The sequence below is a fragment of the Miniopterus schreibersii genome (genome assembly GCF_964146895.1).
Source record: "Miniopterus schreibersii genome assembly, chromosome: 5".
NCBI lineage: Eukaryota > Metazoa > Chordata > Mammalia > Chiroptera > Miniopteridae > Miniopterus > Miniopterus schreibersii.
Genome location: NC_138106.1, coordinates 1,655,923 through 1,728,011, shown reverse-complemented (window position 1 = coordinate 1,728,011; position 72,089 = coordinate 1,655,923). Strand labels below are relative to the sequence as shown.

Sequence of the window (72,089 nt, the reverse complement as noted above, 5' to 3'; positions counted from 1 at the left end):
CGCTTGTGTTAAGAACCACTGCTTGTAATGGACTTCATCAGAGTCTGAGGGATGTTTGCGTAGGTGTGGTACTCTATTTCTCCTCTATGAATTCTTAAACGCTTTCTTAAATCTAAATTTTACACAAATTCGCACTGTCATGGCATCTGCTGGACACTCACTGCAGACAAAGCAAAGCTGTGTTCCTCGGTGTCTAAATTAAGCAAAACATAAACACTTGTTTTTATGAAAATACCAGCAAATGTTCACGCTTTTGGAATTTCCTGTAATAATAGCACCGGGAGAAAATTCCTCTGGAGACAGAGGACAGGAATAAGACCAGCCAGGAATTATTTTTAGTTTCTCTAACTTAGTAAATTCCTTCCTATTTTCAGCTGAAAGGGCTTTTTTTCTTGCAACTAAGAAAAACATCTCCATTTTACTAATCAAGTCAATCTTTTTAAGAAAAGGAGAAATCTTATTTGTCCCATGCATGTGTCATACAGGATTCTGTGTAAATACATGTACATGTTTATATGTCATGCCGGCAATGAGGCCACATCATTTTTAAGCCAGTTCTCTTTCCAAGAAGACTAAGGTCACCATCACTCAAGGGCTCTGCTGCTTGAAAAGTGAAGCACGGGGGATCTCCACAGCTGGCGTGAGCTGTGGAAACTGATGCGGGGTTTTCAGAAGATGATCCTTGAGTTATAAGATGCACAGTGGACAGACCACCCATGATGCAGCTGTGTGCGCTCAGGGACAGGCACCCCTGCTGCCAGGTCTCCATTCCTCCCGGGTCCTTCTCTGTCATGCTCTGCCTTGATGAAAGATCTGTCTTATGCTACCCTGGGTTGACATGCTCTCAAGGGAGATGACAGTAAGGTGTGTGTGGTGCTCCAAGCCACATGGCTGGGTTCTAGCTGGCACTGGGCTGTGCTCATTGCAGCACGTGTGAACTGGATACCACTCCTGGTCTCTGTGTACATCTGATGAACAAAAGGTTGCTGAGGCACAAAACATGATGCAAGCAGGGCCTCTAAATCCTACCTTTGTAAATACCATGGAAATTATGGCATATTTTTTAAAAGAGAAAAAGTGAAAGAGAAAAAGCTATAAAATAAGTGTAGTTGGGTTCTTCATAGACACAGAACTAGTAGGAGGAAGGGAAGGGGGGAGAGAGAGATTTATTATAAATAACTGGCTCATGTGACATGGAAGCGGACAGTCCCAAGATCTTCAGGACGAATCAGCAGGCTGGAGACTCAGGAGGCCAATGGTGCAGCTCCAGTCCAAGTCCAAAGATCAGAGACCCAGGAGAGCTGATGGTGTAATTTTACTCTGAAGGCCAGTATGCTCAAGACACAGGAAGAGCCACTGTTTCTGTTCAAGTGCAAAGACAGGAAAAAGCCAACGTCCCAGGTCAAAAGCCATCAGGTAGGAGAAATTCTCTCTGACTTGTGGGAAGCCAGGCTTTTTGTTCTATCCAAACCTTCAACTGATTGGATGAGGCCCACCCAATTAGGGAGAGCAATCTGCTTTATTCAGTCTACCAATTTCAGTGTTACTCTCATCCAAAAACACTATTAGTGAAACAACTAGAATAATGTTTGACCTAATATTTGGGAATCCTTGAACCAGTCAAATTAGTATATAAAATTAATCATCACAGTAATCTTGTCATGATAACTAAATACACTTTTCCTTTTGTCTCCATACAAGTGACAATATAACTATGTGCATCCCTTTTTTCATGATGATTTTTTTGTGTCCACTTGGTTTAGTAGAAATAAATATTTCTTCTGCACTTCAACAAGCAGGCATTAGATGGGCAGAAAAACTGCACTGAAAACTCATTTCCCTCTCCAGCTAAAGCAAGCTCAGAGAACATTTATTTAATAAAACGGAGAATCAATAAAATTATAATTTTAAGAAGTCAGAGTCAATGCCAAGTTGTCCTGTAAAGAAATTCGATAGAAATCTGTGCCCTTCCTTTTCCTGGTTAGAAAAATAATATTAAAAGTAGAATTAATTTAATGACCATCATACTGGTTGGTTTAGTGGTCAGAATTTTGACTACAAAACATGCACCCAGCTTCTATTCCTCTGAAATGGCATCTTCCAATTCTATTAGATCCTTGCTGCTCAAAGGGCCTTCCACCAACGGCAGCGGCAGCATCAGCATCAGCATCACTTGGGGTTTAAAATGCAGATTCTAGCCCCCACCTCAGGCCTATTAAGTCAGGACATCTGGGTGTGGGGCCTAGGAATTTGTGTTCTAAGAAGCTCTCCAAGTTATTTCTAAGCATGCTAAAATTTGAAAATCTTCACATTAAACAATACTTTATCCAGTTCACAGAACCACGTATGCCATGGGTCAAACTTCAACAGAGAAACTTGGTACTATCATAGATTTAAAGCATAATTTATCAACCACATTGACACACACTCCAATTCAGCTGTGGATAATTCTGTTTAACTGTGTTTGTTCATTCCCTCTGAATATTGAAGAATTTCATTCAGTTTGACAAAGTTGGTGGTAGTACATAATATCAAGACACTACAATATTAAAATTTAATTTTAAATTTAATATTAAATATTTGTTTTTATTTCATTCTACCATCTTGACATAAATAGCCCTCAGAAAACATTTCAAGTTGTCCTCACTTCTCTTAATAGTATACTCATATTTTCAATAAAAAGTCAGGCACTGGTCAACACACATGAGCAGGTGTGTTCCATGAAAATGAGTGCAGAAAGCAGCTGGGTTAGAACAGTTGGTCCACTTACTGTGGAGCATCTGTAAATTCTGCTTCAAAGCCTTAAAAAACTATTCTAGCCCATCTTTAATCAGCCTAGAGCCTCTTTGCAACAAGAATATGAAAAGAGGCCAAACTTTAAAATAGTGGAGTTTTCCCCTAGCTGGGGTTCCCAATGTCTTCTTCATGCTCACACCACACAGTAGAAACTCCCCATCAACAGTTGTCATCTGCATGTTGGCCTCTGCCATCTGTGAGGCCCTCTCACAGGTGGCCTCCCCCAAGACCATCCTCACTAACCAAGCCCTGCTCTCCAGAACTTTCTCCTCTTTCCAAATAAAAGTGTCCTATGCCTTCTCCTATTCTCAAGGCCTGATACCAACTACCTATCTGTTCAAAATCTGTCTGATCCATTCCCTTTGGGTTAATGATGATGAAGATGAACAATAATTTAGCATTCTATCAGGTTAGGCTTTTATGTATAGAGGGACTTGGAGCTATAAAACCAGAGTTCAAGACCTAGCTATGGTTATGTAACCTGGGAGAGGCTTTTCCCTCAAAGAACTCATAATTTAATAAGGTAGATAGATAACTAAACAAAAATGCAGTAGACAATCCAGCACCACAGAAAGGTAGAACATGCTGAGGGGATGGATCCAGAGCGGGAGAGCTCACATCCAGTAGACAGTTTCTCACAGGAAGTCACCCATCTCTGAGGTCCCACTTAAAATAAATGGATGTGAAATCTAAAGAATAATATAAATGAACAAACAAAACAGAAACAGGCTCCTAGATACAGAGAACAGACTGGTGGTTGCCACCGGGGAGGAGGGCTGGAGGACAGGTGAAAAAGGTGCAGGGATTGAGAAGTACAGATTGGTAGTTACAAAATAGTCATGGGATGGAAAGTACAGCACAGGGATACAGTCAGCAATACTGTAACAACTGGGTACGGTGCCAGGTGGGAACTGGAAATATTAGGGGAAACACTTGGTAAAGCATATGAGTGTCTAACCACTACGCTATGCACCCGAAACTAATACAAAATAATATTGAATGTAAACTGAAAATAAAAATTTTTTTTAAAAAGAATAGATGGTACCCAAAACTGCTCCATATGCAAATGATACTGTGTCCATGCAAACTCATGCCATGCTGGGTTTTCTCTTGGCTCTGAATAGAGTGGGGCTCATCCTACTACAGTCATTGCAAAATACGTGTGAGGGGTCCATGGTTGTGTGTGGGTGGGGACAAGTGTGTGTGTAGGATCATGTATGATTCTTGTCTCAAGCTAACTAGACAGCTTTCCTGTGTATCAGTAACTAAGGACATGCTGAGCATTTCTTGTCAACCATGCTGCATGATGGGATACATGGCTGCACACAATGCTGAAGCAGCGCCTGCCCTCCAGGAGCTTAGAGTCCACATGGCACGGGGACATTAAATGACTCGTGTAGACTAAAATATAGTGGGAAACTTAAGACTAAAGTCTATACTGCTGTGTAAGTGACTCCCCTTTAGTCTACAGTCCCAGGATATCCTGTTGCAATGAAGAGAATTATGACTCTTCTAGTATTGAGTGTGTTGCCAATCGCCTCAGCATGGAATCCTCGCCACTCCCTACAACACGCCGCTAAGCACCGGTTCTCAACGCGCAGAGAACACAGCAATCACCTGGGGACTAGCATACACACGCCTGGCCTCACCCAGTTCTGACTCGGTAGGTATACGGTGGGACAGGTTATATTGTATTTGAGAAGACCACCTGAGTGCTTCTACAACAAACAAGTTACAGGAACTGTCCTGAAAACCCTGTAACCAAGAGGTGAATGAACTAAAAAGTCCAATTTTCCTTATCCAGACAAACGAAGAACATAATTTAATTGATATACTACAGTCCCTTCAGAATCTCCCAAAACTACGCACAAATATTCACATATTATACCTTCTCCTGCCTCCAAAAGATATTAAGAGACGAACTGTTCTGAAGTAGAAGTTCATGGTCCTTAGATGTGAAGTCTTTACAAGGAGCTGTCTTAGAATCCAACTGCAATGCATGCTCCAGGTCAACAAAGAAGAGCATTCATTTATCATCCAGGTTTTTTAATGTTCATTGGCATCTTGTAGGCAGCATGAATAAATACCTAAACATAAGAAATATGCTAAACCAAAAGCTAAATAGTGCCAACAATTCATGACAGAAATAAAATCAGCTTCAAAATCTGAGCAAAAACCACAAATAGAACAGAGGACTTTTTATTGTGACCTTCAGAGCAATTCCTTGGTTTTCTTTTGCTGTTTTTAAATGACAACTTGAAAAAAATAACTGTATTTTCACTAACTCTAATTTTTCTCTTTCACATAATACTGATTCAAAACCAATGTTATCAATAGTCACAAGTGAAAGGAAATAAACTTTCAAAGCCATAAATATGTCTGATGAAGATGCTCAGTTTATGAGTCAGGATCAGCAAATAACTCTAGAGAAAGACACTGAGCTTTCAGACAAGCCCAGAATGATATGAAATGAGAAGGGTGGAAGGAAGAGTAGGAAGGAAAAATGTGTTCTCCAAAATTCCATGAGGTTTTTTTTAATTCAGAAAAGGGAAACTTCATGTAAAAACTGCAAAAAAATTAATATTAAAACAGCTCAATAGTGTTTGAAAGACTTGTAGATGATAGATAAGACTTGAAGATAGAGGATAGATAGATGATAGGTAGATACATAGATAAATGATATATAGGTGGATGGATAGATGATAGATAGATGAGAGAGAACAAACAGTAACTGAGCCCTAGCTGGTTTGGCTCAGAGGTTAGAGTGTCAGCCCTTGGACTAAAGGGTCCTGGATTTTATTCCAGCCAAGGACACGTACCTCAGTTGCAGGCTTGATCTCCAGCTCCAGTTGGGGTGCCCAATTCCTTCCTTCACTGAACTGTTATCATGCAAATGCCCTGAGGCCTGATACAGTGACTGTGTAAGGAATACAGGTTAACTAAAACAGGGTCATGTCTTTAAGGCACTCACCACCTAGCCAGCAAAGCACCAGACATCTATCTCTACACCTAGGCGTGACAGAGCAAGACGTGTGTTACACGTCTTGTAAAATAATGACTCAGGAACGGTGAGGAGGGTGTGAGGAATTCCTGCTGGAGACTGTGATCAGGATGGCCTCACAGAGGAGAAGCTGTTTTGCAGACTCTGGATCTGAGCAATTCTCTGGGTGAGGGCATTATTAGCTTAGGATAGTCACCCGTTTAATCTATGTGGTCCTCTGCTTGATTTTCATTACATGCTCTTCCAGGTAAGCCTCTTGTGTACTCACGTTTGGCTACCACACAAGTATATGCTTGTGACTCCCAAAACTATGTCTTCAGACCAAAACCTCCTGCCTGGTTCCAAACCACAGCCCGAAGCTGGATTATTTGCCTGCCTCCAACTGACTATGCAAAGCTAGAGGACAAGACTGTTTTGTTCATCTTTGTATCTCATGCACAGCACAATGCTATCACATAAGAACTCAATTGTCTGTGGATTATCTAATTAACTACTGCCATTCACTGAGAGTCACAAATGGTGCCATTCACAAACGAAGAGTTGAAAACCTCAGAAAGCATGTGACCATTTGACAAACTTCACTCCTCAAAAACAAGCTACCAACTACAAAAATCTGCCTTCTACAGTTATATAACAATCCTAGGAAGCAACTGGTAGAATATGGAGACTTAGGGCCAACCAGCTGTTGTTTTCTACATTGTACCAAATAACTGATTGGGCAGTTGTTTAAACCATTATACATATTATCTGGTACTTCTGCAGCAGCTGAGTCAATGAAACAGTTGGTTAAGTACCACGCAAGTTTGGTAGATCCCATAGTCACTGCAAGCCAGTTTCTCAAGCGTTCTTTTGAGCATCTGCTTCATGCCAGACAGACCCTATACCAATGTTTCTACAAGTGTAGCCCATGGAACCCCTCCATCTGAGTCCCTGAGGGTCTGCTAAAATTCAGATTCTTACACCCCACCCAAGATGCCCTAAACCAGAACCTCTAGGGCATGGTCCGGGTTTCTCCATTGAAGGACGTCCACCCTACAGATATTTATTCAAACTAAAGTATGAGAGTCACTGGTCTACACTGGAGGGTCCCACGGGAGGTGTAAGGGAAGGGGGGGGAGTGGAGAACCAAGGGGCAAGGGAGGTCAAGTGGGAGGAGAGGGTGGTTAGGGTACAGGGACGGCTGCTGTCACAAGGAGACCCAGTAAAGCAGTGGTTTAAACAGAAAGAGTTTATTCCTATTTCACTTAACGATCAGGGCACACACAGTCCGGGACTGGTGTGGAGCCACCGAGGAGTCAGGGACCCAGGATCCGTCCACCTTGCTGCCCTGCCATCCTCAGCGTCTTTCTGCGCGGTCTAAGATGCTTTGTTACCTCAGCCTCATTTAAACCACAGGAGACAGAAAGGAGGGTGCTTCCTGCTGAAGGCACAGGCCAGACGGTGCACTCATCACACCTGTTCAGATTCTAGCGCTGACCCGTGCAGCTTTAGCCAGGTGCAAAAGAGACTGAGTGTAGTGGTTTAGGAAGAAGTCCATGTACCGCACTAAAAACTGGGGTTCTAAACAACTGAAAAAGGGGAAATAGATCACGGGAATCAACTCACAGTCTTTGTCATCTGGAAGAAAGAGGAAGGGGAGAAAGGGAAGGGCTGGGAGAAGAGGCAGAAGAATGAAAAACATAAAATCAGTTGTCGGTTCTTCAGAACAACCTCCACCCCTGATCCCCACCCCGATGCCCCTCACAGCCTGGTGTTCCTCATTTTCCCGCTTCTGTAACCAGGGTTCTTGAATTCACTTTCGCTCCTACCCACCCAGTGTTGGCCCTGGGCAGTGACACTGACTGGAGAACAGCCTGCTGCCAATGTTTCCAATACCACTGGCATAACAGGCTGCAGGCACACACTGTTTATCCAAGTTCCCTGATTTGTATTATAAGTCACAGACTTGAGGGTGAATTTTAAACAGCACAGTTTCCTCGTTTGTGGCGAGAGATGGCATCATCTGATCAGCCCCACCACAGCTCACTTTCTACATGAATAGGGCCCTGGCACTGGGCACGACTGTGTCCCTGAGCATAGGGCCCTGGCACTGGGCACGATTGTGTCCCTGTGCTCAGGGAACTGAGTTTCCACGTGAATGACCCTCCTTATTTTCACAGGAAACTGCACTTTGGCTTGCAGTCTGGCTGCGGTAGAAAGTCTAACACATAAAGGGACAGGCAGCCCTACTGCTGTTCCCACACGCAGGCCCCCTTCTGGGGAGTAGGAACCTCCGTGGCCTCGTGCCCAGAGTGCGGAGCCCTGAACAACCCCCTCAGCCTCTCCTGGGCCTGAGATGAACCATGTGACACTCATCCCACATATCAGACGGCAGGTTGGAGCTTATTGCTTTTGGACAACAGCCATTATGTGATTTACAGAGCAAAGAATAGGTACAATGCAATCCTCAGAGTCTGTTACAGAATTAAAGGGTATTTCTAAGCACGAAACTATGCAACATGTCAATGGAAATGTCATAGAAAGAGGCATCAGACCAAGAGATCACTGTCTCCATCAACTGTAATCTCTAAAAATAACCTTGGCTTTCATTTCTCAGAAGGAGAGAGAAACTGTAGAAGTTACATCCATGTTTCTAGGAGCCCATCTGTAATCTAACTTTTCCAAAACTGAACTTGTCATCTGGAAGAAAGAGGCACGGGAAAGAGGGGAAAGGCTAGGACAAGAGGTGGCAGAGAATAAAAAACATAAAATCACTCATAAGAATTACATCCCCCAAGGACATTGCAGTTTAGACTCAGATTCAGAGAGCAAAGTAACAGATCACACTGTTTCATCCCAAAGTAGAGGCGTAAACACGTGAAAACTCTCCGCACTGTCCAAGTTCCCAATCCTTCGCTCACTCCCAGGAGACAAGTGGCCTCTGTGAGAAAACGGCAGTTGGTCAGAAAGCTTCAGGAGGCCTGGTGTTCAGGCACAATGACCACGCCCCTGATAACTTGCTAGACACCGGCTCCGCCTACTCATCGTCTGTGCCACCTTGGTTAGCACATCTTGCAAATTGTGACACGGGATAAAGAAATGGAAATGCACCAGAAAAGGAGAAAAAGGGTGACAAAAACATAAGATACAAAATGTCTTTTATAATAAACTTAATATTTTTTATTATGAAAATGCTAGTAAAAAATTTTAAATGCTAACATAGTCCCACAGACACTGATTTTCAGGTGGTGACACCGTATCCCCCATCACTGGCATGGATACCACTGATGACAGCCACTGAGGACATCGGAGGACAACTCCAAGTGGACGTCTGGCTGTGGGCAACTCCAGCCTTTCTCCGGAGATGTCTACCAGGATTCCAACTCTGGTTTTCAGAATGGAAGTATATGAGAGACACAGACCTGTGGCCTATTGTTTTAAAGGAGAATCCTTGCATTTAATTCGTCACCTACTGTCTCTTCTTCTCAGTTTTCACTTTGACAACCACTTCCCAATGTCACCAGCACCTGCAGCAGCAGCAGTGGCGGAAACCAAGGGGCAGGTCTGCATCATTACTTGTTGCCGTGCCTGCTAACACGTGGTAACGAGAACAGGAAACGAAAAGTCAGGATGCCTTTCCACTGGGAAATGCGAGATGAACACGGGAACGTCCTCCTGTGCCTGGGAAACGTGGCCAATTCTAGTATATCCACAAAGTGTCTGTGCCACATCACCTGGAGCTGTGACGATAAGGCAGGGTTACTGTGATAGAACAGCAAGGGTTTTAAATGTCTGAGCCCTTTTGGAGTGATTTAACACATCTGACTGAAAAGAACAAATAGAAAATCTGTATGAGCAGTTTCCAGCTGCCGGCTCTCATCTCCCGGGAGGCCGTGGCGGGAGCTCTGTTGTGACTGCACGGTGTGGGCTGCCTCAGAAGGGCTGGGGGCTCTGCTCCCTCTTCTCTTTCTCTTCACCCTTCCCCGATGTTCTCGGGAAATGCACCCAATTTTCAGGTATCTCCACCAAACGGGATGGAGAAAAGGGCATTTACACCAGATGGCTTCTAAAAATATTTTATAGCAATTTCAACATTTTAGGAAAATAATTCTGATACTCCAATATGAACAGTAAAAAGGAAACATTTCTTCGAAGATGCCTATCTGCCCGTGCCCTATGCATTTCCTGTCTTGGACCAAAATTTTCCATTCTTGTCATAAAACCAATTAGTTATAAAGCTGGCAAGTCGAGCAGACAGTGTGTTTTAATGACTTCTTAAGGGAGAAAAGGTAGAGCACAGAGATACACTCTCTCTCGGCTATGAGATTAGAAGAGCATGCCTGGGGTCTCCTCAAAGGTACAGCTCATGACTGGACACATAACAGTTGCTTAACGGACTTTTTCCTATATGTTAAATGATGCTTTCCAATAAGTAACTTACAGTTTTTCCGCCTCTCCTTATATTCAAGGCTCTATCAGGGATCTTTTTAAAGGTACAAGTCCATAATTTTTACTCAAATTTTCCAGTGCAACATCTCTTTTTCTAAATAGTAGCTTTTACCTGCATATCCCAAAGTGAGCTTTCACCCAAAGGTCCAGCTCAGTAATGGATCATGGCCTACGAAGTCAGACAGACGTGCTCAACTACATGGCTCTGCCACCTGCTGACTGCTGTGCAGCAACGGGCTCAATTCCTCTGGGCCTTACATTATAATACTATTTCACAAGACTACCTGGTGCTTCGGTGAAATAATATGTATAAAGCAGCAAGGTGCATGACAATAAATAGTCTATGATGACTCCTTTATTAGTAACAGTATCATTATCATTATTATCCAAATGAAACTTTAGAATAAGCCTATAGCTGCCTTGTAAGTTAAATACTGGTGTATATCTAACTAAGTAGTTTTCTTGCTCATAAACCACACATACTAGTTTTTTGTACTGTAAATCATAGGAAAGTTCCCTTAGTGTTTGTAATGGCCAAGGATTGATAAATACTAAAGTACATAATTTCTCAGATGCGGTTTCTCTAAAGCTTTCTTAAGTAGTATATATATATAGACACTCAAGTCAACAGCCTACCAGAGACCACAAAATACAATGAGAAAGTAGCATACATCCATACACATCCTCACTGCAATAAATGTGGCACTGACCATTACCTTGAAAAGTGGAGAGACAAGGTCAGATGCATTTCTAGAAGTTTCCTTGCCCCACCTCATGACAGGTAAAAAGACACATACACCTTTAAGAGACTCAGCAAAGACTCCTTCCCCTCAGGCACCATGGTGTTTCCCCTCAAATAACAAATATAGCAAACAAAGGGGCAGAACTATGTTCACGAAGAGCATGTGAGAGATGCATCGGCAAGTATGAGTGGCAGGTAGAAACTTGGAAAGACAGCTGAGTGCTGTGGGTTATTTCTCTCGAAAGCATTGGCACTCATCTAAAATCAGTGAAGCCCTGGCCGGCGTGGCTCAGTGGCTGGGCATCGTCCCTGCACCAAGAGGTTGCTGCTTAGATTCCCAGTCAGGGCGCATGCCCGGGTTGTGGCTCAGTCCCCAGTATGAGGTGTGCAGGAGGCAGCCAATCGATGTTTCTCTCTCCCTCTCCTTTCCTCTCTAAAGTTAATTAAAAACTATGTTTTAAAAATATCTATTTTTCAAAATCAATGAGAACGGCCCCGGAATCTATGTCTGGAACCTCGCGGGGAGACGACGCACCACCTCATTTCACCCTCCCTCTGCTCCCGAGCCCACTGGGAAGAAAACAGCTGCCGTCCCCGCAGCTGCCCCTGTGCTCTCAGAAGCCCGACTCCGAAGGCTCCCGCGTGTGTGCTCTGTCTCTCCTCCTCACTCCAGTTCCACTAAACAGATATCTCCTTCTGGGTGCTTCATGAAGACATTAAACAGAAATAAGCAAACCCTGTATCTTCACCCACATTTTTAATTAAGTTAAACCCTAATCGTTGGTAACCTAGAAACCAGTCCATAACCTGTCTTCTGATTAAATACTGGTCAGCTGAGGCAACTGGCCCTTCCTGTTCACGGAGCAATGTCAGAAAACCCAAACATGCTCACCTTGTACTCCTCCTTTCTCCACTTTCATTTCCTAAATCACCCCATTACCAGAAGGAACAGCAGAACCTTCCTGCTTCCAAAAGTTTGCCTTTCGGGCTTATCTTCAACTCTTCCTCACGTGCAGGAGGGGGCATGGAGCAGATGGGGGGGGGGCAATCTACCTCCTCTGCAGTCTCCACGCTCAAAAAGGCTGGGGTAGGAAACACCCAGGGTGAGGGTACCTGGGCACTCCCTCCAGGAGGCCCTTAGAAAGGGCCCAGGAGGAGAGAGAGCAAAGACGAAAGCCACTGACCAACCCCCAGCCACACACACTTGCATCCCACCCTTCACCGGCATGAGGATTGATTCATTCCTACTTTCAACTCAGAAATTTTACTTGAGCAACTACAAGCGCCAAGCACTGCTTTGCTTTCAACGACGCAGATAAAGTGGGAAACAGGACTGGCGCATGCCTGACCTCGTGAAGCTGACTGTCTAGAGAGCTGCTTCTTGGTTCTGAGAAAGGCAGTCCGAATAACGAACCTCACAGCTGGCACACAACATATTCTTCAATCTTTCTAAAAGTTCTTAATTGTCCTCAGTCTAACTCCTGCGCCAAATTTCATTCCTTCCATTCAAAATGGCATGGCCAGTCTGGCCACCAATGACCAAGAGGCTTTCTTAACTCTCCATGTACATTGTTGGCCAAAGAAAGCAGGCTGCTCCAAAATTACATGGCAAATGTGGAGTAATTTTAATCAATTCTTTCAGCCAATTTCAAAGGTATTTATCACAGAGTGGCACAGTCTTGCTAAAATCGTTCTTCAAACACAAAGAGCCCTTTGTTCCCAAGCCTCCAAGCAGCACAGAGAGCACCCAGACACTGTGCCTGTTTTGTAAGTTAAAGTGAAAAAATACAGCCCCGAGCCTCCTAGCGATATCTCCTCAGAAGAGAAATTCATCAGCAAGGTAATAATTCCCAGTAGCTACACAAAGAAACCACAGTCTTCAGAAAAACCACATAACAGAGGACGGAATACTGGGAGCAGCCCACATAATTACTCATGATAGATAACTGTATTAAAAATTAAATATAAATGATTGTGGGCATTATAGTTTTGGCACAAGATGAAAAAAAGTGCTTTATGTTACTTAAAAGTTTCAATAACTGCCTTAAATTTGGCTCCATTGAAAGTAAGCCTATCCTGAGTAAATATGAAGCATTTCTATTTGAAGTATTGCTTTCAATACAACTGTAGTTTTAAAAAATCTCTTGAATTTTCTAAAGGTTGCTGTATGGCATTGATCTTTTTATGAAGTACTAAAAATGAATGCAAAGAGGTGAATTTTAAACAGGGTCTTAAGGAATATTAGTATATGAAACTCAATAAAACACAAAATCAATTCCAGATGACTTTTTAATCTAAATATGAGAAGGGGGAGAATAAATCTTTTTTAAAAAATATAAGAGAGGGTCTTCGTGACACTGGTATAGGCAGAGTCCTTAAGTAACACAAAGAGCACTAACCTTAAAATAAAAAAGATGAATTAGATTACATTAAAATTAATAATTTCTCATCAGCACTATTAAGAGAGTGAAAAGGCAACCCACAGGGTAGAAAAGATGCCTGCGATACAGACGCCAACAAAGAACTGATGCTCACTAAGAAAAAGAAACAACACAATAAAACAGTGAGCAAAACCCCCTGGTCGGGTAGCTCAAACATATAAGAAGTAACCAATGAATGTAAAATAAGTGGAACAACAAATAGATGTTTCTCTCTCCCTCCCTCTCTCTCTCTCCCCCTTCCTCTCTCTCTTTCAAAAAAAAATCAATCAATTTAAAAAACATGTCTTTAAAAAAAGAGCAAAAAACTTTAATAGGCACTTCACATAAAAAGATCATGGCTGAAGTTTAAAAGAAGGAGGCTAATACCATGTAAGCACTCGGTCTCATGCGCCTGTAGTGGGAGGGAGAACTGGTACAAATACTTTGGAAAACTGTTTGGCATCATCTGCTGAGCAGATATTTTCAAAGTGTGATTCCTGGACCAGCAGCATCCGAATCACCTGGAACTCACCAGAAAGGCAAATTCTTGGGCCCCACCCCAGACCTGCTGAATCAGACACTCTCTGGGTGTGTCCAGGGATCTGAGGTTTAATGAGCCCTCCCAGTGATTCTGATTCACATGGAATCTTGAGAACCGCTGTGCTAAAGCTAAACACATGCACACCCTGTGACCCAGCTGCACTCAGATACAGGTGCCAGAAATGTGCACAAGTAGCCATCGAAAAGCACTGCAAGGATATCCACAGTAACACCACTTCCAATAACCAAAAACTGGAAACTAGCCAAAGGCCCATCGTGGATAGAGTAGACAAATAAACTGTGATGTAGCCACTGAACAGAAATCCAAACAGCTATGAGGACGGACAGTCTACAATTTCAGGCGTCGGTGTAGAGGGACCTCACACACGTAATGCTGAACCAAAGAACAGAAAGCAACACATTTTGTATAATTCCATTTACATGAAGTACAAAAACAGAAAAAAACAACCCTGCAGTTGAAAGTCGGGATAGCAGTTATGCCTGGAAGAGGCCAGTGAGTGGAAACTGAACGAGGGCCTCAGGAGGGTTTGTGGATGCGATTAAAGTTCTATTTTTTGGCCTACTCATTTTATGAAAATTCTCTAATCTTATAATATTCACTGCAGGCTTGTAAGTAATACGGGTACTTGTCTATGCCTATCCTCTAGTTCAATGAAAAGTTTAAAAAAAAAAAAAAAACTTGATTAAAGTAATTATTTTCCAGTTGCATAGGTAAGAATTACTTTAGGCTAAAAATCTGCCTTAAAAAAATGTTTCTGACATCAAAGAACAATGGAGAACATCAAAAATGATAAAGTGATACCCACTCAGGGAGCTGCTGTCAGTATGGGGCAGAGGCAAAAGGGAGCTTGCAAGACTACACCAAGGAGAGCTCCCCCAGGGCTGTATCTAGGCTCTAAAACTGTCCCTGGGGTCCGATTGGGCAGCAGAAACCCACCCGTGGGCGTGGCTCCTTGGTAAATCTGAGCTTGAATAATTTAAATGTAAGCACTGTATCTCTATATCCCTTAACTCCACTGAAGTTTCCAGGGTTGTAATTGCATTAATCTGCTCATCGGTCAAGGTTAGGCAGCCATCCCAGAGCAAAGTGGAAATGGTCAATTAACTGGCTGATGTTTGCTTCTGATTGAAGTTTGTTCACTTTTTTGCCAGCCGTCAGTGGATTTAAAAATGATGATGAATATTGCCTCATCTCCATCACCAGCAAGCCTTGAAATCCCTCCAGAGTAGCTTCTGGGCTCTGGTTTAGACATGGGTCCTATCTGGCGTTTACCACCAAGGATATTCACCTTGGCCAGTTAAGTCACTCAGGTAACTTGATGTAGCAATACACCTACATTTTTTTTCTTTTAGAAAAATGTTCTCTATTCTACTGTTTACTCCTTGAAATGATAATTAGCTTGAATGATTAGAAACTCAAAAAGTACAAAGAATTTTATGTAAAAATGTCTCCCTCCTAATCCTATCCCCCAGTCAGTCTGTACCCATATCTGGAGGCAATCATGGTTACCAATTTCCTATGCAACTTTCCAGATATTGAATACAGGGTTTCCCAAAAAAATGTATACACACTGTAACAGCTGATTACTCAATTTTGAAAATGAAATGTATTTTAATAAACATTGCCTTTATAATTATTCAAAGTGTGTGTATACATTTTTGGGGACACCCTGTATTTACTGGAAAAACTCTGGCTATATCTAAATATTCTGTCTTGCCCTTCTCTCCTTTCCATGCCAACTAAAGCACGTCGCACTGCTGTGCGTTTAACCTCCCAACCACCCAACAGTTAACGGGCATCCCCCTCCTTTTTCTAGCCACAGTCATCCGTTCCAGCGGTGATGAATGCGCCGCCACGTGACACTCCCACCTGACGGCCATCTATACCCGTCAACCTCATTGCAGAGTGCTATCAGAGACTGCTCTGCAGATATGTCTGTAAACACATGTGCGTATCTGAGGGTAAATTCCTTGTTATGACTCAATTCTTTGTTAAAATCCTCAGTTTAAAAGAATCCAGACCTACAGAAAAATTGCAAGACTATTTCACTGAACTACTAAAAAAATATTCTACATAAATTTCTGTAGCATTGCAACCCACTGGCCATTTTATATGGAGAGAGACATCTTTCCACTGAATCCTAAGAAAGCAAGGTGACCTGGGTACTTGGAGGCTTTTTTAAAAATAAAATATATTTTTAAAGGCACCCCAGAGGAGGGCAAGAAAGGCAGAAGAGGGGTGTTAAGTGTCACAGCACCAGCCAACCTCACAGAACTGTCCCTGTGTGGATGTGGTCTCTCAACCTCACACACAAGGACAGTGGTGAATGTTTCCTACAAGAGGCCAGACAGTAAATATTTCAGACTGTACAGTCTCAGCCATGATTATTCAACTTTGCCGTTGAAGTCATCAGGAGTAATACCTAAATGACTGAAGTGGACTGTGTCCCACCATCATTCACAAAACTATCTACAATAACAGGCCTCAGTGTGCCAACCTCTGCTCCAGAAGGTGATATGAAAACTACCACTTTGCAAGGAGATTAGCCTTTAGACTCACTTCAAATGTAAAAAAAAAAAAAAAATCAGCTCTCCAAAATCAATCAAAAGCACTCTTGCTGGCCTCTGACGTCAGATAACTAGACTGTGGTTCTCAGTATTAAATTGAGTTCCACTGTTCACCTTAAAGCATTCCGGGTTTGCCCTGAAATAACTGTCACCCTCAGATGCTGGCACTGGCACTGTCCCTGACTGGTCCTGAATGTACCCACACAGGTGGGCAGGATGAGGAGCCCACCTGAAGGCAGGCGCCCATTTGGCCTGTAGTTTGGGGTATGCGTGAGTGAAGGTATGAAAACACATTATCTCACTCAAGAGAAAACATGATTTTGACATTTGGGCTTTCGCACAGCAGAGGGTACAGCTGCGACTGCCCAAGCAATGTGGTCCCCATGATTTAAAATGCAAAAAATGTCCTCCAACCAGTTTTGTAAATGAAGACTTTGTGGCTGATTTCTTTTACACCACATAATTTTCCCTCCTGAATCGGGCTTTATTTCATCAGGTTATTATTTCCCTGGAGGGAAGAGACTCTGGCAGAACATCCCTACTGACTAAAAACAAGTTACACCTTCAGCACCCCAGAAACGGGTAACGATAATAAATTCAGTGCTCAACCAGGGCACAAGGGAATCTCCCATTCTCAATGCTGTTTCTGATCAGCTTCATTTGCCCCCTTCTTCTCACACTTTTCTATCTATGTTCTACATTTCCATCCCTTTTGCTCTTGCTTCAACCCAACCAAAAATAAACAAAATGAAGGAGAGGGTAGCAAGGCTTTCCTAACGAGAGAAGATCGGTTAAGACAATGTCTTTCCCACAGCCTTGTGAGACGATTCTCTGAGAGCAAGAACATGTTTAGTACATCACAGATGAGAGACACGCTGGCCATGTAATAAACCCAGAAAACCAATTTATAGTAACTACACCGCCAATGTTCTTTATGCTTTAATGTCAGAAAGGCTGCTTTAACTGATATCTGTTATTGGTTGATGTCCATGTCAACTAAAAGCAACATATTACGACCATTACACAATCAGGAATAAAAAACACTAGTATATTGGTCTAACACAGAACACACAAATTAGATTATTATGATAATAAATATATTTGTTGAGAATATAACAATGGTTTCTTGACTTAGTGATAGGATGCTCTAATCCCCCTTTCTATTTCTAGATAAAAAATATAGAAACCAAAATAAAAAGATAATACACTAAGTATAAAAATGAGAAAGCAGAGTGTCTGCCCCTTTGATACATAATTCCAGAACATTCTCTAAGGCCTACACCTGTTTCCTCCTGTATCAAATGGAATTGCACTGCCCACCTGCTGGCGCTGAGAGGGGAAGTGAGAGACACCATGGGAAGCACCTTGAAAACAGCCAGGTGCTCAGAGACTGTAAGTCATCATCGCTGAAAAGGCAGGAGTACAATCCATCCGGTTGGAAATCTCTCTCCCCAAAATGCCCCCACATTATCTGCATAATCTAAAAAATTAATTTATCAAATAACTGTTGTACATTGTGCTGAGGGTTAGAATAATCATGTCCACAATCAGATCCCAAGGCGGGCTACCCACACATTTCTTTTTATCTGGGATGAGGTTGGGTTTTGTTATTGAACATAAAAAACGCACTATCCCTTAGTTCACTTGTTAATTCCTAGATAGCTAGATTTATTTATTTTTTTGCCCATGGACTCCTTTTTCACAGTCAACTGATGGAAAACAGAAGGTACCTGAGACATGGGGACTCTCAGTCAGTTGATGTGGATGTCTCTAAGGTGTAGCTCCTGGGATGTCAGGTGCTAGCAGGAGCACAACTAGGGACATGACCACCACAGGACTAAATCCCTTCCTTGTCTGTCATCTGGCTATCTCACACCCAATCCTGGCAGTCCCAAAATGCCATTCAGCAAGTACCTGCATCCTGCCACAGCCTTAGATACCGGGTGTCTCACAAAGAGCCAGGAGGAATCAAATGAATGACAGCTCAGAGTAGTCCATATACTCTAGAGCCAATGTTCTGAGACCCCTAGATGGTCCTCGGTACCCATGAGTTTCACTTCTGTAGTTTCTCCCTGATAGTCCCACTTCCCCTAGAAATGGCTAGCAACTCAGTTTCTAAGCTTTCCTCGCAGCGAGGGTATAGAGGTGTGACTCTTTTAAAGGCAATGTGTCTTTTTTCTCCAGTTGTTTTCAAGATTTTACTTTGGTCTTCACCAGTTCTACTAGGACATGTCTATGCTTGGCCTTCTTCATATTCCTATTACTTGGGATTTTCTGAGTTTCTTGGACTTAAGGATACAGTTCAATGAAATTCTCAGTCATTATCATTTTGAAAAGATCTTCCTCCTCCGTTTATTCTTGGAATTAAGTTATGTGTATATCAGACCTTTTGTCATATTCCACATGAGTCTCCCAGATCTATCTTCTTATAAATATGAACTCGAGTGCTATTGACTTGCCTTCCAGTTCTCTAGTCCTATGTTCCGCTACTTCCAATCAAGTTCTAAGCTCAATATATTCTTAATTGCAGATACTGTACAGGGTTTGGCAAAAATAGTTTATAGTTGTTTATGTAAAATAACTTAATAAGAATATAAGAATAAACTCTGTTTTGCATACTCACAACTGTAAACCTACTTTTGCCCCACCCTGTATTTTCCCATTTTAGGATACCTATTTGATTTTTTATAGATTTCAATTATTTGATAAAATTATCCATCCTTTTATCAATTTTTCCCTCTATTTTGCACATATTACTCATGCATATTTTTAATTCCTTGGCTGCTAATTCCAACAATTGATCATCTGTGGGCTGTCTTCTGTTATATGTTGTTTTCCTTGATTATCAGTCACACAGTCCTGCCTCTTTTCATGTCTTGTAATTTACTGTATACTAGACATAAAAAAAAAAAAAAAAACTGCACTGACTCCAGATGATCTCAGTTTCCACCAAAGGGAATTTCTCTTTCCCTTCTTAGGTAGATAGTGTGAAAGACTACTCATTTCAATCCAATAAGGGGTTAAGATGGAAATGGGCTAGGTTTAGTAAGGTTCATATTACTTCTGCTGTTCCTCTATTTCTATGGCATGGATGTCCTAGGCTTTTACTGAGATGCTGGTGGGGCCTTTGTCTCCTTGGCCCTGAAAGATTCTGAGAGTTTCGGTGTTGCCCTTCAGAGGCTTTCAAATTAACTCTTGATCCTCCCACACAATGCAGCCTCGAAACCAAAATGTCTTGATGGGGGCACTGGTCGAGTGTTTGGTGCAAGCTCTCTTCTCCTGGGAAGGGGGTCTTTGTTTTCTCACCTTATACCCAGAATTGGGAAATGACCACAGAAGGGTGGAGAACAGCTGATGATGGCCAGAAAACCCTGGAAGGCTTCTCTCCTTGGAAGTTTAGTTCATCTAGTCCTCATTGCTTCCCTAGCACTCCGGTGCTTATAAAAATAGACATCTTGTAAATTAATAGGTCTTTTCCTAATGATTGTAGCAAGAGCATTGGCTAAGACCTTCTATATTTCTACCTAAGAGAAGAAGTCCCCCTTTGAAACAAATGACATAATTGGTGACTTGATGCTTATGAAAAGCCTCCAAGTTTTTATCACTAATAGAAGACACTGGAATAGAAGGAAGCACAGACAGCTTGACTGTTGAATTTTTTGGAACTTTTAAATGTTGACTATTTCATTCTCAGGCTCAAAGAACATTTCCCTTTGTATAAGAACCACTTCTTATAGATAGACCAAGTGGACAGAATTTAAATGAGTTTCTAGTTTAAATTCAATTTAACCACTCCACTTACATACACCACAAGTCAAAATAAAGCTGTTGTGACAGAGGAGAAACACTTTGCCCATCATTTCATCCTTATGATTAAGACATGCATGCAATAAATTATTTGGTTTTTGTTAGGATAATGTCAATTCATAATCACCCACTTCCAGTCAAAATAAACTTCACACTGACACAACAGAAAAATAACGGATTGTAAGAAAACTGGAAAGCAGCCAAGTTTATAACAGATCATCATCCTATTTACAAAAAAGTGCTCGATAATGACCATTGCAAAAATTGCCTCCAAGCACCGACATGACCAACTGCTGCACTGAGGAAGATGGAGAGATGGAAATCAGAGCTGCGTGTTGGGTGCACATGCAGTCGGGTGGTATGAGAGAGCTCGGAGCACGCTGAGCCCTGTGGAAGACTGACTTCTTCCATGGTCCTCCAACCCTTTACTCTTAGGAGCACAGTGACTGGGAGTTCATCAATGGCTCTTCTGTTTAAAAAATATGAAAAGGCCTTGTCATATGTATGTCATGAACTAGGTGATGTCTGTCTTAATTTCCAATGCCTTCCCATCTCCATGGCTACTTGCCCTCCACAACCTCCTAACTGATGTCCTCATTTGCCATAAAGCACATCCAGGCCCTCTTGAAGGCATCTCTCTTTAAAGGTATGCTTCCTCCCTCTCCTAGATTCATCACTGCCCTGCCCTCCCGCCCCACCCTGCCACTATGCTAATGTACCTTTATTTGTAGAGACATGAAAGGGCAATAGAATGAAAATTTAGAAGAGAGGCATTTTATGGCCCTCCTATCTGAATAGGGGGGACAGCCCACCTTACATAACACGCAGGGTAACCCTGGTCAGAGGAACTGAGGAAATGGGTAGTTCTTACCGGGTGGGTGGGAGAAGGATGGGATCATTAACTGGTCACCGTTCCCAGCCCATTCTTTGGATATGTCATCTCTATCCTGTCACAGCTGAAGAAAAATTTAAAGGTCACTTTTATTTTTCCAATCGACAGCTAGATGTGATCCAATAAAAAGGCAATTCCTTTAATGGACAGGCTAATGCACTGGCAAGTTGAGGGCTAGGGCCCCCACACCTGGCACATGAACAGACCATCTCTTTCCTGAAACAGTTCTTCCCTTCCCATCAAAGGGTATGAATTATTTGTCCAAACAATCTCCCACTCTGAGTGTAATACAAAAGCTCTGTCAGTGTTGAAATCTGGGCAGGGCCCACCAAGTCTAAGGCTCTGCAGTTCGAGGGGAATATCAGGTGCCTAATATGATGAGATCAAATGAAACCAAAACACTCTACCTTGCCAAGCATTTCCAGCAGCCAAATACCAATCCGGATGGAGCTAGATGGCTTAGACTTCAGGTCAGAGAGGTGTTGCCTAAACATCTTCCAATACTGTTCCTTCAGCAAATGGCCTGCTTCCTTACACTTTCATCAGGCAGAGTTTCTTAAAAGTTTCAAGGGCTTGAAATGTGTGAATAGTTTCTTCAATATTTTATTATGACATATTAGTAGATCTCTTTTTTTCAAAACACATCTATATAGAGTACACCCATACTAGAGAGTACATTGGTACATTTTTGTTCATATAAATGAACCAGGCCATTGAGATGGTGACTAAGTGACCACCCGTCTTCTCTGGTATGTCCAGCTAGCAGGTGCTCTACCAATTCCCAGGTGCTCCACCACTTCCCAGGCACCCAGAACCAGCCGAATCTCAACAAAGATGTCAACTGAACCAAGAATGTTTTTATTGTTCAGTCATTCTACATATAAGCTCTTGTCCCTCGTCTCAACCTGGAGCTATATTTTAAAACTTCATCCACATTTTGAGACAGCTCCCTTTACAAAACACCTAAGATGTACAATCTCCCGCCAGTTTTCAGTGTTAAAATCCTTACCCATGGTTGCTTCAATGTGTTGATTTATGTGTCTCTGACCCAATAATACATGGATTCAGGGCTACTATGAGTCAAATCAGGCCCCCGTCCACCCTAACATAACCACACACAGAAGAATCCCACATGAGAGTCTGTAAGGTGGATGTTAGTTTTGGTGCCCTACTCTGGCTTCAAAAAAAAGAATCTACCGCAAAAGAACAATGGCCAACTTTGCAGATCTCCACAATTTTATAATGACTTTCACAACCATTATCTCATTTGATCTTCACAAGAAGTTGATCTTTGTGATCTTTACAAAGTTGACAAAGCAGGCCTTATTTTAAAGATTACGAAATCAGGGCCCGGAGAGGTTAATTACCTTCCCAACAGCCCCTTGCTGGCAAGCGGCAGAATCCCAGTGTGTGATGGCTCCAGCTCATCACACAGCCTCCGAAAACCTTGATTAATTCTGTCTTAGCACAAAGTACAGGACTTATTAGGGCATTATTATCAGCTATCACGAGGATAAATATCTCTTGAAATTAAGCCTTCTGAATGTGATGCCAAGTTATTACAAAGCTCTGGCTCCTCCAGACAGTGTTTCATTTTGTTGTGCGTAAACACCCCTCTCTCTCCACAAGTTCATGCGTCTCTTCACTCATTTGCTGCTACACATTTTAAACATTAGAAATATCAGATCATCTTAAGATGGGTGAGAAGCACTATGTTAATATTCAGTTAGTGATGTGAAATTATCCCAACTGTAGTAGGATCGTCCCGCATTGCACAGCTCCCCTCACTCTTCCTATTAGAACTTGTACTTAAATTTTTCCTATTTTGTTCATCATGGATTTTAGTGTTAATTTTTATTTTTGAAAAGTTTGCATTACAATGTCTTGATTACTCAGTTGTTTTGGTGCCCCCTTAAATTCTGTGCCTGGGCAAGCACCTCACTTGCCTCACCCAATCCCGTGTATTTGAAATCCTTCTTTTCTGGTTAAAAGCAGGCAGGTACTCTGGGGTCACACATATCTGGCCTTGAGGCTGCCCCAGCTGCTTGGGAACCAATGAGTGAAACACAGAGCCTTCATCAAGTTATTTAGCTGCTCTAATCCTTCATCACTCATCATAATCTTGGGCTGATAAGAGTACTTAACTCATAAGATTGTTTAAAAGATTTTCATAGCCTGGCCAGGCGTGGCTCAGAGGCTGAGCGTCGACCTAGGATCCAGGAGATTGAGGTTCCATTCCTGGTCAGGGCACATGCCTGGGTTGCAGGCTCGATCCCCAGTAGGGGGTATGCAGCCGATCAATGACTCTCTCGTCATTGATGTTTCTATCTCTCTCTCCCTCTCCCTTCCTCTCTCTGAAATCAATGAAGATTTTTTTTTTAAAGTTTAAAAAAAAAAAGGTTTTCATAAAGTACCTGGTATATAGTAAATAGAGAATAAATGATAGCCACTGATAAAACTATTACTATTGTACTTGCTAATTTTTTATTGTAGAATACTCATAATATAAAATTTACCATCTTAACCCTTTGTACCTGGACAGTTCAGTAGTGTTAAGCACAACCAATCTCCAGAACTCTTTTCATCTTGAAGAACTGAAACTGTATCCATTAAACAACTTCCCGTTCACCCACCCCAGCCCCTGGTGACCACCACTCACTTTCTGTCTCTATGAATCTGACTACTGTAGGTACCTCATATAGTGGAATTACGTAATATCTGTCCCTTCGTGTCTAGCTTATGTCACTCAGCATGATGTCCTCAGGGTTCATCCATGTAACAGGTGTCAGAATTCCCTTCCTCTTTAAGGCTGACTAATACTCCACTGTGTGCACAGGCCACATGTAGTTTACCCATCACCCATCAACGGGCACTTTGGTTATCTCCACCTTCTGGCTGTTGCGATGCTGCAAGGAACTCGAGGGTGCAAGTTATTTCCATTATGTGCTTCTTCCTGTCTTTCTACTTCCTCCAGTACTCTGACAGCTCACTGACTGCGTACGTGTCTGCAAGACGAAGGGCAGAGCCACGCTCACATCACTCTGCGCTGAGCTTGGGGGCAGTCCAGCTCCGAGAGGCACAATCTGCAGGACTCAAAATTACCAGCTTCTCGTCCTTGCTGAGTGGATCCGAGGTGATGGTAAATGCAGTTCTGAATGGATCCAACCAATGAGTGGAGAACGCCCAACGAGTGCTTACCAGTCCTCATCGGAAATGCACTGATCTGGTGGCCAGCATCTGTCAGTTACTTTCACAAAAACTGTGTTCTTTTCAAAAATTTTGCCATGATATTTTGCATTTGTATTGATACCTAAACACTTTCTGGATAATGAGTGAAACCCAGGGAAGAAAATTCATTATATTATCATCAAAGTGTAGATGCTTCCATCAATGTTAGAAGGGCATTAGTCAATGACAGGACTCAGAACTCTCATCTTCTTTCTTTCAATCATGTCCTCAAAGATACTGAGCACCCAGGAGGAACCAGGCATCAGGCTGGGTGCTAAATAACCAAGATGAGCACATCACAGCCTAATGAGAGACACATGTAGAGAGGAGACGGTAGTTACAGATGTTTAAAAGCACTTTCTACAGGAATAGGTGACATAAATACTCCATACTGTTCTAAAGCACATTCCATGCACCCCAGTGGCATACTCAACTTCTTGAGGTCTTATATAATTTAACTCCACCAAAAATCTCCATCCCAGTGGCAGACAGATTTGGCATCCTAGGGACTTAAAATGCAGAGAAGGAATCTCCATCAGATAACACTAAAATGTAAGAATCCACCTCCCCAGGAGGGGTCAGAAAGAGTCCCTCTGCTGGCTGTGGCATCAAATCCACAAAGCCAGATAAATGTGATAATAACATCGAAACTTGATATTTAAAATCATAAGGATCAATTTTACAAAACATACATGCTCGGCTAAGGAAAACTCACCTAAATAGCACTTCAGACTCTTACAGTCATAAAAAGATATGAAAAGTCTTGTGATTTGTGCAAAAATTTCCTTAGCCATTGATAACTGATTCATACATATGTTCATATGTATGTGTTACATATATATTCTCATTTCCACTTAAGGTCAAGGTCAAAAGAAGCTAAGTAAAAGGGTGAAGGGGGGCGGAGTGGAAGGAGTAAATCGTTCCATGAAAATTTTGAGCTGATTAAAAATTTACAGAGAACAGAATCCACTCTGAGCACCATCATGCTGCCCTGTCTCCCGCATGAAGGGAGCCCGGTACTTAGCTCTAAACCCTGCTTTGCAGGCTATCTGATTACCCCTTATCAGGGGCCATTAGTGTCTGATAATAGCAACCAATCCCTTGTTCAGTCAGCCCTAATTTCCTTAAAGAAAAATCTCCTCCTTTGGCATGCAACTATCTCCTTGTTCACCCAATGGAGTAATGCAAGGAATCAGATACACTTTAAGACCAGGCACCAAAAAGCAAGGTCACTCCCTGCCTGTCCACAAACACACCTTTCCCCATTCCTGTCACAAGGCAGCACTGTCTTCTTGTCCCAGGCTTAGCCGAGCAGCAGAAAGCTGAAATGGCATGCAATATTTATTATGATAATTGCAAAATATGTAGAATGCCAGAGTCAACAGCATTGTAGAAACCTTTTTAGCCCAGCCTCTTCCTTTTACAGGTCAGGAAACAGGAGCCCAAAGTCTCATAGGGCTGCAGAGGTCAAGTCTAGATTTCTGATTCCCAAACCAGGCTAATTTCCATCCAGACAAGTAACCCACACCATCCCATGTTTCCACAATACGACTTAGGAAGAGAACTGAAACTATTCAGCCTGATGTGTCCAAGGAATGTCATCTCACCTTTGCCACTGTGTGCCTTCTGGCATTTATAGATATTTTAAAAAGAATTGTGACTAATTCGGATCCATCACCAAAAAATGATGGCTAGAGGACAAAAATTTCTCCACTTTGAGATTAAAGTTCCATGGGTGTTAGCCTCTGATTTAAAAAGCATTCTCTTCCTAGGTTCCATGAATGAGGAAAAAAGATACAGGGCAACAGGGACCCCCCACAAGAATAGAGAAACTATGATGGGCAGGCAAACGATAGACTACAGAAGGGGATGCCACTAACTATAAAATTAAAAGCCAACAGCTGCCCCCCTGGAACTTGTACTCTCATTCTGCCTCGACACTCAGAAACTGAGGTCTGTGCCACAGAAAACAGCTCAGCTATCCCCACACTGCATGAGCACAGGTGCTTGATGGCTATAATCCCTTTGGAGCTTCACTTTACACTCTTGTATGAAGAGGTAAACTAAGTAAATGACTTGAGAAAGGGAGGAAGAGGGTTAGCAAAGAGGGTGCACGCCCCTCTGCTCGGCACAACATTATCTACGATGGAAGCAACCTCAGTGCCCACTAAGAGACGAGTGGATAAAAAAGCTGTGGTACATAGAGATACAATGGAATATTACTTGGCCATAAAAAAGAATGAAATCTTACCACATACAAGAGCATGGACCGACCTAGAGGGTATTATGCGAAGTGAAAGAAGTCAGTCAGAGAAAGACAAATGCCATAGGATTTCACTTATCTGTGGAATCTAAAGAAATATAAACGAACAAACTGAAGAGAAACAGACTCACAGAGAACAGACTGATGGTGGCCAGATGGGAGGGGGCTGGGGGACTTGGTGAAAGAGGTGAAGGGATTAAGAGGTACAGATTGGCAGTTACAAAACAGTCACAGGGATGTAAAGTACAGCTTATGGAATATAGTCAATAACACTGCAATAACTATGTATGGTGCAAGCTGGCTACTGGAAATATCGGGGGAACACTTTGTAAAATCTATAATTATCTAACCACTATGCTGTATACCTGAAACTAAAACAAAGTAATATTGAATGTAAACAGTAATTGAAAAAAATTTTTAAAAAACACAAAGAGGGTTCATGGTATGCTGGGCAGGGTAAGAGCTTCAGCAGGAGATGTGGGGGAGTGTCAGAAAAACAAATGGTAAAGAAAGGATCCTGCTTAGCAAAGACCTAGGAGAAAGAACTACAAGGTAGGAAGCAAATTAAGTGGATGAAATTTAAAGGATTGCTGGTGAGCCCAGGAAGAACATTTGCCCTCTTAAATTAAATGTCTACTTTATATCTGGTAAAAAGCAGACCTGATCATGTAGAAAACAGATACTGTGATTTTGAGAAAAAATAGGGTGTTCAGGAAAAATGGGAAGTGATGAGGAAACAGAAATGCAGAGCAAGAAGATGACAGATACCCAGAACTGACATCGCCAACTTAAATACCAGGGATTCTTGAAGAGAAACCAGAAAGGTTGAAGAGAAATTTTTTACTTAAAATAATTTACAAAAATGTTAGAGTTCAAAGGACACTTGAGTATGTGGAGGAAAAGAGTTCATTCACAGAGTTTCAACCTAAACTGAAAAGAGAAGCCCCCATCGAGACATGTTCTGACGTCTCTTAAACCATATGAATGGAGAAAAGGCCATATAAGAACTTAGGCAGAGGGGAAACGTGGAAGGAAAAGAAGTTACCTAAAACAGGACAAAATTAAAGAAACTGCAGATGTCCCTCCCTTCCATGATACTGAAAATTGAAAACAAGTGCAACTATAGTTTTGCCTAAATTTAAACTAAAAAAAAAAAAAGATTATTAAGAGACATATACCAAATGCTCAAGAGATTACTCAAAAAAATAAGATTTTGTGATCTTAGAAGACTGGCGGTGAACACTGAATGTGATAAAATGCTGGCCAAGCTAAATATAAATGCAAAATGCCTCTTAAAAATATAGAATTGTAAAAAATAAAATTATCAGTAATATTAGTAATCTGAATCTAAAAATGTTATATTTTTTAAATTTCATCAATGGGAAAGGGAAGTAAAAATGCATCCCTTGATATAGAAATCTCTTTTAAAAAATGATCTCATTCTTAATTTTGATTATTATAAAGATACACATTCTAAGGTGATTTTAAAGAGCCACTAGTAAAGTTAAAACCAGAGTACATTGGCTCAGAATCACAGAAGAGTGTAAAGGTTTTCAAAATAAATACGCACAAAAAGAACAGAAAACATCAGAAAGAGGGAAAAAAAACACTTTTTTAAAAACCAAGAATAAGCGTCATTGTAAAAATAAAACATTAAAAGATGGTCAAATTGGATTTTAAATATTCTGCTCTCAGTAGATATGTTGAAATAAAATGACCAGAAAAAGTTTTTTAAGAAAAGAGTGCAAAATTTATTACACAAATTTTAAAAGTAGATTAAAAAAGAGGAAAGTGTGACAGAATATTAAATAGGACAAAGACTGAAAACTTATATCAATAAAGATAGAATCCAAAATAAATCCACAACAATAATAAACATTTGCTTAATACCATAGTATTGAATACATGAAGTAAAACTTATTAGAAATAAGTAATGATATTTAAAGAATCCACTGCATAGAAATTAATAAGCATTCTCTTTAATAACTTTTGAATAAAAAAATTAAACCAAGAAGTAGACATTTTTATGTTTTTAATAGACTTTTTTTAAATGAGCAATATTTTAAAACTATCAAAACTGCCCGGCCGGGCGTGGCTCAGCGGTTGAGCATCGACCTAGGATCCAGGCGATTGGGGTTCGATTCCCGGTCAGGGCACAGGGCCCAGTTGTGGGCTCCATCAATGACTCTCTCATCATTTTTTTTTTTTAATATATCTTTATTGATTTCAGAGAGAGAAAAGGAGAGGGAGAGAGAGAGATAGAAACATCAATGATGAGAGTCATTGATCGAGCCCACAACCGGGGCATGTGCCCTGACCGGGAATCGAACCCTGATCGCCTGGATCCCAGGTTGACGCTCAACCTCTGAGCCACGCTCGGCCGGGCGACTCTCTCATCATTGATGTTTCCATCTCTCTCTCTCTCCCTCTCCTTTCCTCTCTCTGAAATCAATAAAGATATATTTAAAATAATAATAATAATAAAATAAAATAAAATAAAACTATCAAAACTTATGAAGTAGGATCAAATAGTTATCATGGGAAAGTTCACATTTAAATTCTCTTAATATTAAAAAAAACAACACAAAATTAAATGCACTGAGCCCTTTATGCAAAAAACAAGCAAATCTATAGGAGGTAGAGGATATTTTTTAAATTAGTGTTGTTTGATGAACTATAGAATTAATAGATAAATTCTGGAGCCAATACGCTGGAAAACATATTCACAAAAATACAGTTGTAGTAATTCAAAAAAATAAAATCAGAAGATAGAAATATACCTAATGTAAATAAAAATGTAAAAATGATCACAAATACAAAAAAGATTTAAAATTATAAAAGCGTATTTTGTATAGATCTGTGCTCATACCATTAAGAATCTTTTAAGAAATGGCAGCTTCTTTTAAGAAAATGTTCATTATATAAACAAAACTCACGTGGATAAAACAAAACTATGGAGAATTTGGGAAAGTTACCCAAAATTTACCTCTCAGATGTTATAGACCATAATAGGTTTTTAGATAAAGTCTTTAAAATAAGAAATAGATTATTTTTATAACATAGAAAATACAGAAAGGCTGTCAATACCATTTATAAAATGGCTCTAACCCTGAAACCAAAACCAGAAGAAAAAAGAACCAAAAAAAGAAAAAAGAACCTATAGACTATAGATGCAAAAATACTAAATCAAATACCACAAAGAGACTTCCATATGATTTTAGAAGAACAACCTAATAATAAGATTTACACAAGAGATCCAAGACCACTTAATACTGGGCACTGTATTAGCAGAACATGGCACATGAGGACAAGAAAAGTAGCCTGACATTCAACTAGATCCCGTTTCTCAGGTCAGCTGTTCACATACTATCTAGATATTGAAGGGTAAACATAAATTTCCAGGTATCCAGATAATTTGTTAAGAAAAAGGTCAAAATCTGAATTATTTGGATAGCTGGGATTAAATAGTCATTAATGCATGCAGAATATTCTCCGAGAAAGAGAAACATTGTGTTATAAGCCACGAGAAACACTGTGTTTCTTCATTATTATGAGCAATGGGAACTCTCCATTCCCACCAAGGAAGCCCTCCAGAGCCTCAACCTGGTGTCAGTCCTCACAGTCGCTGCCCCTCAGTTAGGTCACCTATTGCCTGTCCATCTTACTTCCATGGCTCAGCTCTAGTCCCACTACCCCAGTCATGCTTCCACGGTGTCCCCCTCTTCACCCCTCCCGCAACTTACAGCTAACACTCTATTCTCTTCCTTCCCTCCAGGCCCCAGCAAGTGCTCTATCAGAACTCCCCATCCTGATTATTTCCCTGTGTCTCCCCCGAGACCAAAGAGTCCTGGGGCCGTGGGCTGTGTCACGGAATTTCCTTACCCCGCCACACAGCATAGAGTGAGCACTCAATCCATTTTGATTCCTTAATTAACCAATTCAAAAATTTGCAAGTACATATCTCTATTGATTCCTGTGCAGCAAAACAATGGTAAATTATTGACAGAGTCATAACTTCCTCTAACAAATCAGTCCAAAACACTCATGCACATGTGCATATACATACACACCCAGCAAATGTAAGGTGTTTCCTGATTCCACCAACTGCACTTGGAGGCTTAAGATCTGCCACATGAGCCTGTGGAACAAAAGCTAACAAGCAGTCAGCTGTCACTTTTCCTCCTTGTTGGTTTATCTGTGCAGAAGGTGAGAAAACATGACCAAGCTGATCCAGGTTTCCCACTGCGATTACGTGCTGTTAGGGGGTAATCTTCCAATGAAACTCAAACCAGAGAATTTACCTTCCTCAGCAAAAGGTCTGAATCTCCCTTAGCCAAACCCAAGGAAATTACCCTCTCTTTTAAGAGGCAACTTCCTATTTTTCACATTTCCTATACCAAGTTATTCTAACCAAGACCATACAAAAAATGGCCAGGTTCCCCTATGAACCAATGTGCCAGTCCATCTTCATGCAAATAGAAACAGCTCTGAGGACTAAAAATCCTAACTATTGCTCATATTAACTGGGGGTAAAAAGGAGTGATTTGCTTCAGATTTTCCAGCTGAAATTATGACATAGATGAGACCCCTGGAATCCACCAAAGAATGGGCTGAAAGAAATATTCTAAGAAATGGCAACAGAAAACGGTTCACTGTCTGTGGCCCCTGGTGCATCTGGGGCCTGGGGTTCTAAAGACTTTGTCACTCTGATCTCTACTAGGGATTTTTAAAGAGAGTCAAGACACTTAAAGGTTCAGTTAACTGGAAAGGCCGACGCAGCATGAGGGTCCAAGTGGGTGGTCAGGAGAAAGGGTGCAGCAGACAGACAAGATTGGCATTCACAGCAAGCCCACATCTGCCTCGCACGAAAGGAAGGGGCAGTGGGCGCTGGTTCAGGAAACCTGAGCTACGAGGCCAGAAAATTCAAACTGTTCAGTACAAAGCCCCGTTTTCAAAAGATGGGCCAGGTCCATAAATATGTGCACAACCCTGTCTGCTAAACACCTAGTCACCTAAATATTTTATACACAGGAAATAGACCATCTATCTACTGAGTTAAAAAGCAATTTTTACCCATCTTTTTATATCACAGGGCAATTATTGCTCACTCGCCACTTAAATTTGTCCTGACAACCTAATGTCAGATAACACCAAAGAAAACAAATGAAAAATAGAAAGAATACTTAGTCTCCTATATGATATATGTTTGTGCCAAAAAAGATTAGTTAAAAATTCATCTTCCTCCACCTGAATTCAGAGAATGTTTAAGGGAACTGTCAGCAAAATCATTACTAATGAAGTAGCAGAGTATGCGAAACAATGGTTAGAAAGGAAATTTAAAAGATAAATGCAATTGCAGATGTCAGAAGTTTTCATTAGTGAATGAAGATGCTGGGAAAGGTCACCTTTTTAGGACAGCCCGTGAGCAATACAAGTACCCAAAGCATCAAGTTGTATCTAATCCTATACTGTGATCCAACTCTCAACCTGCTCCCTGTGCTCAAACTCCTCCTACTACGTTTTAGCACTTGACTTTTTCTATAAAAACTAGGAAGGGAACTATTGCAACCCTCCACCCCAACAGCCAAACCCAAGCCTACTTTCTTGGCTAGCACTGCCTGTGGTACGTATAATAAACCATCCATCTTTAAACTACAAACCATCATCACTCACCCAAATCCCACTGTGGGGCCCACAAGAAGATGGCTTTGCTTGTGGCTGGGATGAGGCTTCATCTAAAGATGTCTGCCCAACTATAACTCTGGATACTGGGTTCTGGAGTGGACAGTGGTGACCAGTGAAAATCACAGAGAGGACGTGGGAAATTCAAGGAGTGAGGCTGGTAGTTGGTAGTTTGCAAAGTGGGTTTCAAATGATTAGTGTCTGCAGACAGATATGCCCACCCATCCCCGTGTCTAGCAACCTGACCTTTGTCACTGGGAAAAGAGCCTCACTCTTCCTCCAAAGAACATACGGAGGTATCTCAGAGAACGAAAGAACAAGAGGTCACAGTTCCCCAGACTTCTCCAACATTTTATCTCTTTTTCACTGCCCATGTCAACTAGAGAAACCAAACAAATGTCCAGTGGCCCAGTCTACCCTGGACTTTCATCTCTCCTGACATCTAGGCCATGGCCAGTGTTCTCCTCCCCCATTTCCTTGGTGCTAATGGAAGGAGCAACTATACTTCATGCTTGGACTGACAAATGACAAATGCAAAGTATGTTTAAAAAAAAATAATAAGTCAACAAAGAAGCTAATGGAAACCTTCATGGTGAGGTTACTATAAACATAAATATCAGCTCAAAGCCTCTGGTTGGTTCCCTTTCTAGGTTCCACCAAATGCCAAGAACCAGAATCAGGACATATGCGAGACTGCTTAACGAGATCGCAAAGGCATACCAACCATGGCTTGGACTTCATCTCCAAATCCTCCAGAATAATATTCCTAATGTACTGAGTATATTTTTAATAAAAAGTAGTGCAGTTATTTAAATGATGTTACAATTAACATTATTTGGCTTTGAGCAAAACCCAGAAAACTAAAAAGTCAACTCACTATGCAAAGGGGAAAGAACTCTGCCAAGTTCTGAACTGAGACACAAGTCTAGACCAAGACTTAGATGGAAGGAGAGGCCAGGCTTGGACTCCACACCCCTCCAGGAATCCAGCCTGTTCCAGTGCCAGGGGCCCAAGAGCTGGTGCAGAGAGAAGAATGCGAGACTCAGAGGGACAAAATCCTCCCAAGGCGGGGCAGGGCACAGCTCTAACCCCAGTGGGAAATGAGTGTGCAGACCAGGAGCTGCGGAAGAAACGTCATCAATGCACCGCTCACCCAAGCGTTCAGGAGGGAGGGAAGGGTAAAATAAGGCTGCAGTAGGCACACGGGGAAGGCAGAAGGTCAGGGGCTCACCAGACTCAGAGCGGAAGGAAATGGAAGTCATTCCAGACCCCAGTCACCAGTGGAGGTACACTGGCTGTTGAAAACACTGCTTACAGCAGGCTCGAGGACCAAGGGCAAATCTGCACGAAGATGGGCTTCTGCAAACACAGCTGGGCCTGCTGAGACGGACACGATCATGATGAGCTAGAAACACAGAAGAAAGTGGGCAGCAGCCCAGGAAAGCAACATGCACATGTGTGGTCCAGTTCATAATCAATGACGAGGCTCTGCAGCCAAGGCACCTGGAGCAGCACATTAATTACCAGAGCTGCCAATGAGCTGAGTCACCCATTAAATGATGCATCTGCCATCCACTAGAAATCACCCAGCAGCACATCCTCCCTGCCATCCTCGGGCACTTACTGAGCACCTTCGAGATGCTGGAGTCTGAAGGTGAGCAGATGGTCAATCCCCACAGCCTGCTAAGGGACCACAGAAAGTTTAAGGCCTTGACCGTTACACCTTCTTTATACTTAACAAAGGAATCCCAGCTTGAGAGTCAAAGTTTACAGTGACAAAGGCCTTCTAAGATTGTACTCATTTGTTTTTCACCAGGTCTTATCTTCGTGGCTATTTTTAAGATGCATTTCTGCTAAATTCACTTTACATGTAGTTTTTTTACTCAATGGATTTTGTTATGTATTTAATACAAATTGTGTTAAAGACATACAGAGGTTTCGGGATCTGATATTGTTTATAAGTTAGCACTTTGGAGACTATGGAATTAATAACGACTTTTTTCTCCTTAGCACTCGGTGCCATTTCCATGCAGCTGGCATGCTCCACGCTTCCTCACTGTTCTTAGAAATGGTATGGGGGCAACATCCCATCCAGGTGAGTCAGATATAGACCCTTTTATGGAAAAAGTTCCCACACTGATCATCTAGTTATCTTTCCACCCCACTGTGCACAGTAAGTGTCTGAGGATGAACTGGAACATGAGCTCCTGGGGTGATTCCTACTCAGTATCAAATACATTAGATCCCGAGGTGTTTACATTATAATGTTTTTTAAGTATAAACCCTTTACATTATAATGTTTCTTAAGTATAAGCCCACCAAAAGCTAGGAATAGACTCCCTCTGCTTAGAGTACTTCTGTAACTATAAATTAATATAGCATTTAAAATAAATATAACCAAAATGATAAAAAGCCACATTTCAAATTAATGAATTCATCTGAACCTGACAGGTGATAATGTGATTGAGAGTGATGCTGAGGAAGCTGTGGCATTGTCTGGCCTGTGGTATTACTACGTGAGCCATGAGCTCTACGGTTATCCCAACACTTGCCTCTACCAATTGCATACGGCTTTGCTGTATAGCGCTGGGTGACATTCACGGTCCCTCATGTGGAGAGGAACTCGGGTGCATCCTCCATCCACCTCTGCTTTTGCACTGATGGGTGATAGTTAACATTAAAGACCCTGATGTTTGCTATTCCAGGATCTGTTTACCACAAACATGACCATAGAGTGCTTACCATCTTCTAATAATTTAATCAATTTCACCAGGGAGCAGTCCCTGCTGGCTCCAACCTCAGCCCTTCACCTTCTCAGGGGAAGGGACTAAAACACCTCCCAGCAGCAGACCTGGAATCACAACCCCAGACTGTGCTACATCCTGACAACCTGCATGGAGTTTCCATTCTAAAATCAGCACCAAAGGCAAAAATTAAAGTACCCTTTAAATTGTGTTAAATTGAGAATCAAGCATGAAACCCCTGGCTTCGTCTGTATGTCCTGTGTAGTAATTCTTGTGCTTGCTGAAGTTTGAGAACCACCGAAACAGACTAAAGAACAAAAGGGAAGTCCCTCCACAGAAATCTGGGCATCCAGACCATCCCATGGGTCAGCCAACAGCATCCCCAGGGATGAATGGGGGACCAGTGGGGAATTCAGAAGTATTTTTGCTTGCCAGGAGAAGTTACTCCAGTCTTTCTTTTCTCATGTGGAGCTTCTAAACCTAACCTATTAGTAGGTTTGGTCAAGCTGTGAGATCTGAAGAAGATAATCATGCCTGCCCACAGTTCTGCAAATTCAGTGTTGCACCGTGGGTTGTCTTGTCTTGTTTAGTCCCACAATTCTCTCATGCCAAAACCTATTTCCCTAAATCTTGTTTGCACAATGTTAATTTTGTTGAAATGTACAATTCTGTATGTACTTTCTGAAAAACAAAATGCATCTTATTAAAGAGCAAGGATTGTACATTGTGCCCAGAGAATTAGGCTGACACCAAGCTGATAAATAAAGGGCACATAAAGGCACCAGGTACAGAGGGGAAAAGAATGTCTGGTTATCAAGATGGGCAGGCTGAAATATAATAGATCTATCATCTTTAATCAAACCAAACCAACAATCAGGATACTCGGTCTGCATAATTTTCCAGAAGGCATTTCAACATCATGCATTTGGGTCTCTTTAAACAATATGGGTTTTATAAATATTCAATCATAAGAACCAAAATGAGAGATTCTGTCAAATGTTGCCCTGGTTCTGCCCACTTGGCTCTAGCCTCCTATCCTCAAGAGGAACGTTTTCTAGTATTAATGGCCTTTGCTCCTTCTGCAACCGCTCGGCTCTGACCACTGCACTTAGCCAAGCCTGGTCTTCCTGCCGCTGCCGCTGTGTCATCATAAAGGCTCCGCCTACTCCAGTTGTCCTACTTAGAAGCCTGGGAGTCTGTCCCTACCTCCACTTCCACGCCAGTACCCAAAATGGACTCTCTCAGCCTGCAGTGCCCCCTTCCTGATCTAGACTGTCAACATCCCCTACTCAAGCTATCAGAATACCCTCCTAATTGCGACCACTCTTGCTCCTTACAGACCCATTCTCTACCCAATGGCAGAAGGATCTGAAATAGCGAATCAATCATGTCTGCTACTTGCCCCTTTCTCCCACAATCATGACGAAATCCATCCCCTGCCTGCCAGGCATGTTCCTCAAGATCTGGCCCCCGCCACCTCTCCAGCCTCAGAAAGGGCCATTTCCCCCACTCACATCAGCAAGCCTCTCCCTTGGACCTGCAAAGTTCCAGCTCTGTGGCTCCACAGGGGCTTCCAACCTCCTCAGTCCTCAGTTTGGGGTGTGTGACCCTCCCAGGAAGTCTGAGCAATCACTCCACCTCCAGACTGCTCCCCTTGTTACACCCCCTATAGTGTGGTCAGTAGAATAATGCCCTCCAAAGATATCCACACCCTAATCTTTGGAACCTCCCATGGCAAGAAGGACTATGCAGATATGATTAAGAATCCTAAGATGGGGAAACTGCCCTGGATGGTCCATATGGGCCTGATGTAACCACGAGTCCTTAAACATAGGAGAGGTTTCTCACCTGTGGTCACAGACACATGAGGACAGGGGACTGATTAGAGAGAAGCTTGCTGGCTTTGAAGCTGGAGGAAAGGAGATGAGTCAAGGAATGATGGTAGCCTCCAGAAGGCAAGGATGTGGAATTCCCACAGAGCAGTGATTTTCAACCAGTGTGCCACAGTTGAATTTTTAAAACATGCAATACCTGACTATTTAGTCAAGGGTACTGACCTCTTTTCCCTTAGATTGTAAAAAAAAAAAAAAAAAAAAAAAGACAACCGCCAACACAATAGCTGTCCAGTGTGAATCAAAATTATATTTGTTTTTCCCGGCCAGGCATGACTCGGCAGTTAAGCATTGATCTAGGATCCAGGAGATCGAGGTTCGATTCCCAGTCAGGGCACATGCCTGGGTTGCAGGCTCGATCCCCAGTAGGAGGTGTGCAGGAGGCAGCTGATCAATGACAACTCATCACTGAATGTTTCTCTCCCCCCCCCTTCGTCTCTCTGAAATCAATAAAGATTTATCTATATATACATATACTTGTTTTGTCAGGTTGACAAAAGATACCTTTGGTGTGCCACAGAATTTTAGTCATTAGTTTATGTGCCATGAGATGAGAAAGGATGAAAATCACTGCCCTAGAGCCTCCAGAAGGAATGAGGTCATGCCCACAACTTGGTCTTAGCCTGGTGAGACCCATGTTGAATTTCTGACCTACAGATCTTAAAGATAATTTGTGTTGTTCTAAAACCAGAGTTTGTGCTAATTTGTTATAGCACCACAGGACACTAACATACATAACATTTTTGGTATTTGTCATCCCTCTAATATTAGTAATTATCTCATGTGGTGGTTAAAAAACACAAGCTCCACTCTCCCACTCACTAACCATGTGGCTTTGGACAAGTTAACCTAAAAGACATGCTAAGCTTCGGTCCCCAGATCTGTAAGAAGGAGATGATAATGCTTATCTCCAAGGGTGGTAATGGGTGTTCAACAAGATAACGTGAAGAAGTACTAGCAGAATGACCGGCAGAGTAAGCCTCCAGTAACTGTAGGCCACAGCAAGCACTTGTGAGTTGTGTGACTCTTTTCCTACAAGGTTATAAACTCTGCAAAGACAGGTACTGTGACTTTATTGCTCATTGCTGTATTTCCAGGAACAAGCACAGAGCTGGACAGAGGAGGTAGTCAACAGAGAGAGAATGGATAAATGGATGGGTTTATATGGACACTCCTTTAGGTACCAAGAGTTACACAGAAGCCTGAATCACCCAGTTAGCTCAACACTATGTACTGAAGAGCTGCTACACATGTAGGCATTATGTGCTGATGAGTAGAAAAGGAAAAACAAAGTGTCCATTATTGTCTATGAGATTACAGCAGCCCAGGTTGACAGCATTAGACAGCATGGACATTTTAAAGGTATAAAAGAGGAAACCGTGGCATCTAACTTGGGCGATGCTTTCCTGGAGGTGGTGAAATGAAAGTGGTCTTTGAGTCTAGGCAAAGTTTCCACTGAACAAGAGCAAATAAGGGGAATCATTCTGGGTGTTGGTCGATGGCATCTGCAAAGGTACTGAGACAGGCAGACTGAAGGTGCACTTGGGATAACTTTACTCTGGTAAAGAATTAATGTTGGGGAGCAGGGGACATACACCTGCAAGAGTAACTTTGGGCCCATTTTTAGATAGATGGCTTTCCATACAGCTAAAGACTGTGGATTGCCCCTTAAAGCAAAGGGAGGATCAGTGAGGATTTCTGATCCAGGGAGTAACACAATGAGACAAGTGTCTAAGACAACAGCAGGATTGGACTGGACAACCAGCTGTCCTATCTGATACACTTGTGTGGGGCTAAAATTCCCAGTTGTAAAAGATGGGAGGAAAATTAGATGGCAAGACATCCAGAAGTTCCTTATCTTCACTTTCAAAACCACTTTTGGGTTTGTTGTTTTCAGGGTATGGTCTGGATTCTTCCCTTGACAGTCTTGGTAGTGAGTCTGCTGTTCGCTGGCCTGGTTAGCAATCACTGCTCCCTCACTGAGCCCCCAGACTGGGCAGCTCTTCTGCTGGAGGCTCCCACATGAACTTATTCTAAGCCTCTCCCAGGGGTGTTAGCATTAGAGTCTTGAGCTCTCTGCAGTGCCTCATCTCCTGGAGATTATCTCAGGGGTTGAGAGTTAAATGTAGATTTAGCTGGGTCCTCAGCAGTCCTTGCCAAGAACCCCAAAGTTTGAAGTTTGACTGGCTTCCCTAAAAAAAAAGTGAGTTTTATCCCATCAGTGGCTGACAAAGACTTGAGGACAAAACCCAGCCCTATCCTGGGAATCTCAGCTCACAAACAAGCAGGTACAGAAGGCCTTTCTCCATCCTGACTTTGTGATACCAAACTCTCATTATAAACATTCACTTGAGAAAAGTATCAAAGTGGGTTTACTTCCATTACAAATAGCACCCAACTATTTCCCAAGTAGTTCCTGAAATCAGTCTTGTGCACTTTTGAAAAGTCTTAAATGTTTCCAAACTCTTGAAATTTGTAGTGATTGATACAGGTTTTTAAGTTTAGTATTACTGCTCATGTCACATTTTCGCCTGATTTCCAATTTTTTTGTGGTATCCTTGATTAGTAAGGAACTCGATTTTATCTTTTATTGCAGGCCTTTGAATGTAGCAAAATGTTGAAATGATTCATTAATCATAATAAAAGACTTCAAAGGGATTTAAGTTAAACTTTGGGTTTCGGAAGACATACTAGACGGTCAACTTCTTGTATTTCAACTTCAGGACAATGAGCCTAGTGGAGAATTTTGCTAAAAATGCCTAATGAGTATGTTAGTCACATCTAAAAATCATCTGTTGTCCACATGTTCACATCGTATATTGCATTTCATCCAAAATCCATTTATTATGTAGCAAGATACAGTTTAGGCTGTTCATTTCTACTGATCCATTCCCTGGACTGTAAAAGAAAAATAAAGTGAATTCCTTAGGGCCAGAGCCTGACCAAAACCAGAAAACTGGCTCATGGCCCTGATTCAAGCTCTGTGTGTATATATAGGCTCCAGTTTGAGACATAAAGTTGAAACCCATCAAATGATTTTGTTTTTTTTATGTTGCTTTGTTGTTTGCAGTGGAGGAACTGGGGTCCCTTTATTGCAGGGCACCATGTGAGGAGAGCTGGAAGCTGTCACTTAAAAATCTGGTACCAATGGCTTACATTTGGGGGGTTTTAAAGACAAAAAAATCATGAGTTACCATGAGGATGGGGTTTGAGGTCGTGGTCAGTTCTTGTGCAAGCTTCAGCATTTTTTAATCTCATTTAGTTCATCTTGGGGGCATCCTGCCCAGGGTCTTCCTTGTGGCCAGGTGGTGTTTTCTACTTAAAGATTTCTGCAAGACACCTTGATGCTTTCAGGAGCCATCTACCCAGGACCTACCTGACCACCTGCCTGTTCCTCTGTCACTTTCCCATCCTCTCCCGCAGCTCGATGCTTCTGCAGCTTAGCAATCAGTTCTTTCGCTGGGTTGAAGACACCATTGGTCTGCTGGTCACAGACATAGCAGCGCGGGGTGGTGCGGAAATGCTGCAGCGCGCAGCGCTCGCAGAAATAATGCCTGCACTTGGTGACAACTGGGTTTTGGAAGGCCTGGCGACAGATGAGACAGGTGAACGGAACTTGCTGACCACCGCTGCCCACTTCATAGTTCTCATCCTCCGAGACTCCGTAGCGACCTTCCTCAAGCTCCCGTTCGATCTGCCACCCGTGCTTGTAATCCGAGCGGTCGTGGAGGAATTTGCAGCTGTCTCCGAAGCCACAGAAGCCAGTCTCCTTGTAGTCCTTACAAATGTCAGGCTGGTAATCCCAGCGCACGGTGGCACGCAGGTGCGCGGGCGCGCGGATGGGGCCCTTACGCGCCATCCCCGGGGACGCGGTGCCCATGCGGGCTTCCTTGGGCCTCGGGTATCTCTGATAGTTCCTGATGCCCCGATAGATCTTGTCGTCTTCCCGGCCCCTCCGCTCCTCCTGGGTCCGCTGGCTGCGCTCAGAGGTGGCCTGTGCGTCCCGCTCCTCCTCCGGGCCTAGGGCGCAGACAGCAGTCGCCCCCATGTCCTCGGGCCCCACGGGCTTCGCCGAGCGGGTGGACTTGTAGAGCACACGGGGAGCCTCAGGCCCGTCCTCCTCCCCCTCGCAAGAAGCCACCTTCTGGGGGCCCCCGCCACGGGTCCTCTGGATCATGGGGCCGTCGGCGGTCCGCCTCCCTTCCCGGCGAACCACGGAGCTGCCTTCGTCGCTGCCGTCTCCAGGCTCGGGGTCGCCCACTGGGCGCTTCCTGCGGCCCGCAGCCCCTTTCCACCCTGGCCTTCTGAACAGGAAGGGGCACCCCTGGCCCTTGGCCTTCCCGGGGGAGAGCGGCTCGGCCATTTCCCAGCCGGACCGAGCTCCAACGTCTGCCGCGTGGGTGCGCTGGGTCACGCGGGGCGGGTCACGCGGGGCGGGTCACGCGGGGCGGGTCACGCGGGGCGCTAAGCCGAGCGTGGGAGCAGCCCAGGCGGCTGCGCGGAGGACGCGGCCGCGCTCTCAGGGGCCGTCTTTATTTTCAAGTTGCGCGTGTCTTCCACGACACGTTAGACTGCGCCCTGCGGAGCAGTCTCCGGCCCGCTTCTCGCTTTCAGAGCGTGGTTATCTGCAGACTCCCCGAGAACGGCGCATGAAAGGCTCGTCTCCCCACCCAAGCAGCTGCAACGCCGACACCGCCCCGAGGGATGTCCAGTGAGAGTTTCTGAACCAACGCTTCTGAAACGTCTCTGTCGTACTTACATGAATCTGACCTTATGTATTCAAAGTAACTAAGTCTGACTGGATTAAATGTTCAAAAGGGCAAGACAGTGTTCATAATGATTTGGGAAATAGTGATGGCGAAGATTAAAAGCTGAACACATCGAAAATAAGGAGCTCTCCTTCTGAAATACACATTTAAAGCACATGGTCTTCGTTTCTTGCAATGAATTTAATGAGGGGCTGCTACATGGAAGAACTGAGGCGCAGGAATGGCAAGGAAACACTCGAGGAGTCCAAGAGCAGAAAACAGCCATCTAAGTGCCCCGAAGGCTGGGCTGAGAACCAGGGTACCTGTGGCATGGAGCCTGGCAGGAAAGGGGGCCTGTTCTCAGGGGTGTAATCAGGAGACATCAGGCAGTAGTTCCATTTAAATTAGGTCTTAAAAGGTAGGTAGGATTTCAACACCCAGAGAGGAAGTCCCAGGTCAAGAACAGCCTGGCCACAGGCCAAAAGCATGAGCAGGACTCTGGGGCAGCTGGTAACCTGGGAGACACTGGAAGTTGGGGTGGGGGGCGTGACAGCACCTGCCACAAAAATAGTAAATTACAGTCAGGTTGTAAAGGGCTCCAATGCAGTGCTAGGGAATTAGAACATCTCTCTGCAGAAAATGAGTATGGGGAAGGTTTGAACAAAGAAGTACTCTGGAAACATTAATGTAAGGACGCCAGAGGACAGCGTCAGCTGGAAGAGCAAGGAGGAAGGTCTCTCAGGAGAGCAGTGGGCTGGCTTCCGCAAGTCAGGTGGCTGCAACCTGAAATGCAGTGGTGGAGACAGGAAGGAGAACAGGTAAAACCCAGCAGTCAGTCAACACCTAGTAACTGGTATCAACTCGGTGCAAAGATGATTCAAAACCTTCTACCTAGAGAGGTGGAGAAACCCGGGTGGAGTTCAGGAAGACAGAGAGCACAAGGGGAAAATGCAGGTGCTGAAAACAAGTAATTGATGTTTTCTTTTAAAAAGGGTGGGGGGGTGCCTGATTTGAGCCTTGAAAGCTTTAAGGTTCACTAGCTGGAAAAAGAAAAGAGGGGACAGGGTCTAGCAAGAGGAGACAACATGAGCAACGAACGCCACAGAGGTGAGCACCCTGAGGCTGTCAACACAGGTGGGAAAAAAGGCTGGAGGCATAAATATGGGCCACAGGAACAGGAACGGTGACATGGGGAGAATGTGGGGAGTACTTAGGTAAAACCAGTAACATCTGATGACGTCAGGATAAGGGAGACGGGTTTAGGAAAGTATCTCGGCTTTCAAGCTTAAGTAACCCCTGGGATTTTGTTCCCACATCTGACAGGGAGAAAAGATGTAGAGGGGAAAACAAATCAGGGAAAGATGACAGATGCCACGCTGAGTTTTGGTGTCTGGGAAACAGCGGGACCCTTTCCAACTAGAAACAGAGGTGCAGAGCTGAGCCTGGGGAATTGAAGAGCTGGCATACTGATGGAGACGTGAGCGGTGTCATTGTGTAGGCAGAAAATAAACCACACATGTAGGTGGCATCGCTTTGAGAGGCTAAGAGAAGGAGCACATGTATCTCTCTGCAGACCAAAGGACTGAAGACTGAGCACCATTTAGATCAGAAGTTGTCTGAGAGCAGTGTCATAAAGAGGCATCAGCAATACAGACATACAGAACGGCTCTAACAACTAAAGGAGTCATTCACTAGCATGCCACTGACAACTCCACCTACAATTCCAATCACTTGAGCAAAAATTTGGCCTTTCTTTAATTCATGCCAATGAGAGGACATGTCTTTTCATAACCACCAGCATGTCTGCAGCAATTCTCCTACTTTCTGCACCCAAATTCCAGGTGACCAATGATTCATACCTGGAACATTCCTACAGGTGAAGCCATGGAGGGACAATGTCATTCACAGAGCAGATTACCAACTGAAGGTGAGAGGGCTCTGCATGTTGGGAGCCTATTAATAAACATGTAAGACTTCAGGTGTCATTTATTAACACAAACCTTACCTTTGGGAAACTAAAAGCATCTATTTAATAGAACAGGTTCTCCACTGAACTTTATGGGTTCTGCCCAAGCAGCCCACAGAGCTCTCTCTTCACAACGTCCATAAATGTAGCAAGTAAATGACATCATCTGAAATGGGTGCTCTGGACGAGCTGACACCACATTTAACAGAAGCCTGAGAAACCAGCAACTCAATCAGCTCAGATAGGCATGGGGGCGAACATGATCTGCCAGGAATGCTCCCTCCTGGAGTTCTATAATAAACGGCTAGAACTTTTTGGTCTTCAATTATTAAATGGAGCAACTTATGTAACATAAGTCAAATAACCTCATGGGCTTACTGACCACCCTTCGCGATAAGAAATGCCCCATGGTACACCGGGTAACACTAATCTGAGGCTGGAGGAGGTGGGGAAGGAAACAAGGTCTCGGGCTACCTTTAACCCTTAATTACAGGAGAGAGCTGCTCATTCATTGCCTCCCTCCCCAAGTTCTCCATCTCCCCCACCCTCTCTGCCCGCCTGCCAGCCCCCCAGGGGAGGTTGTGTCCTTCTTTGATTTCTTGTGTCAGATTTCGGGCTGACACGTGGTAATTGATTCCGTTGCTGGTTAGACGGGTGTTAAGTGGGTGGGATGAAGTTTCAGTGAAAACAAATAGCACTTCATGGGTCTGACCTTTCCTCTTCGGAGCTTTTGTTGTGGTCGGCTTCGGGATGCACAGATCAAAAGCTGTGTGGCCCGTTGTGTCTATGTCTGCAGGCCCCTCGATTCACCTTCACCAGCTCCCAGCATGCCAATGACAGCTAGAGTGGCTCAGTGGCACTTCTGGCTTCACAACAGCTCAGCGGCAGGTGGAGGCTCAGATTCATACCCCAGATTTGCTGTCGGAGAGGCAGAGATGGCTGAACATGGCCTGAGACTCCGAGGATAGCGTGCCTTCGTGCAGAAGACTTACATCCAGAGGACAACAAAAATAAAATCTTGTGTCAGAGGACGTCTGGTGCAGGTGCTGCCTCCAGCCTGTGGCACAGTTTCAGCATTTGGCTCCATCCACCAAAAGGAGGAATCAGCACTAAACCTTGTCCCATGTAAGCGCAAAGTGGCCCCAATAAAATGAATACTTTGGGGTTATTGTTACAGATTGTCTATGCATTTTCCAGACCCCACGTTAGGACTGAAGGGTGCATTTCCCCAGGACAGGGAGAGCTGTCTATCCTCTGCAGGTGCTGCCCTTGGCTGAAAGGAGTCACCTGAACAAGATCCTTTCTTGCAATAGCTGGCATCCAATGACTGATGGACGGGTGAGGAGCATGGCAGCCTGGCCCTCCTGCCCCAGCTCAGCAGGACTCTGAAGGCCACACCAGCCTCCACAGGATGACCACAACATTGTCCCACCTCTCCTCGGCCCACTCCTGTTCGTTCCTTCCTGGATCGCGGGAGTGCCCCCAACAAACTTCCAGCACCCCAATGTCCCAGAGTCTGTCCCAGGAACCCACTCTTGACACCAGCAGAGATTCAAGAAAGTGAAGGCTCATCGGTAGGATTTCTGGAGCTCGATCACCCCCTACCCAGCCAGAATGAAGACCCCCCTCACCTAGCTCCTGGCTCAAAGTAGCAATGTAATGGCTAAATCCTTCAGCAGAGAGAACTGGGGTCATGTATCTGGCAGGAAGTGTACAGCCAGGGCTAAGAATCAGCCATTTGAGAAATATACACGGGAAAGAGTATAAAGAGGTGAGATCAGATGGCTGCTGCTGAGAGCAATGGATGTTTGGGAGAGCAACAATGAAAGCTGGAGGACATTAGCCATCAATTAAACTCCAGGCGTGAAAGCCAGAGGCTTCGGTGCCAGCTCGTGAAAGGGCTCTGCCACTCGGATTCAAACCACAGAGAAAGCAAAGGATGAGGCCCAGGACTTGGTGAGGAAGACCGCAGAGCTCCGCAGGACTTTAAGCCCCAACCAGGGAGCTCTGCTCCAGCAAACAGAGCTCCTGCTGGGAAAGAGTAATACCTGAGATAGAGGGTGGGGCCCTTTGGGGTGATGCCCTCTGATCTTAAATCCCTAGAACCCCTGAACTCTCCTCAGAAGAATCAACACTGGATGATCAGGAAGCTGGGTGAGTAAACCCATCCCAGAGCCGCTGCCCTACTTCCAAATGGGTAACAGGGACAGACACACTTGACAGTCGCAAACGCCCACACAGATAAGAGCTATCAGAGCAGGGAAGTGAGGGGAGGTTCTAAAATTGTCCCCTACCCCAGCCAAGGAATACATCAAAAACATCACCACATCCTGAGTTTGGATTTCAAAGCCTTCAGGTTTAAAACTACCCCTAAAACCTATAGGATGCAGGTTGTGGCTCCCATCCTATCACCATTTAATTAATCAGTCTGGTCCCTGCAGAAGCCAGATGGGTCCCGGAAGATGACAGGCTCCCTCAGACTCAGACAGGAGCAGCCCATGCTGGCACCAGAGCCTCCCTGCCAGACGGTGTACCTTTACTCAAGCACAGCTCAGGTGCCCAGGGTGTAGCCTCTGACCTGGGGACTATGTCCTTTCTATCCCCATCCAAAAGGAGGACCTGAAGCAGCTCCCCTCCACTCAAACAGCAGTGCTCACTGCAGTGCCGCCCCATGGTCGTTAACCCTCCTCCTGTCTGTCATAATCCAGTCCAGGAGACCTGGACCAGCTGGACGTCTGCGGAACATCACCCTGCTGATGACACCATGTAAATCAGACTTGATGAACACAAGGTGCACATACACTTGGGGCCTTGGGAGTCAGACTCGCACAATAAAGACAACAGGAAATGACCCTGTGAGGACTCCAAGGCCGGCCACATCAGCACACCTGCACAAGGTCCAGGGTCCGGGACGTGCTGCAGCATCTCAGTCATGGTGAAGGACAAATGACGGCCGGCCTCTCACCCTCCTAAAAGGAGGCAGAACAATACCCCGTGGGCTTCCCTGGGCTCTGGAGACAGTAATCCCACAGCTGGGGGTACTGTTCATACCATGTAACGAGGGACACAGGTTCTGAATGGGAGCCAAGACAGGAAAGGGCTCTGCCAAGGTTCCAGCTGCAGGGCAAGTGGCCTACAGCTTAAGCCTATGGCCCAGCAGCCCCTGTGGTATTAGAAGTACTGGTGATGGAAGAAACACTGTGTGAGGTTCTACGATCCACATGTAGAAAATCACAACTCAGATGCCTAATGTTCTGGAGCAGGGCCTTGTCACCTACAGCAAATAGCTTCAGGAAAAATGCTCTTGGCATGTTCCTAGACCCTGGAAGAGATGAAGTTACCAGCAATGGGATGCCGAGTAACCAATCAGCCAAGACAAGCTGGGCTCCATCACACCCACCGCGCCACATAGCTGGGCAGGCCCAGTCATTGTAAGATAAGAGTGTTACATCCAGACCAAGGGCCCAAGCAAGCTACACAAGCAGGCAGCCCAGGCCTCCATGTCACTCATGACTGGGGCACCGGTGCCCCTCCTTAGGTCTGTTAGGACTAGCTGATGACGGAGGGAAAAACCCAAGCTTGGTTCACCCATGGATCAGCTGACTGAGGGCACAAGCCAGAAACAGCCAGTGGCTGCAGTTCAGCCTCGTGGGGGGTGGGTCCTGAGAGACAGTGGTGAGGGGACCATCTCAATGGGCAGAGCTTTGGGTTCACACACGGTGCTGAAGGGAAATCAGAAATTGCCAGTGTGTGGGTAGCATTCACTTCTCACCCCATGAGGGGACTTGGGTGGAGAGTAATATCCCTGCACAGTCTATGTCACAGGTTCCCAAATCCTGCTGATGATCAGCAGGATTTAAGGACTAAAAGCTTTTAAAGGATATGGATCCCTAAACTCTACCTCAATATTACTTAACTAGACACTCCAGATATGGAGCTCATAAATCTTTATTTCAAGTAAGACCCTTAAGTGATTCTGATATTGCTGATCATTGAAATGGTATTTGGAGAGTGTTTGTCTAAAACAGCAATTTTCAACCGGTGTGCTGCAAGAAGTTTTGTAACAGGCAATACCTGAATATTTAGTCAGGGGCACTGACCTCTTTCCCCTTAGACTGTCATTAAAAAAATGACAACAGTCAACACAACAATAGCTGTCCGATGTGAAGGAATCGAAATTATACTCTTGGTCAGATAGGCAAAAAATATATTTTTTGGTGTGCCCCAGAATTTTAGTATATGTGCCATGAGATGAGAAAGGTTGAAAATTGCTGCTCTAAGTGAACAGCAATGCCACTGTGAAAACAAAAATGTTGATAACAGCCCGGTCGGGCATGGCTCAGCGGTTGAGCGTCAACCTAGGATCCAGGCAATCGGGGTTCAATTCCTGGTCAGGGCACATGCCCGGTTGCAGGCTCGACCCCAGTTGGGGGCATGCAGGAGGCATTGATGTTTCTCTCTCTCTCTCCCTCTCCTTCCCTCTGTCTGAAATCAATAAAGATATATTTTTTTTAAAATGTTGATAACAGATGCAAACACATAACTAGCCCTATTGTGTAATCATTTCACACTATAGATGTGGTAAAAGCATCACATTTACACCTTAAAATCACACGATGTTATATGTCAGCAATATCTCATAAAGTCAGGGGGGTGATTTTTTTAAAAAGCAAACAAATACTACTATGTGCTTTGACATATATTAACTTTTTAATTCTCACAACCACTAGGTAAGGTAGGTGTTACTGTAACTCCATTTTGTTGATGAGAATACTGAAGTTGAGTGACTCACTCAAGGTTATACAGCGAGTGGCTGACAAGGCGTATTCAGACTTAGCCTGAACCTAATCACGGTGACGTAGTGGAAAAGGCAGTAAAGGTTGGGAGGGGATCTATAATCCACAAAGCATATACAGTTTTTTGGGCCAATTCCTGTATTTACCTTAAATGAAGACAAATTGTATTTCCAAATAGTTTAATATCAGAATCCATGTACAATAGCATATGAGCGCCACCTAGTGGCTAGGAGAACTGCTTGAGTAGTAACTGCTCTGTTAAATAAGATCAGCTCAGAAGAAAAAAAAAATTGTTAAAAGTTTAATAGATGCAAGTTCCCAATTCCAGAGTGAATGAATTCCAATTCCAGAGAGATAGATTCTGTGACTTCCAGATAAAGTTGTAAAAATATAGTGAGGATGTAAAAACGAGAGAAAAAATGAAAACAGGTAAAGTCTGTAATAGCCATAGGAATGATGTCAGGCTGGGATTTTTAAAAGAATGAAAAGACAAAAGTAATAAAACATAAAAGAGAAAAAGCAATATGGGAAGTCATTAAGTTTATATCCTTATAATGAAATTACTACAGACATTAAAAACTCGTCATGACCTTTCCCAAAAGCTATCTTAATTCAGCATCCTCTTGTATGAGATGCTACCTGCTCCCACCTCTGTCCCACGAGACCTCACAGATGATGAAAAGATGAAAAGTGCTACAAGTTTAGAAACCCATTACTTTTTTCTCTAGTCTCTGTGAGATTTGTTTTCTCTCAAGATCTATGGAACCCAGGCACACAGACAAGGCGGGTTGGTATCGAATTCACACAGTGGGAATTAGTTCATTGTGTGAGAAGCAGGGCCAGAAAGAAGACAGCAAGGGACACAAGCAGGAGATGATGGCAGGTCCCCAAGAGACACCACCAGGGCCAGAGCCAGGGTACAACCAAGTCAGAATCCTAACTGGGTTTAAGGTGACTGGGTCACTGCTAAAGATACCATGGCTACTACCTGGGCTGAGGGTGGTTCTGTGAGCAGAGTCTGCCCTCCACAGCCTGTGGTGGTCTCTCTGGGGGCTCACAAGCACCAGGTTCATCCCATAGGTTCCTAAAGCACCTACTCTGTTTTAAGTAGGAGACATAATAGCTCTCCAGTATGGCTTATTTGGAGGGGAAATGTCCTCCTAATATGGATGAACCGTGAAAACACGATGCTAAGTGAAAAAAAGCTGGACACTAAAAGCCGCATTTTGTATGAATCCATTGACATGACATTTCCAGGATAGATTCACGGAGACAGAAAGCAAACTGGTGGTTTCCAGGGGCCAGAAATATATAAAAATAGTTTTCTATATTTTTTCCTTCTGTGACCAACACCAGAAATATCACAAATAAAAAACTCTTATCTTTTGTTTGGAATTTTAGACCAGGGCATCTTAAAATTGTGAATATTCTGTGAGACTTGCTTATAAGATTTACTTAGGACCTCAGGCCACCCTCCAGAGTCAGCAGATTACTGCAGTCCTTGGTGCAGCCCAGGGTATGACAGTGAGAAGGGGGAGAAAAGAAGATGACACCTGGGCTCCCTCCCAGGGAGGGAGAGACAGCTCACCAGCAATAAAGCGGTTCTAACAAGGAGCCAGAGCACAAGCTAGTCCGGCTTCAGGTCTGTGCTTTGTATCAGGTTCCATGTTCAGGTGGGTGGGGTAGGTTTCCTGACAAGAATCAAGGAGGTTTGGCCCTGTCTCTCAGAAGCTCCCAACCTCATGATCCCAAAAGCCTGGAGTTGGGAAGAATCTGGCGCCTCATCTGCAAAGCTCTCTCTCAAGCATCCGAAGGCAATCAGCAATTGGCTGAGAAGCACAAATTCCACACACGCACCCAGTTCATGGAAACCACACACACACACACACACACACACACACACATACACACACACACAATGCCTTCTACCTGCCAGTGACACTGGCGTGGGAGCAGCGGATGGAAAGTAGCTGCGGGAGCTTTGGTCTGAATTCTCTACATCTAAGGGGGAATCGAGTTTCTCAAAACTAAAGACTTTCTGTTTACAAACATACTGTTTTTGCCAAAAATTCTTTCTTTTAGGTGCTTTGAGAAAACTGCAGAGTCCTCGGGTTTGGGGCCAAAGCCTCCCAAATGTTGCAATCCTGAGCCTTTGGCGGTGACCAGAACACGTTTACAGTGGAAAGTTTCCGTGTGGGGCTCTTAATGTTGTTTTGTTTCTGTGTGTCTGCATTTGCTTGCTTTGTGCCAAAGGATTTCCTGCCCTTTCTCCCAGAGCTGGGAAGCAGGGGTTGGCACTGGATTTGGGATGTTGGCCCCAAATCACCTATACCCCAACTTATCCTGTATGGCCAGAAGCAAAAAAAAAAAAAAAAAAGACAAGCGGCCATCCAGCTTAGAGAAGCACCTTCTTTGTACTTTTAAACCAGGCATGAAGCCTTGGTCAGATGGGACACCGTCACCACAGGGCTTGTGCGTGGTGAGTGGGTCTCTGCATTTCTGACTGATGAACCCTGCATGTTTGCTCCTTCTACCTCACCCTAGCAGGCCACATTTCTGTCTCTCCACCCTTCTGCGGCTACCACCTGGGCTGAGGTAACAGTTTGGTAGATTTGCTCTGATTCCTGACAGTTAGAACTGGACATTTGGAGACCCGCCCCGCAGAATGTAGAGACAAAGGCATGGGATTTCCAAAAACCTCTGTACATTTTAACAGAACAGGGACAAGTATCTTGAAGACCAAGGCTCTGATTTGCAAGACTTGGTGCTTTGAAACTCACAGGCTGAGCCTGGACCCTGGGTCTGAGCCACTGCGAGGGAATAGAGGAGGATCCAGGTCCCCCACCCAGACACTGGGTAAGGGCAGGCTGAGGGCACAGGACGAGAGGGACCATGTGGAGAGAGCCAGATTCAGAGCTCCAGACCCGTCCATCACCAGCCGCAGGCAGGTGCAGAGAGGAAAGAGGACGGATGCCCCCAAGCAGTCCCGAGATGTCCCAGAGAGCTCTGAGTTTAAGGGGCCACTTCCTACCCTGGACCTCACCAGGTAGGACGGCTCCTACAGCTGCTACACCTGGCCCATCATCATCCAGAGTGATGTTCCTCCTGCCTCTGAGTCTGGCGTATCTAAAGCATTTCTCACTCATCTGATCCCTGCTGTCATCCCTCCTGCTCAGCAGCCCTGACCCAGCCCTCCCTCCTGATGGGCCTCTCCCGATAACTGAGTCTTCTGAGTCACTCGCTGGGATTCTTGGCATCAGCTCCACTGTCTTCATCTCCCCCCATGGCTCATCGGTTGCCAAATACCATGGGCTCTACCTCCCTAGTGTCTTTCCCCCATCCCTGGTTTCCATTAGCATGGCCACCGCCTGACTCAGGAATTCAGCATGTCTTCACTAAACCCATTTAATCTGCCCCTACTTAATCTCCACCTTGGCCTCCCCACACTGAATCCTTGTGAACTCCTGGACTGTTTCTAACCCGATTCCTGTTTCCCTCTGGGCTCACCCCCTCTTGCCACCTCCTTCCTCCCTCTCTGCCCAGACACCACTTCCATTCTGGTCCAGACAGTGTCCAGAGTCTCCACGCAGGGTACTGGTCTCTCCCCATAGAACCACCACAGAACCTGTCCTCTCTGCCTAAAACCTACCCCCTTTCCTCCCATCAGATTCCCATTCATCTTTCAGACACCCTACGGGTTGAATCCTCCAGTAAGACGTGCCATGCTTTCAGAATGGGTGACTAACACTGATTTCCACTGGTTGAAAAGGTAAGGAAATATATTAATGTCATTTTGCAGGAGACTGGAAGGTAGAGTGGGTTTCAGTGGTGTCATACTGCCACCTGCAACCCAGCATTATTCCCGATGCTTCTCTGACACCCCTGCACTGGTTTCATCTCCAGCAGGTGCTTGCCCCAGTCCTAGACACCACATCCAGACATGCAATGTCTAGGAGACGTATTCCTTCTGTACTTTTCCTCAGGTGTGAGGAGACATTTCCAGAAGCCTCTCCTCGTTCCTTACATTTCATTGGCCAAGATCATTTCACATGTTCATCGCTCAGCCAATCACTGGGGAATGGCACTGCTGGTGTCACCCATTGAGTGACCTCTGCCACCTGGATGTAGGGTCAGCCTCCCGAGCACGACCATGCAGAGAGTCCGGATGCCTGATCAAAACCGGATCCCACTTGAGGGGAAGTAGAAAGCATCAAGCAACCAGAGTTCACTCCCCTCATGTTGGTCCCATGCCCCTCTGACAGCTGTCTGCCTGTCTGGGCTCTACAATCAGACACAGAGACTGGGCAGCTTACAAACAACAGACATTTACTTGTCACAGTTCAGGAGCCAGAAAATCCCAAATCAAGTCTGGGGGACCTACTTCCTGGCTGACAGACAAATGTCTTCTCATTGTGTCCTCACATGGTGGACGGGACCAGAGAGCTCTCTGGGGTCCCTCTGATAAGGACACTAATCCCATTCATGAGGCTCCACCCTCATGACCTAACCGCCTCCCAACGCCCTGCCTCCTAACACACATTGAGTTAGGATTCAACACATGAATCTTGGGGGGGGCGGGGTAAGCATTCAATACATTGCATTTGCCCCTGGCCCCCCAAATTCATGTCCTCTTCACATGCAAAATACATTCATTCCATCCCACAGCCCCAAAGTCTTAACTCATTTTAACATCAACTCAAAAGCCTAAAGACTTACCTGAATATCATCTGAAACAGGTAAACTCATCCTGAAACCAGTATGATCTCATCCTGAGATCCTAAACTTGGTTACATCTGCAAAGACTCTATTTCCAAGTAAGTTCTCACTCACAGTACCTGGAGATAGGGCTGCAACACAGCTTTTTTGAGGACACATTCTACCCACTACAAGCTCTAGCACTGTGACATTCTATTAGTTACTCGAGCCTGGCTAGATCAGCACATAGAAAATACAATTTAAAGGCTGAGAGGCTGAAGGCTGATATATCTTTTTTTTTTTAATCTATCATTCAAAGTATTACAGATATCCCTTTTTTTTCCTTCATTGACCCCCCCTCTGGACCCTCTGGGGCACCCCCTCCCAGGCCTTCGCCACACTACTGTCTGTGTCCATGGGCTATGCATATAAGTTCTTTGGTTAATCTCTTTCCATTTCCCTCCCGCCCCCGAACTCCTCAGTCTGTTGCATGCTTCTATGTCTCTGGACCTATTCTGTTCATCAGTTTATTTTGTTCATTAGATTCCACATATAAGTGAGATCATGTGATACTTGTATATTTCTCTAGCTGGCTTATTTCGCTTAGCATAATATCTTTTTTAAAATCACATGTAGATTCACATTGTGGATCATTCAACCACCCTTAATTTGAAGGTTGATCAATTCTTAAAATTTTTTTTTAATTGAGTTTATTGTGGTGATGTTGGTTCACAAAACTATACAGGTTTCAAGTGTACAACTCAGTCAAACATCATCTGCACACTGCATCATGTGCCACTGCCCCAAGCAAAGCCTCTTTCCATCCCCATTCCCAAGCTACTGGCAGGGAGTCCATCTCTAAATTTCAGATATTGACCCTGAACACCAGCTCCGTGATATAGGACCATTTGTTTTGGTGTCTGGTACCAGTCCACAGCCTAAAAGTCCCCAAAAGCATTGTCCTGGAGGGCATGTATTGGTGCCAGCTGCCTTCTCACTTCCCACTGCCTTAAAATCCCTGACAACAAAGGCGAGAGCCCCTGGAAGAATCTCAGGAGGGCCCTGTGTGGACCGGGCCCCCCATTTTAAGAGAAGCAGATCAATGTTGCAGGGCTGCAAGGAGAGGCCACCCCGTCACACAGAGTGCACCCACCCTCCAGGTAGGCAGCATGGTTACAGCGTGTCTGCAGGGGGAAGTGCGCCTGATACCTCTGTATCGAGTTGCCCTGAAAGATGTCACTGACGGACGAGGTGGCTCCAACCAAAGCCAGTCCTTTTCCCTTAATAAATGTACCTCCGCAGGCTCTGTGGCTGGCACACCAGCCCTGAGACGGGCTTCACCCAGGAACAAGGCTGTGCTGAGAGCTGGTCCCAGGCCATGTCCGCTTTAGAGGTTGACTTTGGCAGGTGTGTGGACCCCTCACACAATATATCTACTCCCAGAAAAGATAAGGGGGGGAATCAAACACTGAATCTTCTGTAAATTCTCACTTGGAAGCAAACGCCTTGGCTTTGAAAAGGAGCATAATCCCTGCTTCAGTGATGATGAACTGGTTGGAACAAATCACAAAGAAAATATTAGAGCTGTAAATAATTTATTGTTAAAGAGCCATGTACTAAAGGATCTCCAGAGTAGCAAATTCTAAAGAATGTAAATCCCCAGATTGTGTTTCCAGAACCCCTGGAATGTGTCTAGGTCATGAAATAAACTCAGTCATCTTTCAGAAAGGTCACTGCTAAAGGTGCCAGAGGCAAGCAGATGACCAGGACTCAGGACTGTGCCTTCAGGTAGAGGGAACAGGAGGACTCTAAATCTTCCAAGATGTAGAAGCTCCACAGACGAGCTCTGGTTCCGAGAACCAGGAACATTTCTATCCAATGCCAACCTTCTCCCTCATAACAACAATGGATAAAAATGGCACGTTCTAAGGGGTTTTCTAGTTCCTGCCTCTGTCCTGTCTCCAAACACCTTAACCATCCCCACCCCCAACCCCCTTTCCCTAGACCCTAGAACAAAAAGACAAAATTAAACTTTATATGTTTATGAGACACAACCTTACAAAACCTGTCACAGAGGTTCAACAATATATTTTCAAACAAATAACATTAATTTTTCCATGCAGAAGAGCCACATAATGGGGTTACCAAATAAAAGAAAGACACAGCTATAACAGAAAACATTTCAAGAAAGGGAATTTGTGCTCCAGAGCCCTGACTCGTCATAAGGATGTGAATTTGAAAGGAAACACTGAGCTGGTTTTCACCCAGCCAAGCACACAGATGTCTGGAAATGCCCTGGTTTCTCTGAAGGTTTCCTCCTCCTAAGAGCAAAGCAATTCGATGCCCCAGGGACCAAGGACACATTTTAACCCTGCGGCCTCTGTGTTCTCAGTTACAGCTGCTCCTTAAGGGTCGGAGGAGATCTAACTGTAAAGACTAAAGCTGAGAGGTTTACCCGGACTGCCCAGGAGTTATGTTTATGAAAACTGGTGCAGACTGTGAGTCTGGGAAGACGCGCAGGACTCTAGTGAGAGGCTGGGAAGGGGAGGAGGTGATGAAGGACTTGCACATTTTCAGGTTTTCCCCTTACAACTTGTGAGAGAACCCAGACGGGCCACTGGCTGCAGGGAAAGCTCAGGATGGCTGCTCTCCAGAGAGCCTGGCAAAGCCTGGGCAAGAAGGGGAGGCCTGTGGTGAGCTGGCCTCCCAGACAGGAAGGTGGTGACAGCAGCAGCCGAGTTACAGGGCCTGTGAGGCCAGAGGAGAAGTTCTGGCAACCACTTGGGCAGTCCCCTGTGGCCTTTTCTTCAAAAGTGAAGATGGGGGCATCTGGTCAACCACAGGTGAGGTGGAACCTCAGGGTGAAGCTGTAAACTGTCTCCTTGGCCAACCCTAATGCAGACCAGACAGCAGAGGTATTTGTAGAGCTGGTGGGGCAAGAGAAGGCGCGCTGGCCAGCCTCAAGCCCCCAGCCAAGCAGGTCTGCAGAGCAGGAAGGAGGGAGACGGTGCCCCTGGAGCTCTGCTCAGAAGGAAGAATTAACCCTAGCCAGCTTTGCTCAGTGGTTAGAGCATCAGCCCACAGACTAAAGGGTCTCAGGGTCGATTCTGGCCAAGGGCATGTACCTCGGTTGCAGGCTCCATCCCTGGCCCCAGTTGGGGCATGTGGGGTAGGCAACCAATCAATGTGTCTCTCTCACATCAATGTTTCTCTCTTTCCCTTCCACTCTCTCTGAAAAGCAATGGAAAAATATCCTCGGGGGCGGGGGGGGGGGGGAGGCAGAATGAGAGGTGCAAATTCAAAACAGGCTGCCAGAGGCTTGTGCCCTGGGTGACTTCTTGGCCCTTCTTCCAAATCAGCACCTGGAATGTGCTCTGGCCCCTCCTTGGACCCAAGTCTGAGGACATGAGGCCGGGAACTGGAAGAGGACCATTTGCTCAAAGTCTTCACCACCACCTCCTGGTGCTTGTTCCCTGGCTCAGAGCCCATATCCCTGCGAAGTGGGGAGAAAACACACCTCCCAGCAGCAAATCCTAGAGAATTTCCTCCCGGCACCCTGGGACCCATGGAGGCCACCACTAGGGACGGTGCCTGCAGAGGACAGAACCTCGACAGGGAGGCTTCGCTTTCTGAAGATGTAAAGCTCAGCTCTTGGGAGGGTAGAAATAATATTTTAGATAGTTAAATCCACCATCTTCAATTAGAGGTGGAGTCAATGAATGAAATGTTTCAATCATTTCATTGAATTACATTTCATTTCAAAATTACAACATAATTTTCCACAGTGGTCTTGTGACCCACGAGAAAAACGTACCCACTGGTGAAACTTGGGTCAGGGGCAGCTGGCCATTCCTTTTCTTTCTTTAGGAGGGAGGTGAGGGGACCTGTGACCATAGAAAGCCATAAGCCATGGGACTCCCTGTCCTCCCTACCTCAAGCACAGCCTACTAGTTACAGAGGAGGAGAGAAAGTTGGATTCCCCAGGAACCCAGGATCACTATGATGAAATGAGTTGTGCCTCCCACCCCCACAACCACACCAAATCCCTATGATGAAGTCCTAACTCGCAGGACTACAGAATGGAAACAGGGTCACTACAGACATAATTAGTTAAGTGGAAGTGAGGTCACGCTGGCCTAGACGGTGAGCCCCTGATCCAGGATGACAGGTGTTCCCCATAAAAAAGAATGCCATGTGGACAGAAAGGGACTCACAGAGCAGAAAGAAGACATGAAGATGCAGGAGAGCACAGCAATCTACGAGCCTGAGAACACCCAAGTTCTGAGATGGCTCCTACCCACTGCCTCAGGAGAAACCAGCCCTGCCGACACCTTGATCGTGAACGTCTGGCCTCCAGAACCACTGAGTCACCCAGTTTGTGGTACTTTGTTACCAAGGCCCTAGAAAACTGATATGGTCACATACGATTTTCATGGACCCTGGGCACCTTTACCTGGGTGGGCCCCTCCTTCCCTCCCTTCCTCCATACAAAATGTTCAAAATTATTCTGCATCTGTGTTGGTATAAAGACAAATGAAATCCAGGATGAATCATATTCACTTTTTCTTCTGATTTTAAAAGAAATAAAAGTACTTTCACAAGCCCTGAAAGTCTCACGGGCCCTTGGGACTGTGCTCCTAGCCTCACAAAGTGAGCCCTGTAGAAATCGTTATCAGAGTCCCCAGACTCAAGCAACACACTGAAATTACCTGTCACTGTCCCCAACTTCCCCTCCCCAGCCCCGGCTAGAACGTACCCGAGAAAAAAACACTGTCCTGCTTGTCTCTGCAGCTCTGCCCAGCGTGGCACAAAGTAAGTGCTCAATAAATAACTGATGAACTGACCTGACTGAACAGATAAAGATCTAGGGTTTTCCGAGGCCATTACTAAAACACGAAGCAAGAAAAGAGTGAAAGAAGGAGGTTTTGGCAGGAACAGGCCTAATGACTGGAGCCTGAGCTCCTGGTAGCAGGGCGAGGACCTGGCAGCTCATTCCAGGAAAGTTTTAAACTGAAATAAAATGAGTGTTTTATAACCATCCATTCTGTTCCATTTTTTTTTTCTTCATCTTTAAACTTGTTTTTCATTCTCCAGGGCTTGGAGAGGTTTACATCAGAGCTATTTGCCTTTCGTCGGGTGGAGGTTTCTCAAATTCCAACTTTTCCACTGAGACTTCCTGACAGGTTTTTGCGGCTCATGACAACTTTATGCTCTGAGCTATTCCTATCTCTGGACAAGTTCTACTTTTCCTGCTGACCATGTTTCATCTTCGCCATATCTCAGCATGAAAACAGCTCCTTCCTGTACCAGGAGCCGCTTTGGCAAATAAGCAAACCCTCCTCAGCCCTTTGGCCATGACATAAAATTAAAAAAAGAGAAAAGAAATTAACATTCCATTGGGCACAAGGAAGAGATGAAGCAGCACAAAAACGTTCAGCATGACTGGGAAGATAAATTTACTTTTAAATTTCTAATTGTGTTATAAACTTCCTAGAAGAACTCTCCCCAAAAAAGCATTCCATAGATGCTAATAGTGTCACACAAATAAAAAGGTCCAAGGACACAGATCTGGGAGGTACAGGGCGTAAAAAGTAATCTAGTTTCCATGATGCAGAACTTGTCAGAGCCTTTACTGTGCTAACATGCTATATGAATCTCTGTGAGGAAAATGAAACATTTGACATTTCGCTGGCTGACTAACTGTGAACTCATCCCACAGGAGAAGTACAGTACAGGGAGCAAGAGGGAGTTCAAGGATATGTGTTCCAGGAAAACACTGGCCATGTCCAGATATGTTACTATTAAGTTTCAAAGCACAGACATGATGACTACCTGCATGAGGATTCCATGAGGGCTGAAGTGGTGTTTCTTAAAGCAGTAAGATCTGTATTAGTGCTCAAAACACAGAAAGGGGAGTGTCAGGGAGAAGAAGAGAGAATGTATGAGCCATGTCTGAAGGATACCAGGAGGCTGCTGTGGAGGAGACTGGTGTGGAAGGTGGGCTGTGGAGGAGACCTGGAAAGACAGAGAGAAACTGTGGTTGCCTCATCCCAGGCACATGGGAAACAAGAACTTGATTTCAGGACTAAAGCACAGGCCTTGGGTGCTAGACGAACATAACTGAATTAGGTTCCAATCGATAAAACGATGCCTCCTATCTCTTGGCAAAGAGAAAAGGTGGGTGCCGATAAGCAAGGGGGTGAACTTGGCACATAGTGAGCCGCAGCAGTCTAGGGGCAAGAGCTTGGGCATGCTGCCTAATTCAATTCCACCCAGTGCGGCCATGACTGTGGGCAAGCGGCTCAACCTCCCAGGGACTCAGTGTCCTCACCTGTGACATAGGGGAACTGAGGACAGTTCCTGCCTATCTGGGCACCCTGGCGTCTCTGGTAATGTGACAGTCGCATCTGTCCAAAGCCAGCAGGGCAGCCAGCACAGTGAATGGGGCACCTGGAGCTCAGACACCGCTCTGTCCTCCCACTGTGACCTTGGTGGAGACTGGCTGATAAGCCTCTCTCCTAAGGGAGGGGCACTGTCCCAGTCTGGGCAGCTGTGCAGCCCAACACAGCTGATTGTGCCACCTGGGCAAGGAGTGGGAATCCAAGAGGCACAAGTTCCAGGAAATCAAGGGACAATATTTTGGGGGTCACGAAGGAGGAAGAATTGCAAGGCTGTCTTCTCCCCTCTTGAATTCAGGCAAGTTAACACCATGCCCTCATGAGCCTTAAAGACAGAATCGACCAGGTGCCTGTTTTCTAATCCCCAGCCATTTCCTGCACCACTGAGAATCAATTAACAGCTCTGAGTCTGCAAATTAAGAAACTCATAACAGCTTCTCAGGGTTGCAGAGTGTACTGGATGGCATGGGTTACATGCAACACGAAGCTCCGAGCCTGGCCCAGAGCAGCAAGTCCACACACATCCATGGCTCTGGAGCCTGTGTGTGTAGCTGGAGCCTAATTACTTTCCAGGGCACACCCCTGACACGTCCCCTCCACCTGTCTAACCCCTAGTGCTCCCCTCTGCCTGCAGTGGGACTCAGGATTCCCTTCAGGCCAGTGCTGCAAGGGACAAGAGGAGGAGCAGGAAAGCAAACCCACTTGGGCATCTCAAACTTCTTTTTACTTACAGCTGACACAACAATTTTAGCTCAAGTGATATAATAATTTTGTTTCCCATTATTAGCATGATTCTTACCAGAATGAAATATGGTTTTTAAAAATAGTCCAAAAAAATAAAATATATATATATTTGGTTTAATTTAAAAAGTCTAGTATGTTCTAAAATATGAGGTAATGCCCGGCCAGGCGTGGCTCAGTGTTTGAGCGTCGACCCAGGATCCAGGCGATAGGGGTTCGATTCCCGGTCAGGGCACATGCGGGCTCAATCCCCAGTCGGGGGCGTGCAGGAGGCAGCCGGTCCATGACTCTCTCATCATTGATGTTTCTCTCTCTCCCTCTCCTTTCCTCTCTATGAAATCAATAAAGATATATTTTTAAAAAAAAAAAAGAAATGTATAAAAAAATAAAAAATAAAAAAATAAAATATGAGGTAATGCCTAGTGACCTCGGTTGCTTTTAAAACAGCTCCCATCAGCTGTGTATGGGGCTAGGGCAGTGCTCACCCACGTCACAGAGCATCTGCTTCACCCCAGCTTCTGGCCAACCTGTAACACATAAATTAATTGGGTAACATGAGTCAATAAATCCATTATTTTTATGGACTCTACTGCCAGCACATTAATTCATGACGTGTTTCATAAACTGGAAGAATGGCTAAAATATAAGTATAGATTTTTACATAACACATAGTTCTAAAAATCAGGTGCTGTGGATAACTCATTCATTCACTCATTCATTCAAGATGTGTTCATGCTCCAGCCAGCGTGGCTCAGCGGTTGAGCATCATCAACCTAGGATCCAGGAGATCATGGTTCAATTCCCAGTCAAGGCACATGCCCGAGTTGCAGGCTCTACCCCCAACTGGGGGCATGCAGGAGGAAGCCAATCAATGACTCTCATCACTGATGTTTTATCTCTCTCTCCCTTCCTCTCTCTGAAATCAATAAAAACTTTTTTTTTTTTTTTTAAAGTGTTCATGAAGTGCCCACTAAGAACCAGCCACATCCAAGCCCTGGGGGTAACAGATGAATACAGTCGAGAGGCAACAAGTGTGCAAGCAGACCCTAGCACACAGATGTATGATGGAGGTGTAGACCATGGGGCTAGTGCGCAGTATGAGGCCACACACCTGCCAAAGGGTCAGCCGAGGTTTCACTAGGACAGGGGTGCATCTGGAAGGACGATGAGGGGCCCACAGGACAGACAGGTGGGGAGAGAGGACAGAGTGACAGAGAGACATGCCAGGTGGTAGAGATTGCCTCTGGAAATGCCTCAAGGCTCAGGGAGCAGACTGATTCAGAATGGCTGGAATGTAGGGTCCCAGAGAGAGGGGGAAGTGATGAGCAGGAGCAGAGTGGAGGGACGGCCAAACTTAGGAAACCTGGAGAGGCACACTGAGGAGTGAGGGCTTCATCCTAAGGCAATGAGGATTTCTGAAGGGTGTTAAGCAAGAGGGACAGTGTGATCAGATGTTTAAAAGATCACCCTGGAGAGCCCTGGCTGGGTGGCTCAGTTGGCTGGAGCATCGTCCTGTATACCAAAAGGTTGCCAGTTCAATTCACAGTCAGGGTACATACCTAGGTTGTGGGTTTGCTCTCTGGTCAGGGCACACAGAGAAGCAACAGATGAACGTTTCTTGCTCACACTGATGTTTCTCTCTCTCCCTCTCTCTCTTCTCAAATAAAATAAATAAAAAATTTTTTAAATGTATCCTTGGGTAAGGATTAAATTTTTTTTAAAAAGACAACTCTAGCGACAAGTTGGCTGATGGATTAGGGGAGGGCAGGGAGAGACTGTGGGAAGAAGACTGGCTGAGAAGGTAGCATCAAGGCCCAGGTGAGAAATGATGAAGGTCTAGGGTGAGCCAGTGGACCTAGGGAGAGAAAGCCGAGGGTAGATTTTAGGTATACCTTTTTTCCCAGTTTCATTGAGCTATAATTGACTCAGGTATACTCAACAGCTCAAATCAGCAGGGCCTGCTTGTGGATAGAGGTGATGTGAGAAGAGGTCTGGGTAATAACAGGATGAACGGAAGCACCATCCAGTTGAGTGTGGGAGAGAAGGGCAACCAGGTGCTAAGGGGGGAAGATCACGAGCTCCCTTAAACCATGGGGATTTGAGGGGGTCAGTGGGACACCCAAAATGCAGGTACTCAACAGGCTGCTGTAGAGATGGGTCTGAGGCTGGAAAATGAGCCTGGGCTGGTGAAAGACACTGGGAAATCATCACTGCTATAACCATGGAAACCAAGAAGGGTGTGGGAGTGCCCAGAAGGGGCAGGTGGGGAAGAGGAGTCCAGGAAAGAGACGGGCACAGAGACCACACAGAGAAGGCTGAAGAGAGCGGCATTTACACACACACATCACCAGGTAGAGCAGTTAACAAGTGCACAGTCGGAGTATCATGCGACACAAGGAAGATGGAGGAATAAGCACTGGACATGTCACTGTTTGCAAATTTCAGTCTCCATGAGCTCAACAGATAGCACTGAGGCTTCACCATGAACAGGGAGGTGACAGCTGACACAAAAAGAGAAAACCCAATGGCTCTCTAATTCTTAATGTGCATCAGGAATAAATACAGGTTCCTAGGCCCTGCCCTCAGAGATTTTAATGCAGTGGTCCTTGGGAGATCCCAGGATGCTGCATTTTTAACAAGTGCCCAAGAGTTCCTACGAGAACACAGAGTCCATGCTGAGACACACTGTGAAAGTACCTTCCATGAAGTTGAAACTGGGGACGTTTTTAACAAGAGTATTTCCCTGGGGGTCCATCATATCAGTTTCTCTTCCACTCAGAAACCCAGGAGGCCTCTAGAATGGTTTAATCTTCCAAGAGACTTTAACCTTGTTGCCCTCGGTGTCCTTCAAATGAGGCCGGCAGTTCTCGTAACTGGGAGGGTAACCGGGGTGTTGAAAATGCACCTCCAGTATCCTGGTTCCACCCAACCTCCTGGACCAGGCTCCCAAAGGCGGAGTCCCGGAATCCAGAAATTTCCAAAATCCCATAGATTCTGGGGTTCAGCTGGGTTCAGAAACAACTGGACAGATCATCTCTAATCCAACATCTATCCTTAAGCACCTTGAGTTTAATGAGCATCTGAGAGAGGAACTGTTTTTGCTGCCAAAACAAGGCCTGGAAACATACCTCCCTGGATGAAGGCAATTTAGGGTTCCTGATGTCAGCAGAGATGGTGATAGGAAATTCAGTCTGACTGTGAGTTTTCAGAGTCAATATTATTACAATGATGCAGAATGTTAGCAGCCCTATTAATTACACAGTTGAAGCATATTGGTGGATCGAGGGTGCCGATGGAGACATTTGTCTCGGTGGTTATTCCTATCAAGTTCAGTGGCCTCCTCAAATCAGTTAGCAAAGATGGACCATTGTCATAACAACAAGAGGACTCCAGAGAGGAGTCCCTTCGTCAGCTCTAAATCAGGACAATTCGGGAAGAACATATTTAAGTCAGTGCGAATAGTAAGTCCTCTGGCTAATAAGGATCACTGAGGGAATGAGACACCCACTGAGTAACATAAAGGGCTGGTGATCACTGTCACTTCAAAAGTCCCATTTCTCCAGAGGTAAAGGTGACAGATATTTGCAAAAGTTTAAACTCCTATACAGTCAGTAACCTGCTAAACTATCACTGATCTAATCTCCCACCCAACTGTTCTGCTAGCCTATGAGCAGCTCAAGGCCAAGCTCATAGGAGATTCTTAAAACTATCTGTTGGATGGATAGAAGAAAGGAGGGTGGGAGGGAAAGAAGGAAGAACGGAGGGAAGGGAGGGAAGGGAGGGAAGGGAGGGGAGGGAGGGGAGGGAGGGAGGGAGGGAGGGAGGGAGGGAGGGAGGGAGGGAGGGAGGGAGGGAGGGAATAAGGAAGGATGGATGGATGGAGTGACAGACAAGGAAAGGAAAAAGGCAGAGGAGAACTGGACTGGAATCCAGGGGCCTACATTTCTTCATCTGTTGATAAATCACGTGTACTGGGAATATCTAAGTTCAAAACATCGTGCTAGATATACTGAGGCAAGTAAGACACACTTCTGACTCCCACAGCAAAAGCTCCCAGGCAATCAAGGAACACAGATAAGCACAGACAATTACTATGAAGTCCAATGGAGGTACACACAGGTGCTATGATGTCATGCAGGGAAATGAGCCAAAACGGTCCAGGAGAGTCCAACTGAAACCTGAAACACGATGAGGGCTGGGAGCAACTGACACACCCAGCAGAGGCATGGTGTACCCAAAGGAGTGAAAAGAAAAGCTTGGACAAACATCCAGGCAGGAGAGAGAAGGCTGAAGAGAGAAGCAGGTGTGGCCACAGAGGTGTATGGAGTAGGTAGGACCTGAGAGCAGCCGGAGAAACAGCTCCCACTGAGCCCCCCGCCTTTGCACACACTGCTCCTGAGACTTATAACTTGCCGAGGGTCCTCCTGCCACCCTTCAGCTCAGGGCTCCAGGCCCCTACACTCTCCTATTCACACTCCTCGAATGTCACTCAACTGTTCTAACACCTGGATGCCCCAGGAGACTACAAGCTTCTCTGGGCAGACTGTGTCTGTCATATTCACCACCATGCCTGGATTTACTGCACCTGGAAAGTCTCTGGTCCATGGTGAGCTTTCCATGTACTGGTTAAATGGATACCAGAGATGCATGGTCCTGTCAACCAAATCTCTCCACAGTGGAAACTACGAAATAGTAAAAGGAGCCCCATCTGGGGAGATGTTTGAGGGAAATTCATGAGGCAGGAAGGATCCCAGTGGAACACTGGTTCTCACACAGCCTCGGACACACAGACATGATGAGCCCCAGTGAGACGGGGTAGCTCGCCAAGCCTCGGTTCCCTATGATTACGAGGGCTGTGGGGCTGGATGAAACCTAAGGATGCCTCTCACTCATCGAGCCGACAGCTTTAGCACCACAGTAGCTCCAAAGCCGTAGGAGCCATGGCAGGAGCTCCTTGGCGGTACTAGGATGGAAAGAGGAACTCTGTGTCATTCACGTTCAGGCTATGATCTCCTTCAATCTGTCCTGAGGGACCGTGGGGCAGAGTCCACGCCTGACTTTATTAGATGTGAAAACACAGTCAGAGGGGGAAGGAGAGGTCACCCCACTGTGCAAATCAACTTTCTTTTACTGAGTCCCCAAGAGGTGGCCCTGGAGGGCCCAGCTTTTCCACTTCCAAGTCTAAAGTGCCAGGAAGCAGCCACTACCCCTGGAGCCCAACCTGGGAGAGGGGCCCCCTATGCCACTGGCAGCACATGACCACGTAGGTCTGTTCCATGCCCAGGAGATTTGGAGGTTTAGAAATAAACTAAAGCTATGGTTTAAGTAATTCCATCTATGTGTTCCCAGAGATTAGTTATATTTATTGCATCTGACACCAGTCAAGGACAGCCATCGTCTTCTGTGAGCCTTACAAGAAAAGTTAAAAAGCATTAGTCATAATGGCTGGTTTTGTTTTATTGTATCTGACTCAAAGCCAAAGGTAGACAGCACTTAGAGCTGTCCGTGGACACTGATACTTGGAGAGCAACACAGGCAGCTCCCCTCTCGCCTCCTACCTGCACCTGTAATCCACCCCCTTTCAGTATATGACAGTGGGTGGGGGGCAGGGAGGCAGCTCAACACCTTCAGAATTCATTGGGCAGCCACCGTATCCAAAGCAGAGTGCTAGGTATTCCTCCATCTTCAAAGGTGGGACAAGGATCCCTACCCTTCAGGGATGCACAGGGGTCAATAATAGTCCAGCCCTGCTCGGGTGGCTCAGTTGGCTGGAGCATCAGATGTGCACCAAAAGGTTGCAGGTTCGATTCCAGTCAGGGCACATACCTAGGTTGCGAGTTCAATCCCCGGTTGGGGCACATACAGGAGGCAACCAACCCATGTTCCTCTCACATTGATGTTTCTCTCTCTCCCCCTTCCTCTCTCTAAAATCAATAAACACATCCTCCAGTGAGGATAACAACAGTAATAAATAGTCTCACATACATTATCCCATAAAGGTGACAGTATGTACCTTAAGGTAGGTAAGATAACAGTAGGGTGGGAATGTACCCAGAAGGGGAAGGTGAACTCCAGTTGGGAAAAATCAGGAAAGGGGGTGGCGTATGACATGAGCCACCAAAGAAGTATCCATTAGGGAAACACAAATGGAAATTGGATCCTTGTGCCATGAACAGCATGGGCAACAGTGGGAACAGGAAGGGTAGGGCAGAGCTTTAAGAGGTGTGTGAACATGCTGCCTGAAGATGGGCCTGTGTCTGGTGGTCAGTAAGGAGCATGTGTGCCCTCCAGCAGAGGAGGGCCAGAATAACTGCACTTCAGGGAGATCAGTGCAGGTGTGGTGTTAGACACACAGCTCATGGGGCCTTTAAGAAGTTACCTCCCACAGCCTGGTTGAGAGCCATGACCCTAGGACCAAGTCACACCTGGTAGTTGGTCTGTAGTTTGCTCCTTCAGAAGTATGGACATGAACATGGTGGGCTTGGTAAACTTAAGTCAGCTGGCCTGGGAACCCAACTCTCATGTCCACAGAAAAATGCAATTTTTAATTTCAGGACACTGACTTAGAAATAACCTCCCAAGATGATCCATCTGTGAGTTGTGGACTGCCCCCCAAATGATGGAGACTCATTTCCTATCTCTAAGGGGTGCTTCCACTTTTCAGGAGAACTTCCAATCTCATGGGACAGAGGAAAGCGTTTTTGGATGAAGGAACCAGGAGCTTCAAGCATGAGGGCATTTACCTGCACCTGTGCCCTGGACATAGAACAGGAGCACAGCCCACCAGGCAGACCCCAACCAGCTACGCAATGGCCTGTCTCCACAGCCTTAAAAAAACTGTATGAGAGTGGAACATCTCTAAAATCCTCAACACCCTCACAGAGTTAACTCTACTGGGAAACTTTTTGGAACATTAGTCCCTAAGGAGACAGTACGGGGAGCGTTGGAGAGACAGGACTTGTTTTTGTTTTTATGAACTTGCCTAAGAAAACTGATACACCCTAAAGCCCATCTAGTTATAAAATTCCACTGCATCTATCTCTTGTTTGTTCACTTTGAAAACACCCATCTAAACCTACTTGGTACATTCAATGCCAAACAATCATAGTTCTGTTCAGTTTTATTTGGCTTTAATGGGAAAAAGTCATGGAAAAAAGGAGGACAAGGTCTCAGTTAATGGTTAAGAAAACACGGCAGAAATTCACGTCTATGAGAAATGAGTCAGGATCACCTCTCTGGGGCTCTACACTGTCAATGGGTCTTTTTTCTTCACAAACAGGACACTGACGTCTTTCTTCCCTGCAGATTTTCTGGATCCGTCATTGATATCCCAGGTTTTGCTGTGCCAAGCATAAATCCTTAAACATCATAAGAAGTTTCTACTGCTTATCTTTTAAAAAATACAATTCAAAGATACGATAAATTGCACTATGAAATTATGGATGCCAGCGTAAACAGGCACATGTACACATTCATGTCTACTGAGAAGTACATGTCCACATAAATATTCTTAACTTTGTATTTCAACAAAATTTTAGACATAGGAAAGTTGACGAATAGTATAAAGATTTTAGAATTCCCTTGTACCCTTTACCTAAATTCCTCAATATCACCATTTACCCGGGGGGGGGGGGGGGGGTATGCACATTACAAACAGGATGCACTTTTATCCCTAATTGCTGAAGTTTTTGTCTCCTAAAAACAAGAACATTCTCTTTCATCACAATATAATTATCAAAGAAAATTAATACTATTGTTCAGACCTATTATTCAAACTTTGCCAATTGTCCAAATAGTGTCCTTTAGAGCAAAAGGAAATCCCAGGTCACACACAGCATTCAGCAACACTGGCTTCTGCATGTAAACAGCAAAGAACTGTCACCATCATGTGGGAACTCAGAAAATATAATTCCCTTGAGTCCCTCCTGAAGGATCTAACAGAGCACACACAGAGGGCAGCCACAACGACCAGAGACACGTACACGGGAAAACAGATGGTGAGCGTGTTAACATGTAGTCACATGCACAACTAAGAGTAAATGAAGGTTAAAAGGGAGACCTTATCATATATATGACTGTAGATAAGGATCTGCCTATGAGGATACAGGAAAGTCGTAAAATTTGGAGAATAAAAATGGCATAGAAAACAAAAGTTAACTGTTTTCAGGAATCATGACGGGTGGTAAGAGGATTGTGCTGTTATTCTGAGACTGCTGTGTGCATGCTACAAGGTAGATAAGGATACTTTTTAAAATTTGAGGTTCAATGTTATGAATCTGCCTAGACCTATGGGAAGTTATAATGATTTATCTCCTTTTAAAGGAATGGTTCTCACAGAAAATAAATTCTTGTGGGGGCTGTGGCACATGAATAATTTCTACCACCTCCCTGTGAAACAGAGCCTGTACTTCGTAGGCACTGAAATGGCTGCTTTTTGTGGTTTCTCAGAAAGTTCGGCATAGAATTACCATATGACCCAGCAATTTCACTCCTAGGTTTATACCCCAAACAACTGAAAGCAGGTGCTCCAACAAACACATGTACACAGGTGTTCATGGCAGCACTTTCCACAGGAGCCAAAAGGTGGAAACGGCCCAAATGTCATCTGCAGATAAACATAAAACAGAGTATTATTCAGCCTTAAAAAGGAAGTACTAACATATGCTACAGAATGGATGAATCTCGAAAACATCATGCTAAGTGAAAGAAGCCAGACACAAAAGGTTACATTTTGTATGATTCCTTTTATATAAAATGGGTAAATCCATAGAGACAGAAAGCAGGCTGGTGGTCATGAAAGGTGGGGTGGGGAGAGAGGAAATATAGAGCTAATTGCTTAAGGAATATGGGGCCTCCTTTTGGGTAATGAGATGGTTTAGAACTAGATAGAGGTGGTTGCACAACACTGTGACCACACTAAATGCCACTAAGTTATTCACTTAAAAATGGCCAATTTTTGCCCTAGCTAGTTTGGCTCAGTGGTTAGAGTGTCGGCCTGTGGACTAAAGGGTCCCAGGTTCAATTCTGGCCAAGGGCACATATGTCAGTTGTAGGCTCAATCCCGGGCCCCAGTTGGGGTGTGTGCAGGAGGCAACCAATCGATGTCTCTCTCTCACATCAATGTTTCTCTCTCCCTCTCTCTCTCTGTCCCCCATCCACTCTCTCTGAAAAGCAATGGAAAAAAATATCCTCTAGCGAGGATTTAAAAAAAAAACGGCCAATTTTATGTTATGTTTCATCTTAATGAAAAAAAAAAAAAAACTGCAGCAAACACCTACTGAGTGCCTGCTGTATATCAGACGCAGTACTGGGCATTTCACTTCTCTCCCTGAGGTCAATAACCCCTCTGAATCGAGTGAAGCATTCCTTCCATTTTATAGCTGAAGACCCTGACTGAAGCCCAGAGGAGTTAAGCAACACACTCTCCCTCCAACAAGCTTTTTAGAACTCGAGTTTCCAGAGTTAAATATGATTTGGAGAAGCTCTGTTGGAGGTAGAGTTGTTTTTCAGTTGCTAATTTTGAAAGAATGTCTTTCTGCTCTGAATGTGGATGCTGGGTGGTAAGTGACGTAGAGGCTGTGGTTCTGTATTTAAAGGAATGTGTGCAGAGAACTAGTTCTGGGTGGGTGCAGAGGTGAGCTGTATGATTCTCTGGGGATGATGAACCCTAAGAGGCTGCCAAGACTTCTCGATGGGATCTCCAGGGGGTTCCTGAAGGACAGGCAGATGGCGTTCGGACAGATGGACACAGGTTCCGAATCCGTGCTTGACTGGTCTGTCATCAGATTTCCTCGTAAATTTTTATTTATAAAATTTTAGCGTGAATCTCATTGCATCAGTGACTAGGGATTTGAGGATCATCACATATGCAGACTGTGAAACATCTGTGGTGACCAGATTGTGCATGACCTGTTCTTCCCTGTGGGTCACTAACATGATTTTATGAAGACTGTACTACTACAACCTGCCTACCATACTGGCCTACTTGTTTCTTTCTCCATTCATCTGCAGACTCCCTCCCTCCCTGCCTCACCCACGCAGTCTCTCTCGATAATCCACACTACACATGTATCACTCACCCACTAGCTTACACATGCCTCAGCTCACTTACTCACTCCTTGATTGATTGCTTCATTTAATCTATATAAATAATACATGAAAAGTTGCTTGTAAAAATGCAAACGGTATAAAGATACATCAAGCAAAAAGCAAAAGTCCTCCTATGCTGAGCCTCCCAGCTCCTTCTCCATCTACGCCCACTCCACCGTTCACAGCTCACAGGTCACAGCTCTGGTGCAGACTTCAAAATTTCTTCTAGACATTTATTTTACATACAGATGTATATTGTAAGGGGTTCGCAGTGCTGTATCTCATAATTATGACGGATTTTTTTCTGGAAAGTCTTTCTAAAATAACAGCTGTTTTGTTTTCTGACTTGTAAACATATTAAACCTTTTTTGTTTTTTAATGTTTTTATTGATTTGAGAGAGAGGAAGGGAGAGGGAGGGAGAGAGAGAGAAACATCACTGAAGAGTCACTGATTGGCTGCCTCCTGCATGCCCCCTACTGGGGATCTAGCCTGCAACCTGGGCATGTGCCCTGACCAGGAATCGAACCGATGACCTCCCAGTGCAGGGACGAAGCCCAACCAACTGAGCCACACCAGCTGGGCTCAATCTTTTTTTTTAAAAGACCTGAAAATGAACATTTCTCTCACATGGATGCCTACAATAAAAACAAAACAACAAAAAGCCGTCATAGTTTTCATGATGTATCCTGAGGGAATGGAAGGCTTAACAGTGCGAGGAGAAGTCTGTCCTGCAGAAAGACTGAACCCTCTCCAAAAGCTTCCTTCAGACCTTTCTGGCCCTGGAGTTGAAAGTACGTTTGTTTACTTTTAAAACTTCAACTTGAAAGTAGTATATGGTATTCTGACCTTGCATTTCAAACAGAACAGCATTCTAAGCCCCAGCTGTACATGAAAGTGAAAAAATGGAATGTGGCTGGCTCCTCCTGCTCCAGCTCATGACTGAGAAAAAGTTCAAGAATCAAACCCCATGAAGTACAGGTGGAGATGTCACACATCCAGCTTTCTCTTACCCCTTCTGAGGGCCCGCCTGTATTGCTCTACCCCCTCTACCTGAGCCACCTCCAAGACAGCCAGAGCCCTTTCTTCTAAGTTTACTGAACTTCGAACTCTACCCCCTGACATTTCTTTGCCTTGGAAAACACCCTAAAGCTTTCAGGGTGGTTAACAAAGAGTGGGTGTCAGCCTAAGGGTTAAGAATCCTCGCTCCCAGATGATAATCATCAGTGTATTGTTCTGGAAAATTAAATACACCTGGGCCAAGTTTCTTAAGGCTGTACTCTTTGGAGATGTTTCAGTTTTTTAAAAAAGGAGCAGTTCAAGAATGTGGACTTCATTTCTCACATATACTTTCCTCGCCTTTTTTCTTTTTTTTTTCTTTTTTGGTATTTTTACTGTGCGCTTTGGGTTTTCCCAAGATTTTTACCTACTCTTGTTCTCCTTGACATATGAAAAAAATGTGACTGCATTTTGCCATCTTGGTAGGGACATCAAATTATCAGAGACACGGCTCATTCAAGAAGTTCTGACTGCACTGTCATCCCATTCACACAACCTGTCTGCGCAGACCTTCAGCAGCCAGATTACCACACCGGGCTACTGTGGCAGGTGGCACATCCATTTGTAATGAGAAA

At 44.6% G+C, this 72,089-nt stretch overlaps 1 pseudogene across 1 annotated transcript; it reads right to left on the bottom strand.

Annotated features, from left to right (window-relative positions):
- Positions 1-33,646: 33,646 nt before the first annotated feature.
- On the bottom strand, positions 33,647-41,387 carry LOC308557922 (E3 ubiquitin-protein ligase RNF113A pseudogene; annotated as a pseudogene). The gene is made up of 2 exons: positions 40,401-41,387; positions 33,647-33,793 (listed from the first exon to the last, which is right to left on the bottom strand). The product of its transcript is annotated as an E3 ubiquitin-protein ligase RNF113A pseudogene (transcript).
- Positions 41,388-72,089: the final 30,702 nt, after the last annotated feature.